This window comes from Aulonocara stuartgranti, assembly GCF_965226115.1.
Source record: "Aulonocara stuartgranti genome assembly, chromosome: 23".
In the NCBI taxonomy this organism is placed as follows: Eukaryota; Metazoa; Chordata; class Actinopteri; order Cichliformes; family Cichlidae; genus Aulonocara; species Aulonocara stuartgranti.
The window spans coordinates 20563793-20634972 of NC_138958.1; the positions used below are offsets into that span (position 1 = coordinate 20563793).

Consider the following 71180-nt stretch of genomic DNA (forward strand, 5'->3'; position numbering starts at 1 on the left):
CCCTAGTAAAAATCACCAATGATCTTCTGCTTGCAGCTGATTCTGGACTTATATCCATCTTCATTCTCCTTGACCTTACAGCAGCTTTCGATACTATCTCCCACCGCATCCTCCTTCACAGATTAGCATCTATTGGCATCGATGGTACAGTACTCGCCTGGTTTACTTCTTATATCTCTGGCCACTCACAGTCTGTGAGCGGCCAGTGAGACAGTAATCATCTATCTCCTACCCCTAGGTAATATTTTTAGGAAGCATAACATCCAGTTTCACTGCTACCAAGATGACACCCAGCTCTACCTATCCTCCAAACCCACAGCTACTCTCCCACCCACATCCATTTCTGACTGTGAAATCAAGGTCTGGTTTACTCACAACTTTCTTAAACTTAATGGCAATAAAACAGAATTCATTTTAATAGGCACCAGATCAAAACTGACTACAGTTCCAACCAGTCTTTTGTTATCCATTGATAACTCTGTTGTCACACCCTCCCCTCAGGTTAAAAGTCTTGGTGTCATCCTCGATAGCACTCTGTCCTTCACAGCACATATAAATAATACCACTTGGTCTTCCTACTTTCATCTTCGTAATATTAACCGTCTTCGTCCCTCACTCACACCACACAGTACCGCCATACTTGTCAATGCTCTTGTCACATCTTGTCTGGATTACTGTAATTCTCTTCTCTATGGTCTACCTCATAAATCCCTCCATAAATGGCAGTTAGTTCAAAATACAGCTGCTCGTATTATTTCCAGAACTAGATCCACTGAACATATAACACCTGTTCTTAAACAGCTCCATTGGCTCCCAATTCACCTCCGTGTCAATTTCAAGATCCTGCTTCTCACTTTCAAAGCGCTTCATAACCTTGTTCCTCCATATCTATCCGATCTTCTTCATACATACTCGCCCCTTCCTACACTCCGCTCTTCTTCAGCTTCCCTTCTGTCTGTTCCACCTGCTCGCCTGACTACCATTAGACTCAGAGCCTTTAGTTGTTCTGCCCCGAGACTTTGGAATGGACTTCCACTTGCTCTCCGGACCGTCTCACCACTTTTAAATCACGTCTCAAAACTCATCTATTTAGAATTGCATACACCTGATCTGTCTTAGGCCATTTTTACCTTGCTCAGTTTTTATATTTGTTTTTATATTTGTTTTTATACTTTTATGACTCTTTATGTCTTTTATCTTACCATGTTTGCTATATATACATTTTTCTTATGTTTTTATGGTATTGTTTACGTGTTACTGTAAGGTGACCTTGAGAGTGTGAAAGGCGCCTATAAATAAAATGTATTATTATTAATAGTAGTAGTAATACAAGGAAAACAGAGAAAACCCCAACAATAAAATGCTAATTTATTAGCCTTAATACAATTTAAACAGGGGTTATAAATAAACTCACCTCGTGTACAGCTGTTCTGAAGGAGGAAATTAGCTTTAGACATCAAAGATGCAGATAATAAACTCTCTGTTTAAAAGTCCTTGTAAACCATTTTCCTACACAACCCAGAATGCACCCTGACAGGTTGGTGGAAAACATCCACTCAGATTTTTTTTATTGCTGCTTTTATTGCATTAATCTTAATCAGACACCAGAGGGAGCCACTCCTACAGCCCAGCAGCATGCTGGGAAGAGGATTTCTCTCCTGGCTGAAAGAAGGATGAAGAAGAGGAGGGTGAGAGGCGCTTGTTTTTTCTTCCCTGCACAGCAATCGAAGAACGGCGTTTGTTTCACTTTTTAAAGTTTAAAATGATTGAAGTCATTAAAGTTCCTCAAACAGCTGGAGGTTTCAGGAAACTCCTCCTCCTTATCTTTCTCCTCCTCCTCCTCTTCCTGATGTGCTGTGATGTCAGAGGCGCTCCAGCATGCAGAGCCGGGTATCGATCGCTCTCATTGATTATTGACCGAGCCTGACGGGGAGCAGGGGCTCAACAGATGTTACATAAACAGTTGTTGAGCGTGTTGGAGGGAAACAGCTGCAAGAGAGCGACGCTGCAGACGAGCAGGTAGGACATCGCTTTTTATTTTACACTGCTGTCTTCATCATCATCTTCAGTAAAACTCACATGTGAAAACACTTCTTTTACACTCATCTACAGTAATGTGAAGCTAAAGTACAGTTAATAAATCAGCATTTATCATGAAATCCTCAATCAAAGCAGGACTTTTATTAATAATAAGTTTAAACACAGGACTTTTTGACCCATGTGTTATAATATAATACATATATAGGTAATGCTGTAAATACTAGTTAGTACATCTTTAATTTCTTTTCTTTGTGTTTTTTACTTGATTACCAAACCAAACGTTTGTGGGGAATAAATGGAAAATAATTGGGGTCAAGATTTTCAGGGACGCAAACTTTGATTGGTTCCCTCATGTTGGGCTCTGCTGAGGAAGTTGGTGTATCAGAGCTGCAGATCTGAAGGGGTTAAATTCAGAAGAATTTTAAGAGGCAGGCTTTTCATTTCAATCCGTGTTCTTATTTCCCTTCTCCACCTCTCCCCATCCACAGGTCTCCTCTCCTCTTCCTCAGGACCTCTTCTTTTTTCTCCAGAGATGCCAGGGACTCTTCCCAGGTTCCCCAGCTTGCCACGGGGGGTCACCATGCCAGCACTGCTGAACTCTTTGCCCCGAGGCATCAACCCTCCCAGTTTACCCAGAGGAATCACCATGCCCAGTATGCCCACTCTGCCCAGTTTACCCAGTATGCCCCGTGGCGTGACCATACCCAGCTTGCCCAGGGGGATGTCACTGCCGAGGGCTGCCATGCCGGCCGTAACTGAGGCTCCAAGGCGGCTGCTGCAGGACTGCTGCTCTGTGCTGGACCACCAGACACCCGGAGGTAACGGATACAGCGAATACACTGGCTGCTTCACATTACGACTCCAACAATGTTTGTGAGGAAGACGTCTTTGAATCAAACAGATAAAGGATGGGTGTACTTTTAAATTCTTAAAACAGAAGCCAAAGCAGAAGTACCTTTAATTTTCTTATTAATATTCCCCATGACCTTGGTAAACACTTTCCTGATGTGTTTATACACTCAGTCCTTAGTTTTGGGTCTAACTAAATAAAAAAAATGAAGTCCACTGTGTAAACTTTGATCTCAATAGAATCAGGAAAGAGGAATAACTGGCTAACAACTTAAGACTTATGCAGGAGACTTAACTGGGATAAATAGATGCAGCCAAGCCTAACAAGAATAACATATAATATTAGGTTTAGTGCAAGTTATTGTTGATAAACAGAGCTTTTAAATTACATCCCACTGTGGACCAACAGTCTGTTGATAGCATTACTTTCATGGTCCAAAGTTCTGGAAATTAGATCATATAATATACAAGATCAGCCCAACTCCTGCTCCGACTCGACTTCGACATTTTGAATGAGCATCTAACACTTAATTATCTTTTCATATTTTTACTGAATATATGTGGATTTTTTTTTATCACACTAGATCTCAACACAACCCAATAAAACTACCATCAGACCGATTGTCTTTTTCAAAAGAGAAAAACATCAAATACTTTCTGTTCTAATACTGTCTTTTTCCCCCACATGGGCTCACTTATTAAGTCTAAAACATGTAAGCAACATTATATTAAACAGCCAGAAAGTGAGCGATAATTTAAGAGAAGAAGACAAATGAATGTCAGTTTCAGTTTTGTTCCCTTTCTGCAGTGAAAACAGAGCAGATGAATGTTTTCAGTTCTGCAGGTTTCTGATATTTATTTTTTTCATTTTCGGTTGGAATGATGAATAAATCCAGAGCAGATTACAGAGCGCTGAGCTGCTGCACATGGCCCGGATCTCTCTCTCTCACTCACTCACTCACACACACACACACACACACACACACACACACACACACACACACACACACACACACACAGAGAAAAGTCTTTCAGGGTTAAGAGCCTGTGGGAGTATAAATACTACACTGTTAAATCTGTCTTATTTCATTTTAACAAACTCGTTAACAAACAGCATCTTTTTGTTTTATTTTAAATCTTTAATCTGGAGTTAAACAGCTAACATGCAAAAGCGTTTTCAACATTGTCCTCTGACACTTAATCTGACCATCGAGATACGAGCTTTATAACTGACGGTGAATGAAAGGAGGCGGGGCCACATCAGTGTGTATGTGTGTGGAGGATTAACCACAAGTGTGTGTGTGTGTGTGTGTGTGTGTGTGGTGTATGTGACAGTGTAGATGTGAGCTGAACGAGTCATCCTTATGTACGGTAAGAACAATTCTTTTTATTTATTAAGCCTTATCTCAAAATAAATAGAAATAGATTTAAAGATCAAACAGAGGCATAAATGAAGCTTCACTTAGTCCTGAAAAGATGTGCGACAGTTCACCTCTGCATCAGCTTCTCTCCTCAAATCTACCTGTTAGTCATGATGTCAATGTATTTTAAAGGGACAACTTACTGGATGTGTTTTTTTCTAGTTTAACAGTTTCAAACAAATGTTATGAAGGCAATAATAATAACATTAATAATAATAAAATTAATTACAGCTGCAAGCAGTGATAATTGGGCGTATCAAGGCACGCTGGGATTAAAGTGTTTCCTGTAGGCATGCGGATTTCTGATTGGCTGTTGCAGAAACGTAATGTTTATTACAAAAACTGTGTGACATTAAAGGAAAGCCTGCTAGTTGTTCATTGTGTTGCTGTGAATAATGTTAACATAGTGTCACAGCAGTACCTGATAGAGTCACAGCCTTTAATGTATTGATTGATGTTTTTGGACACGCCCCTCACAAACTGAGACCCCGATTTGAGCAAATTTTTGAAAAATTACTTTTTAAAATAGTATTCGATGTCATTAAAACAATTCTGTTTAGAAAAAGTGTTAACATACACTAGCTACCACTTCTTTTAAAGGTTTCTTGATTGCCATGGTGATGGCTCTCAGAAGAGTGTCTTTAACAGGTTGGAAGTATGACCAAATTTCATACATGTACCTGAAACACGGCAGCAGGGCCCCTGTGTTGTATAATAAAATAGAGACATTTTCACAAATCACAAAGTGCAAAATTCTGAGCATGTTAAGCCAGTAGACTCCTTTTCTTCAATGCAGATAGAGTTTTTTCTTATTTTAAGTTGAATGAATGAACTACTGATTTGAGTCATTAAAAGTTGGTTCATTTTAATTGTGTGTGTGTTTCTTTTATTTAATTATCCCTAATACGTCAACTGTTTGTCAATTTATCAGTCAGGTTTTGCTGGCTGTAGTGTTTAATTTACTGAAGCCTAAAATATATTTGTGTTTATAATATCAAATAGTTCAAGAAAAGAGTCTTTGTTACTTTACTTAATTATGTGAGGATCCGTAATCATCTCTCAATGATCTGACAATGACCATTATTCTTATTATTCTTATTAACAAAACAAATAAAAACCAAACATACCACTCTCATGGGATTTATCATATCATATATTGTAACTAATAATTCATCTGAACAACAAAATAAACAGTAAAAAAAATACAATTTAAAACCAACTCATGAAAAAGCTCTCAGAAAAGTATGATCTGCTGGTTCTGCAGGGTCTGAAGGTCCAAGCATGCCACCTGTCCTGGTTTTTGAGACAGAACAGCATGCTCGCAGTGACAGTGCGGATTCTTTAAGCTCTGCTAACTAAAAAACACAAACAATATAAACACATTACATAACAAACCACTGCGGGATTAAGATGTGTTCTCACTGCTGCATTGTGTGTGTGTGTGTGTGGTGTGTGCGTGCACTCGTAGGCCTGTTGTTGTGAGAACCACATCTTTTTGCAGAGTCTTCACTTTAGGACAGTTTGGTTTACAGATTCAGGTTTGAATCAGGTTTATGTTCAGTGTGTCATTCAGGGGCCTCGTAAAGTCAGGAAGACGAGCGTTTGTGTGTTGTGCTGGCAGCTGACCAGTGGCAGATCTCTTGTCTCCTTTAATCCCCCAAAAGCCGTGACGCCGAACATGGAGAGAGATGAAAATCAAAGAAAATCTATAAACGTCCAGTACAATCCATAAACTCGACTGCCCACTTTAGGCTGTTACAAACATTTTTTAAAAACTCACTACTAAAAACAGGTTTTTATTATAATTCAACCTGCTTTATAACATTTTAAAGAGTTTTTGTGTCTTTCTGTATTTAGTATATTATATATTTACAAACTAATGAAATTACAAAAATTACTCCACAGTTTTCTAGCTCCAACAGAGGCTGAATGTTATTATTATTAACTATCAAAAACAATGGAAAAGAAAAAATTCTCAATTTCAGAATTCCTAAAAAAAGTCCATTCCTTAATAACTCCTAAAAATTGTGACTATTTTAAATCAGAGATCAACATTTTAATTTATTAAAATTATTAGAGGACATTTTAAATATGGAAATGTTTCTCTGAAGCCTGCTGTGTTTCAGACTTTGTTTCAAATACATTGTAACTGAAGGGGGAAATTGAAACGTGTCTCTGTGTTCAGGGCTGTGTGGTTGCTGCTGGGCCCTTCGGCCACGCTACAAGCGGCTGGTCGACAACATTTTCCCAGAAGACCCTGAGGTAAACACCTGTACATCTACACCGCACAGTCTTTACATTTATTTTAGTGCTTCAGTATCAAATGTAATCAAAATCCAAAAATGTCATCTTTATTTCACATATTCATGAAGTTTCAATAAGCTACACAGTAACAACATCTCTGTGTGTATTTGTGTGTGTGCGATCAGGAAGGGCTGGTGAAAGCCAACATGGAGAAGTTGACCTTCTTCGCTCTGTCTGCTCCGGAGAAGCTCGACCGCATTGCTGCGTACCTGTCAGAGCGTCTGACCAGAGAGCTGAACCGCCACCGCTACGGGTCAGTACACACAAACACACTAAAGCCCACACAGATGGCCTTAAAATCATTATGCTAACTGGCAGCTTAAATGAATAAAATTCTACTTAAAAATCATTGAAAGAAGACATTCAGAAGTCAGGATCTAGAGTATCCCTGTAAAGCAATCAGCAGTTCAGGTCTTTTAAGTATTTAAGATCTTTTAAGTATTACAAGCTTCACACTTCTCTGAAATCAGCCCACCATCTCTAGAGGAGTGACTGATCTCAGGGGTTTAAAATATGACACACATGTTTAACAGCAATGGGATTTTTTTTCCCGCCCCTCTCAGGTATGTGTGCATAGCGATGGAGGCGATGGAGCAGCTGTTGCTTGCATGTCACTGTCAGAGCATCAACCTGCTGGTGGAGAGTTTTCTCAGCACACTGCGTCTACTGCTGGAGGCTGACAAACCACACCTCCACATACTCGCCACCAACTCTGTATGTAACACCCTGCAACAGTGGACAGCATTTAAAAGCTTTGAGATCTTGGTAAAGTGTTCATGGGTTTGCAGTAAAGGAAACATTTACTAATCACAAGCTGCAGTAGTGATGTTAATTTGTTAATGGTTATTTGTTCATTTGACCATTCACCAGTCTTTTAACATTCATTAAGTTTCATGTATTATGAGGAACTGCAAGCATTTCATCTAATGAAGGAATGTAAAATCTCTTAATGAATTTTACAAAGTAGAAGTTGTATCACAGTAGGAATGTTTCTCGGAACTGTCAATTAAAAGGTTAATTAATTATCCATAAGTTTAATTAATTTATTTGTTTTTTAAGTAGATCTAAGTTCAAATTAAAGGGCAAACTATAAGTAAAATTTACATTTGAAATTTCTTTTAATACTCAAAATTGAGCAGTTTTACTTCTGCTTCTAAATTTGTCATGTGTAGTTGCTTTTCAGTGTGTTTTGATGGATTAAGAGGCTCATTTTGTGTGTTGCGTAGTTTGTAAAGTTTGCAAACATCGAGGAGGACACACCGTCATATCACCGGAGCTACGATTTCTTCGTGTCTCGCTTCAGTGAGATGTGTCACTCTGATCACGAAGACCTTGACACCAGAAACAAGTCAGTTCTGAGGTTTAACTTTGACTTGATACGAACTCACAGACACTATTTAAGAAGGGTATACAATTGTGAGTGCCAGAACACAAATAATCAACAATTTTAGTAATCAACCATTTGATTAGATATGTAAGCATCCTCAGGTTATGCCTTTTCATATGTTAAATTTTTTTTTATATCAGCAAATTATTGAATAGTATTGATGATTCATGCACGTTTCTCTCTGTATAAGAGGAATATTGTGGAATAATCCAAAATTATGAACATAAAACAAACATCAAAACAAAACTCAGCTCCAGAGTCTGGAGATGAACGTGTACTTAGTGTGTTTGTGGGTAAACTTATGAAGTTTGTGTGTGTTTAGGATCCGTGTGTCGGGGATCCGCGGGCTGCAGGGCGTGGTGAGGAAGACGGTAGACGATGAGTTGCAGGTGAACATCTGGGAGCCGCGTCACATGGAGCAGATTGTCCCTGCCCTGCTGGTCAATCTGCAGCAACACTCACAAAACGACAGGTATAGACATGTATTAATGTTAACACTCTCGTACACCTACACGTTTTACTGCTAGATAAATAAAGTGACATCTGTGTTTAGGATTATATTTAAAAGCACTGCCGTTGGTTCCCACATTCAGCTGGTGACATTCTGTTCTAAACATCAGCTAATTTTTTGTAAAATTGATAAGAAATTTAATACGTTTGCTATGCTGTTTATGGTGCTGTTAAATCATGTGGTCAAATAAAACAAAGCCAAAAGTCACTGAAAGTACATTTAAACAGTTAAATTACTCAGAATATTGTATGAGATTTGGTTAGTGGCTTGTTTTCAGCATTTCCCTCTTTGTTCAGCGGATCTCCAGCAGAGCAGACAGAGGTTTGTTTCAGGGAGCTGCTGTGCCGAGCTGCTTATGGACACATTAACAACGCTATCAAACCAGTACTCATGTAAGATATACACTATATTTATAGCACAATAGTAGTATTACTCCTTACGAAAGCAGAGTGCTTTATATTAAGTACACAGAAACAGATTAACAAAGATTTAATAATTTCTTTGAAGTATGGAGTCAAAACATCAAACACTCAATCAAAATAGATAGAAAGAAAGTATCTAACTTCCTTCGACTCTATCTGCTGATATTTACACATATTCATATATAATACTGTTGGACTCTTTGAAGTTCAAAATGATGCTTATTTATCTTGCACATACCTTCATGCTCAACCTCTGTTTATTGTTTATTCTGAGTAGCTGTACTAATAGAGGTCAAAATCAGTAGTAGCAGCAGTATTTATTTAGTTTCTAGTATATATGATATGCTATAATAATAAATCATTACATACAGATGGCTGGACTGTCTTTCAGGCACCTGGACAGTCACAGTCTTTGGCAGGGACGAGGGTTTGCTGTTCAGTGTTTTCAGATCATCATGTACTCTATTCAGGTTTGTTATTACACTGATAATCCTGTATATACTGCACTATAGTAATAGTTGTCATTTCATACAGCAAGTTAAATTAATACATTTAAATTACCTCAGCTTGAAAGTAACATATATTTAAATGCCCTTCAAAGGAACTTAAAGGAAATACTCTTTGACTGTAAATTTAAATATGTATCTGTAGAAAGAATGAACTTACTTATTTTAACTGTGTGTACTTAATTTGAGTACTTTAGGACGTGCTTTAGCTTAAACATAATTACTTTATTCAGTTTAGTTTTGTAAATGTATGATAACATAATTTTAAATAAAATTTAACTGCTGTTATATTTATGTAACAATAATGTCAACTTAATTATGTTAATTTCTTTCTTAATTATTAGAAAGTATTGTAGTATTTAATATTATAGTTTAAGTATTGAAAAATAAGAATAACAAGTTTAACCTAAGATTAACTTAACAAAATGCATTTGTTTAAGCATTTAAGCACAATTACTTAATCTTAATCTTACTGTAGAGTAACTGAAAGTTAATTTAAATGTATTTTCAACATAGTTAAATCTACAAAGTTGAACTAATAATTATTATTTTAAGTACAAAATGTGGGAAATAAATAATAATAAACACTGCTAATGGTACATTCCTTTTACTCATCCTACATTTACCTCTAAAGCACTTAACTGTCCCCAGCTGTACTGGCTATATTACGTGTCACTCCACCTGTTATTCTGTAACTGAATTGAACTCTTGGTCAGTCCCAGCACTCCCATCTGGTCATCCAGCAGCTGTTGGGTCACCTGGATGCCAACAGCAGGAGTCCAGCTTCAGTCAGAGCTGGGATTGTGGAGGTCCTGTCTGAAGCAGCCGTTATAGAAGCGACTGGATCTGTCGGTGAGCCTCCAGCTCACACACACATCTGTTTATATATACACAGAAATGCTTAATGTTACTTATACTGTACTCTGCAGGTCCCACAGTGTTGGAGGTGTTCAACACGTTACTGCGACAGCTCAGGCAGAGCGTGGACTACCAGCTGACTGGTTACTATGACAATGGTGGTAAACATAAAACCAGCTCGATTGAAGAGAAAAAACTGCAGGACGCCGTCATTAAAACTATTGGTGTGTTCATGGTGGTATTTTAGCACTTTTTTGCATTAAAGGTGACAAACTTTTCTTTGTACTTTTCATTTTATTTACTTCATTTGAGCTGATGTTACCTCATGACATTTCAGGATCCTTTGCCAACACACTGCCTATTTACCAGAGGTCAGAGGTCATGCTGTTCATCATGGGGAAGATTCCTGTTCCTGGTATCTACCCAGCCTTGGGTTCACCCAACTCCGGGTACCATTCACATTAACTTTCTGTGCTCTCTATTGCTTGTAGTTAACACTGTACTCACCTAGTATTTGACAAAATACTTGTAAAACACCTTAATTTTGTGAAATAATATTCTTGACTCAGGTTTGAAGGCAGCAGGATGATACAGGTGATGCTGCTGAAGTCTCTCCTACAGGTGAGGTCTCTTTAAAACCCTCCAGCTCTGCTCTTACCTTTTGAAAGCACACAGTTAAAATGATAAAGGAAAACCTGGAGAGTCGGTGAAGTGCAAATTTACAGTGGATTTTGAGATAATCAAAATGAAATGGTGTTTTGTTTATTGGTTTATCAGATAAACAGCAGTTGATTCTACACTCGCTGATTAAAGTCGTATGACTGAATAAAGCTGAATAACGTATGTCTCCAACAGTTGATTCTGTTCATCTGGACGTAGTGTTTTGTGGGAGAAACGTTTCGTCACTCATCCAAGTGACTTCTTCAGTCTCAGCTGACTGCAGGTTTCTCTAATCTTATAAACAGTACATTTGCATAATGACTGAAACCAGCCCACTGAAGGAACAATGGGCTGGAAGGTCAGTTCCTTAATCTTAACTATGCAAATTCTCATGACCATTGATCAATTGACCACTGACCAAAACCCACTGATCAATGGCCATGAGTACCATTCACAGAGAGTTGGGGAATGGCTACAATCACAGCATTGTAAGATGGTGAAAGATGTACCCTTAGGCCCCCTCCTCGATTCAGAGATGGTCTTTCCCTTTTCACATAAATGGCCTCCTTGACTCCGCACTCAAACCAGCGTTCTTCCCTGTCCAGGATGTGTACATCCTCATCATTGAAAGAGTGTCCACTGGCCTGTAGGTGTGAACAGACTGCAGAGTCCTGGCCTGACAAGGTAGCTCTTCTGTGTTGTGCCATCCGCTTCGCCAGAGGTTGTTTGGTTTCCCTGATGTATAAATCCTGGCAATCCTCCTGGCACTTAACAGCGTGCACTATGTTACTCTGTTTGTGTCAGGGACTCGATCCTTGGGATGGACCAATTTTTAGCACAGCGTGTTTTGGGGTTTAAAAGCCACAGACACCCGGTGTTTAGAAAAAATGCGTCTCAGCTGTTCTGATACTCCTGACACTTATGGGATCACTACATGTTTTCGCTTAGGCAGCGGTTGTCCTTCTCTCCTAGATCGGCTGGAGCTTTCTTTTGGCGCCTTCCCAGCTTTGACAAAAGTCCAGATGGGATAACCACATTTACTCAGGGCCTTCTTGATGTGCTGTTCTTCTGCCTCCCTGGACACTGTGTCTGTGGGGATGGTGAGATTTGATTTTCACCCAGGTGTCATCCACATATCTGAACCAATGGCTTGGTGGTGTTCCAGGGTAGGATCGCAAAGCCCTCTTTTCCACTTCTTCCATGTACAAATTGGCCATGATAGGTGAAACTGGGGAGCCCATGGCACACCCATGTTTCTGCCTGTGGAACTGACCCTTGTATGTGAAGTAGGTGGAATGAAGACACAGTTCCAAAAGCAAACACACTTGGTCGATGCTGAGAGTGGTCCTCCCACAAAACGCTACGTCCAGATGAACAGAATCAACTTTTGGAGATTTACTTACCTGGATGATTGAGCATGCATCAAGATGAATAACGTATGGTTCAAATAAATCAGAATTTACAGCACTTGAGGCTCATCTTTGTAATCTTTGAAGCTGTATTCATGCAAGCTTAAATAACATTTTCCTGTCAGTCTGACATGCTCGCTGTCCCTCCTCTGTGCCTCAGGTGTCAGAGCATTACGAAAGTAGCAACCTGCTGACGGCGCTGCCCTCGTCTTTCCTGGAGCCTCTGCTGTCCTTCACGCTGATGGAGGATCCGGAGATCCGCCTGCTTGTTCTGTCCATCCTCACCTCGCTCATTGACAGACGCCACAACGCCTCCCGGCTCACCACAGCCAGGTCACACTTCCACAGAGACAACACCACTACTACCAGAGACTAATGACCCATGTGGAGAATAATGAGTTGTAAAGAGCTCCACCCTGTGGCAGGGGGATGTCACTGCAGACCTGCTGATTGTCTTTAGCTTGTGATGAACATAATGTAAATACTTCCACTTTTCTCTCATTAAAAGATGATCTGCAATAATCATTTTAAAGGAGGATCACATAGCATTGTTGGTCATTCTAAAAAGGTTGGAGGCGTTTCAGATTATTTAAACAAAGATACTGCTTTACACACATTTTTACAACAGGCTTGAAAGAATCTGTGAATCTGCCTTATAAGACTGTTGTTCAGTCTCTACCTTAAATTCAAAATTAAAGTCATGGCCAGATGCATTTTATTTAAAGTGCTCCTATGGTTCCCTCATCCATAGAGCCCGCATGGCTGTTCATTTTGATCCTACCATTGTGGATTTATTATAGCAGAAAACTGAAAAATAGCATTTGTCTAAAGGCGTTAACTGACCTGTTGAGGATCGATAAGTTATTGGTTATGTGTCTACAGTGTGGCATTTGATGTCTCATCCTTGGAAATGAAAGAGGACAGATGCTCTCGACAGGACAACCTGTTCATGAGGAAGGTAAGCTCACATCATCAGAGACACCACGAATGATGTCACTAGTTCGGAGGTTCGAGGTTGGAAGAATTTATTTCAGAGATTTACACCAAGATTTGATCATATGGCTTTTAAAGGCAGGGATAAAACGGGTGGTCTTAAGTGTACATCATGATATTTGCACATTTCAGCATGATGTGTTTGTGTTCATGCAGCATGCTCAGCGTCTCTACAGACACGTCTACCTGGCCTCTAGGGAGGAGAACAGTGGACGCAGCCACTACCAAGCCCTCTTCACCCTATTGGCTGTTCTAAGTGTGGAACTGGCCAATGAGGAGGTTGTGGTGGATCTAATTCGACTGATCCTGGCTCTGCAGGTAGGCAGAACCTCTGTGATATGATTTAAAGGCCCGTGTAGGGGCAAAGCTTAGTTTATTAATGTTGCAGTGTGTGGTGTTTACAATAAACAATAAATAAAATAGCACATTGCTTCTTCCTCTCCCTTTAACTTTCCTGTGATTGGCTGCACAGGAGATGACTCTTTCCAATCAGGAGTGTTTGTCAGTGCTTAATCGCTGTGGGATCCACGCCCTCTGCGCCGCCTTCCTCAACCTGCTGTCACAACTTGGCCCGCCTCCAACACTCCACCAGCACATCACTCAGGTGAAGTCGGTGTAAGAGTGTGTGTGTGTGTGTGTGTGTGTGTGTGTGTGTGTGTGTGTGTGTGAGAGAGAACATGAGAAACAAAGGTGTTTGTTAGCACAACATCACAGACTGTGTGTTTGTTTTGGATCTTCAGGTGATAGAAAGTCGACAGAAGGATGCTCCTCACCTGCTGCCCGAAGTCATGTTTTGTGACAAACCCAGGTAGAGCGAGAGGCGCACTAATTGATTGTATTAAAACATTATAAAATTTAAAACTTTAGTTAGAAATAAGAGTAGAAATTCAACCAGACACCCACATATTTACATAATCGAAAAGCAGAATAAATATTGCCAGGTTAGCCCCATTTTAAAGTTAAAAAACAAATAAAATATAGTATTTTATGTTATTGAGTTATGTAATTACACTTTACTAAAGTGTTGAAACTCTAGTAGAAAAAGCATAAAAACATCAACTATTAAACAGTACCATGCTGACCTTATATTGTTCTCAATATTCTTAATAATATGCTTGTTATGGTTGATTCTGGTAACTCGCAGTATAGACAAAATCAATCCAATCAATCATGCAACTAGTCAGCTCACGACTGTGGCAACTGATCCGCTGCAAGCCGTGGGGTTGCCAAGTGCTGAGGCAAACAGTATGTAAACATCACTCTGCTCACTCAGTAACTGCAGGGCTCCTAGCATTAGCATCACCACAAAAGTGTACACCAAGGGCTTCATAGCACAGGTTTCTGTTGTCAAGCGGCTCCTGTAGGTGTAGTGTGCAGGTGGCCCAGTTCTTCTGTCCAATGTACATTTATACAGATTCAATTGCTTAGCTTGGTTGTACCTCAGCTTTGTTTGTCTAGCACCAGGATTTTTAAAGTCTTGGTGTTATAACTTTGTGTGTGTGTATCAGACTCCCAGAAGGTGAGCTGAAGGTGGATGAAGCTTTGCTGTTCATCCAATCAAAGATCTGCGAGGCCCTGGCAGGAAGCAGCTACAGCGCACACTGTGAACGCTTCAACACACCGTACACACCTCAGTTAACAGGTACTCAAACTAGGGTGACCAACCATCCTCTTTTCCCCAGACATGTGAACTTTTCACGTTCTGTTCGGGGCATCCGGGGGGATTTTCAAGATGGATGAAAATGTCTGGGTTTTCCTATAGGCCTATAGAGGACCCATATGTGCAACGTCATCCCCGAACTGCTGAATGTTGTAAGTGGTTGTTCCGTGCTCACAGACGGGACAGAGCGCAGAGCGGCGTGTTGAAAAGATGCCAAAAGATGCCAAAGCGCAAGTGCATCTTTTCAGACAAACTGCAAAAGAAATTTCCCTCGTATCATAAATGGGAGGCGTAGTGCACTGTGTGCAGAGCTGGCACTTACGTTTGTGTGTCTAACAAAGGTGCCGGAGATCTTGTTGCTTACATGGACACAGAAAAACATAAAAAGGCTGTGCGAGGCGAAAATTCATCTAGTAAGTTGACTGAGTTCTTTGTTACACCTGGGAAAAATGAGGATGCTGTTGTATCTGCAGCAGAAGGTGCACTGGCATTTCATACTATGAAGCATCACAGTAGTTACAGATCCATGGATTGCACTAGTGTGTTGCTTAAAAAAAAAAAAAAAAAAAGCATTTCCAGACTTTAACACAGCTAAAAAGTTCAGCAGTGCCTGCCAGCTATTGTCAATGGTGTGATAGTGCTGGATTCAGTGGAAGTCACTCTTGAAGCTCTTTCTCAGACTTAAGTAACCAAGGAACAGAGAAAATATTCCCAATCATACTTCGACTGGAAGAATGGTGGCGTGCAAACAAAATTAATTGAAGTTAGAAACGTCAAATGAGACAGCAGAAACCACTGCACAACACCTTACTGGTACCTCACTGGTAATTTTTCTTATACAGATGAGGCATTATTTCTGTAACATTATTTAATTCCAGAGGTTTTTAAGTTATTTTCTTTTGCGCTTGTTGACTTGTAAAAGCCTATAAAACATTTTTGATTTCAACATTTATTAACAGAGAAGGCATCTTTTAAATATGTTAAAAAATACTTTAAACAAACAGTATTATTAAAATTCTTCATGACTGGGCCAAGTGTCCTCTTTTTTGGAAATCAAAATATGGTCACCCTAACTCAAACACACCCTTAATATTAAATCAATTTATCAAAGACCCAAAGCTTCACACTGGGTTTTTATTTATGTCATTTTATGTAATTTAGACTTTGTGTTTGGTAGTAAGTAGTATATACCATACTCAGTGTAATAATATATAAAAGTAAGTAGAAAGTAAAAGCAAGTAAGTAAAGTTTAAGTAGAACTGTCTTGAACAATAGTAGTTACACAGTACTTAACAATGATTGTTCAAGATCCCAGTATGGACTGTAAATAAGAACAAACGATCTAAAGCATTGTTGAGAAGCTGATGGTAATGTTTCTCAAAAACTGCAGGTAAATATTTAATAGCAGTGGGTTTGAGGGTCCACTTTAGCAGCAGTATGAGTGCACTGATAGAGGCCCCAGTCTCGTAGAATTCAGACTGAATTACTGTTTTATTGTAGAAGAGGATCGTCTGTCTAAGAGGAAGAGCATTGGAGACGCCGTCTCTCTGCAGGTGGACATGGACCTTCCGTTCTGTCCTGATACACCACAGGTACCCATCTGCTGAATGTACCTGTCCTTTTGTCCATCGTGCTGTTTTTGTGTCTGATCATATCTCTGTGTGCAGAAACCTCAGACTGAGCAGATCACCTTTGAGACGCTGAAGAACGCCATCGGTAGGCCATCGATTTCAAATCAATAGTTTCACATGATTTACTTGTGAACATCTAGGAAATATTCTTCAAATTGTCCCCTTCAGCGTATAGTGACAATGACTTATTTTGTATAATTTTATTTTCATTAAAATTAGAATTTTAACAATAAAAAAACGCCCATTTAATTTAAGCCACGTAAGTGAAACTATTAACAGCGAAATTCAAAGTGAAGCACTGGGTTAGCGTCAACAAAGAAGATCTGTCTTTGATCTGGTTTTTCTTTCTGTCAGAGGACAGAGGCGTGGTCGAGGAAGAGGAGAGGAGGAAGCGGATGGAGGTGGTGGAGAGGTTTCAGACAGCTCCCTTTGAGGAAATTGCTGCCCAGTGTGGAGCCAGGGTGAGCAGCTTATTGTACTCTAACAAAGCAGCTGAAAGCACCACACCCACGCCATCGATGTGATTCTCAGCCAATAAGAGCTCACTTTAGTTTAGTAAAGTTGTTAAAAAAATTTTCATCTAGATGAAATGATCTGTCTTGAAGTGATTAAAACGGTTTTTTAAAATAATGCCTTTATTTGTCTCTCCAGACATCGTTGCTTCAGTCCAAACTCAATCAGGTCTTTGAACTCATCATACGTCCTCCTCCTTCTCCCTCTGGACATTCGGCACCTCGATCGACTCCGGTCTATGAGATGAAGTTTCCTGACCTCTGTGTCTATTAAAGACATTCAGCAACAACCTCGTGATGATGTTGAAGCACTTTGTTTGGTAAAGAAACGAATCAGTGGCTGTGAGGGAAAGAGTTTTACATTTTAGTGATTTAGTGTGGCTGTTTCCTGTATAGCTGTCAGATTTGATCTTTTTGTATTAGAAATGGACTGACTCAGTGTTTGACTTCATATTTCCCAGTCTGCCCTACTGTTTGATCCTCCAGTCATGAGGTGCATCTGTACACAAGTATTGTTAATGGTTAAATGATGCTGCACTAAATAAATAGTACATGTTAATTTTATCGTCTCATCTTATTCACACACAGCAGACCTCTCGCTGTGACAAGCAACAGTTTGTTTTCATTTTCATTTTCATTTGTGCAGCCCTGCCTTATTTTGAAGGTTCACACACAATTGATTTGTTTTTTTCTGTGAACCAAGGCTTCTACTGTAGCAGTATTGAGTCATAGACTTGTTTATGTAGTTATAAATGTTATACTTTACCTAAAAATGTACGTACAGGTTGTTCTGAGGACAATAGCTGTTGTTTTTTTTTAGATTAGTTCAGTGATTCGTATTTCTTCCATGACGCTACATGCTCTTTTTTTTAGCACTTACCTTTTCTTTACTTTTTTCTGGCCCAATACTTTATATTGGTCATTACGTATTAGTTTAGGAGTTTTGTTTAATGTGGATTTTTTCTTAGCAACCTTTTATTTTTTTATGATTTCACTTTCTTTCTTACCTAGTCTTCTTCTTCTTCTTCTCCTTCTTCTTCTTCTTCTTCTTATTAGCCCTTTAGAGCTTAAACCATGTAGTAATTGACAGAAAATGCAGTTACCATAGGGCGGGCTGGGGTATACCCTGTACAGGTTGCCAGTGTCTCACAGGTCTAAAGCTGCTACATATTTGCTCTGGCATTTTTATTTTTTACAATATATTGCTTAAAAATGTTTAATTGATTTTGTTATTTTGGGGGGAAAAAAATCCCACTGATCATAAAGGGTTAGTGCCACCATTGTAAGTTCCTGCTTATTTTATGAGCTCACTTTATTCTGCTTGATGGACACTCCTCCTTTTCAAGACTGACATGTAAAGACTTTTCACGTAGAGCATTTTCACCTATTTCAGGAGCTGACTTCTATTAAGATTTATCGCTGTTGTTACTCCTTCTTTGAGGAACTCAAAGTGAAGTTTGTTATTGTGGCTGTGGATCACAGGTAGCAGGTGTCTGGTGTAGATGTGCATGTGTTCTGGATTCGTGCATTTGTGTAGAGAAAAGATGTATCTTGTTTTGCTTGCAAATAACTTTTTATAACTCATTTAATAATTAAAGTTATTTACATATATCAATACATATCAAAACATCTTTCTCAGACTCTTCCCCTCTCCATCACTCAATCAGGATCATGTAACAGATGGCAGTTTCAGAGCTTTTTTATTGGTCACTCTGTTAATGGGAACTCTTTGGTGTCTAATTGCCTTGGAAAACGTTTCCTCCTCCTGTCACTCCTCTCTCCACTGCCTCATCCTCTTCTCGTCTGGTCTCACTTCTGCTGCTGTCCTTCTTTGTTGATGACGTTCTTGAAGAGCGTCAGCAGTGGCCTCTGGCTGCGCTCGTCCCAGCTCTTCATGAAGCCACCGTAGCGTTTGCTGGTTGGCGGGCCGCTCCAGCGGAAGTGCTTCATCTTATACGAGCCGTCTTTCTTCTCCTGCACCCCGTTCAGGAGCTGCTGCTCCTCCTCCGCCTCCTCGACCATCTCCTGAGCCTTCTCTCCTTCCTCTGCCAGCAGCTGATTGGTGAGCTCTCGTCTCCTCATCTCTTCGGGGAAAACTTCAGCAGACTCCTCCGCCACGCCGTTGGAGGTGTACACTTTGACGGGGCGGCGTTTTCGGCCAACGGGCTTCCCCCAGCGGAAGTGCTCCATTGAGTAGGAGCGCTTGGCCTGAGAAGAAAGTGAGGAGGCGTCTGATGGGACAGCGGGCTGGAGGTGGGCGTTGCCGGGGATGACAGGGGTCTCGGCGGTGAGGTCAGAGTGACAGAGCTGGATGCACTCCTGCAGGAGAGAAAGAGAAGAAAACGTGAGCTTCTGGGTAAAAAAAAAAGAAGAACCTCCCATTAAATCAGGTCTGAGTGAACAGTGTGTTTGTGCGTTTACCATCATGTTGCTCTCAGAGCTGAGCTCCTGGCAGCTCGGATGCTCCCAGCACTGGCTGACTACTTCTCTGGCCCCGCCCACTACCACTAATGCCACCAAAAGCCACATAGGACACATCCTCCTGTTGACCAATCAGAGAAAAGCACAGACAGAATGTTAAAAAAACCCTCATGTATACATTTTTTTGTTCCATTTTTGATTTGACATATTTTTATTTAATTTATGTTACATTAACACTACATATATAACCATAATGTGACTTACAGAGTAGGTATACAAAACAGATATCACTGTGAAATTGATCAAATAAATAAATACATCCCATGTACATAAAAAAAAATCATAATAAAGGGCATGAAAGTACCTGTAATCTCTTTAGCAAAATACATTATATTGGGTTAAACAACACATTACCATTGACTTTATATAAACTTATGCAAAGTTACATTAAGTTTATATTTTGTTGATGCCAAATCCTTGTTGTCAGTTCTGAGATGAAGCAAATGTCTTTTTCTCACAATTTATCTTAAAATATATTACTCAGTATTTGTTTTAATTTTTTTTTTTAGATCCAAGTCTAATAGAATTGAGTCAATCATTAGAAATTCATCATCTGTGAAGAACTAAAAAGTAAAAGTTAAAAAATGTAACAATAAGTGATTTTCAAGCATTTTAAGCACTTATTAATTTTAATATCATTATAAAAAGTTATTAAAGAAAATGATGATTCTCACCACACTTTTCTGCACCTCTTCGTCCTCTTATTGCTGGTGTTTTCCCGTCACTCGGCCGCTGGATGGAGGTTTTTAGCTGTTGCTCTCTCCTCTTCTGTCGCTTTGACCAGCCGTCTGATTTTTATATCCTGCCAGCCAAGGACACGTGCATGCAGATAACGTCATCACCAGCATTTGCTCCTGCTCGCAAACGTGGACTGTTTCTAGAAAACGGACAATTCCATGTTTTCCCGCCTCCTCCTTCCTCCACATCAACCTCTCCTGCCCCTCAAATATTCACATTTTATATGGAGAAACTGTTTTAACTTCATAACCTCAGCTCTTCATTCTTTTTCAGGTTTAAATCTTCCTTTTGTGAGCATTTATAAAAAGATTTCCAGCAAAGTTCAGTTTTATATTCACAAACTTCAACAGCCTGTATTTTTTAATGGCAGGGTTTTATGATTTCTGGTTGTTTATTATTTTTTATATATCTTAAGATTCAAGATTCTTGAATTTTTCTTGAGAAAATTGGATAAAATATAGACAAATTCACCCTTAAATTGAGCTTAAACTTTGCAAAAACAAAACAAAACACACATTAAATCTAATAAAGACTTTGGGGGAAGAGGAAGACCAACCGCGTAAATATTGGCTTAGCACCTCACTGCCACTGTCGTGTGCTAAATGTCAGATGGCAGGTTTGGCAGATTAACATTGAGGTGCCATGTCATCATTGGAGGGAAGACGGGAGTCAAACCTGCAGGTCAGGGTGTACAGTTTCAAACTCGGGCAGCTGCTGCAGCATCACCCCTTTATCTGAGCCCTCAGCGGCACTAATGATGATTCTACAGAAGGTTTTCACCGACAGCTGGGGAACAGACGTGAGCATTAAAGCCTCTACCTAAGGCCTCAGGAAGTTTCATTTCAATGTCTAGAACTTGGAGTGGTTTTTAAGCTCAGCATAGACTATACATAAAGACTACATATAAAGAACAAAAACAAACTTCTGAAGATCTTCTTTTAAAGAAGAAGCCTGGACAGGCCTCCCTTTTAGACTCTATTTCAAATTCAAATTCAAATTCAAATTTTATTTGTCACACACACACAACCATACACAGTATGACATGGGGGTGAAATGCTTGTAGCTGTACAATGCCCGACCATTAAATGACAGGAGAAAAGTTTTACAATATTTACAATTTACAGTTTACTACAAAAATTTACAAATTAACTTAGGAATTTACAGTAAAGAATGTGCAAATAGCAGAAGAGATTATAAAGATAAGGATTATAAATTATAGGAATTATAGGATTATAGGAAATGTGTGGTGGTGCGTGTGGTGACGAGTGTGAGAGTCCAGTCTTATAGTGACGTGTTTGGGAGAGTCCAGTCCTACACCTGGTTCAGGCCCCGAATAGCCTGGGGGAAGAAGCTCCTCCTCATTCTCTCTGTTTTGGCCTTAAGGGAGCGGAAGCGCTTCCCAGACCTCAACAGTGAGAAGAGTCCATTGTTGGGATGGGAGAGGTCCATCATAATCTTCCTGGCTTTGGACTTGCACCACTTGGTGTAGATGGACAGCAGGTCAGGGAGCTCTGATTGAATGATGCGTTCTGCCGAGCGCACCACCCTTTGCAGATCTCGTCTGTCCTGCTTGGTGCTGTTCCCAAACCAGGTGCAGATGTTTGACGTCAGGACGCTCTCGATGGTGCAGGAGTAGAAGTTCTTGAGCACCTTCAGTGGCAGATGGAAGTCTCTAAGTCTTCTGAGGAAGAAGAGACGCTGACGGGCTTTCTTAACCAGGGTGTTGATGTGACAGGACCATGACAGGTCCTGAGTGATGTGGACACCCAGGTATCGGAAACTGTCCACTCTCTCCACTGGCGTGCCACTGATGATGAGGGGTTTGTAATTCCTCGCCTGCTTTGTAGTGAAGTCCACGATCAGCTCCTTAGTCTTGCTGATGTTTAGGAGGAGGTTATTCTCCTGGCACCAGGTCTCCAGGTTCCTAATCTCCTCCAGGTAGGCCGTCTCGATGTTGTCAGAGATCAGGCCCACAACAGCAGTGTCGTCAGCAAACTTGACAATGGAGGTGGTGTCGGATGTGGTTACACAGTCATAAGTGTACAGTGAGTACAGCAGGGGGCTTAAAACACTGCCCTGAGGCACTCCAGTGCTGAGTGAGATGGAGGGGGAGACTTGTTTTCCCACCCTCACTGATTGGGGTCTGTCTGTGAGGAAGTTGATTTCACCTTTTTATTTCATTTTTTTGTTTTCTCCGCATCTGTTTAGAAGTTTTCTGAAAAGATGTACATGTAGTAGCCTTGAAGAAAGTAGAAATGTCATGTAGAAGTCGCCTTTCTTCGTGTCATTAAGAGATCTGCACTGATGGTCTAGTTTTCCTCAAGAACCAGCAAAAGCCTCTTTTTGGGGTTAAGGCTCTGCCCATCTAAAGGCTAATTTTAACTTCATCCAATGTCTTATAAGGGCTGTTCTTCTACTTGCACCTGCTCTTTGATGCTATCTTTCCCCTGAACAGTTTTATTCAAGGCCTTTTAGGGTTATGTGTAGACTGGGGATGTTTTACTTTTTGGAGGCCTTTTGGAGCCTCTATAAGAGGTTTCTGTTAGATAGAAGCCCTGATGTAAAGTTATATATATCCACTTAATACTTTTCTACAAAGCTGTAACTTCAAAGGAAGCATCTTCTAAACAAACCTAAGCTTTGAATTTTGAAACTTGGTTTATAACCAATGCTCAGTTGGTACTAAAGAAAATAAAAACAAAATAATTCGAAGGAAGAAAATACCCCCATGCATCACACCACCAGCAGCCTGAACTGTTGATAGATGGCGGGATTGATCTATGCTTTCATGTTCACACCAAATTCTGACTCTACCATCTGAATGTCACAGCACAACTCGACACTCATCAGACCAGACAACATTTTTCCAATTTTTGTTGTCCAGCTGTTATGATCTTGTGCCTACTGGGACCTCAGCTGACACCTGGTGTAGTCTACCTGCTTCAAAGTTTGACATGCATTCAGAGATGCTCTTCTGCACAATTACAAGTAACGAGTGGTTATTTGAGTTACTGTTGTCTTGCTATAAATTGGGAGCAGTCTGGCCATTCTCCTCTGACCTCTGACATCAACAAGCCATTTTCACCCACAGAACTGGATATTTTCTCTTTATTGTTCTCTGTAAACCTGAGAGATGGTTGTGTGGGAAAATCCAAGTTTCTAAAATATTCAGATCAACAACCATGCCACATTCAAAATCGCTTAAACCACCTTTATTCTACATTCTGATTTGAGCATCAGCACGTTTTCTTGACCATGTCTACGTGCCTAAACAAATTCAGTTGCTGAAATGTGATTGGCTGATTAGATATTTGCATTAATGAGAAGTTGAACAGATACACCTAATTAAGTGAGCCTCACTTTAGAGCTACATAGTCATATTTTGTCAGTCATTTGGAAACTCACACATCATTGTAATGCTTATATTTATTATTAAAATAGTTTTGGTACAATTTTTACTTTTTACTTCTTTCACATTTATAAAGCATAGAAAATAGAAAATAGGCCAAATTCTGCTGGTGATAATTTTGTATTTCTGATATTTTTTTTGTAAATTTCACATGTGAAAATGAGGACTTTACATTTGTAGCTCATATATTTTATTTTATCCTATTTTTTGTTAGAACTTCTTCCGGAGCTATAGGGAATTCTACTTCAGGTGATTCAGATGGTCACTTGTGCAAGGAGCTATTCATTTTGTTTTTCTAATGGACTGATTGAGCTACGTTTGGAGGCAGGCAGGTAAATATAAACCCATTAGACGGCTGCCACAGCCTTGAACATCCATTCAAGCCATTACACACAAACACAAACACACAGGTATATTCAGGAAGAAAGAGGTAATGGCAAAAGTCAGATGAGCTGAACTGAAAGAAAATACCCTTTTAATGACACATCATTGGAAGAGGAAGCTCTCTGCTCACCTGCTACAGTCATGACATTTCTGTCCATGCGTCTAATAAATATTTTCTCAAAGCATTTATCATTTTCTATGTCCTGACTTTTCATTAATATAATAATAATAATATCAAAGCCTTTATTTAAAATGTGAAAGGTAAAGAGCTATAAATAAAAAGAAATTAAGAAAATTGGAAGCAGAGTTCACAAAAAGAGCAAATGTTTATAGTACCCCAGTGAGGATTGGCATGTGAATTAGCCACAGTCCAATGAATTATATTAATAAGTATGGAAATCATTTCAAAATAAAACCTTTGGGAGAGTAAAGGAAAATAATGTCAGCGGCAGGTAGAAAAGCTACAGTGATACAACTGAGTGTACATCTGAAGACTATTTAGACTCTGTGGTTGTACCCAAACATTACACAACATTACACTACTTATACTACCACTAATAATAAACTGACCTTTACTGAATAAAATCTGTGCAATTTCCCTTTTAATATAACCTGCACGTTGAACCCAAGCATCATATTTTTGGGACTAAGAGAATTAAAACAAACACTGTGGTCAGCAAACTGATGCCAAACGCTTCTTCTTTTGGCCACCAGGGGGAGACAATTCCCCAGAGTCAACCTTACAGTCAAATGACTATATTTTATTTCAATATGAAATATAAAGACAATAATGAATAAAGGTTTGAATTTAACACTTAAACTTACTATAGTAGCACTGTTCTCTAATAGCTGTTTGTTCTCAGCTCTAAGCTCCAACTCCTACCATCTGAGAAAGCTACACTTAACCTACAATCATTTTGGAGAGGCACAAGTGAAGCACCTGTCTGCAAAACTGGTAGATGCACATTGCCAACTGGACAATCTCAGGCATCGAGACACAAATTGCAGCCATTCTCCTGTTCAGCAGGTAGATGTGAGAATGTAGCTCAGTGATCTTTGACAAAAACTGTCAAACTGCACGGCAGGAAAAAAAGAAATATTAATTAAATCATATTAATGGGACAGTTTCAAAGTCAGCACATGGAATTCAAAAACAGTTCCTGAAATTAAATTATGATTCCCTTTCATCCCCACGTGCAAATACAGAGTTATATTTGGAAGGTAAGATTTTGATATTACTTTGTTTTATTTTTTTATATAGTGTCTTTCAGTCTTCATTTTTTTAAATCTATGCCCATTGGTATTCAGTTACTTTAAAAAGAAATGCATTCATGACTATCACAACTTCACAGTTTTTCTTTTAGTTTTTACAGCACATTTTGCTGTTGCCAGTCTAGAGGCTTTTATTTTAATACTTAATTTGTATTTTATCTTCCCACAGCCCAAAGACTCGCAGTTAGTGGGTGTAGGTTAATTGGGGATTCTAAATTGCCTATGGGTGTGAATGTAAATGTGAATGGTTGTCTATCTCCCTGTGTTAGCCATGCAACAGACTGGAGACCTGTCCAAGGAGTACCCCGCGTCCCCGCGACAAAGACTCCAGTCAGGCCCACTAGAACGCCCTGAAAATGCATAGATTTTGAATTTTTCACTGTATTTTCACATATTTTAAGCCTTTCCTATTAATAAAGAACCCCCATTATTCATTTTACAACAGAAATTAAGTAAAAATTAAGTAACAGATAAAAAGTTTAAATGACAGACATTTCCTGTTTTTTCACTATCTACTGTATTAAATTGTGTTTGAAACAAACTCTCATTCTTCGAACTAATTTGTAATTTTAAATGTTAAACTATTGTTTGATTAAACATCCAGTAATAATACAGAAAATATATATATTAACAAAGCACTCATCATATCAGGTCAGGACTCAAAGCAAAAAATAAAATCTTTATTCAGGTCAAGTGGTAAAAGGCCAAATCCGAGTCAGTGGGTGAAAACTACATCTTAGAGGTAATTTAGAAAACCCAGAGGACACTATGTCAGCAAAGCAAATGCTAAGACAAAGAAGGAGCAGTATATGCACAGACTGAGGGCTGACTGGGAATTGGAAACAGGAGAAGAAAATAGAAATCTGAAAATACATTAAACCTAAAAAGCCCAAAGTGACCTGAAATAACGTGGACGGAAACTTAAGAATAAAATACTGTGAAAAATCATGAGAGTGAACACGAACACATAAGTGCCTTTCATCTGTTTATCATTTGAAGCCATCTTTTCAAAAACTCCTCGGTCACTAAAATCCAGTTTGTTCAGTTTTTTTCCCATTACTCCCAGTCAGCTCATTTCCTCGTCCGCCGGAGCAACATTTCCCTGAACTTTCGTAACTTCCTGTGATGCTTTGTAAATTGTAGATATAAACAAACTTTCATTTAACGTTGAATTCAAAATACTAGAAACAACAATATCGAGATCAGTGATTGGCCTGAGGGTTTCAACTTTGCCCTCAATGTTTCCTGTAGAGGTGAAGGAGGAACGTTTCCAGCTGCTGTACCGTTCTTTGTTTGCAGTAGACTGAGGTACAGATTGCTCAACATTTGATGTGTAAATGTTAATAGTTGTCAGGAAAGCGGAGGTTTATTTGTTCTCAGCTTTGTTTAGGGTGTTCCAGTCAGAGCGTTGTTGCAAGTTAATTATTGAAACCATATTACAATGTATCAGCTGATTTCCAACCTATGAGCTACAGCTTAAGACTTGTTTGAAGAGTTTAATGAGCCTGAGTGATAACAGAGATGATTTGGGGGATTTTCTTTTTTTCTTGACACAGACGTCGTGAAGACACCAGAGAGCTGAATAGCGAAGAAGCTAGTGGGAGAAACGCAGAGTGAGTAGAACTTTGATTTATTTGAGCCTCCCAGGTTTTTCTCTCCATCACAAAGCAGCTGCTTTTATCTTTGTTTGTTAGCTTATGTGGTGAACATTTGAAGACTCTAATCTCTGAGGTCTTGAATTGGCTAAAGACTCCAAACCCCCAACAACGAAGTCTCCAACATTCGGCTCAGAGCCTTTCAAACAGAATGAGCAGGTAGAGATTTGTTCATCAGATCATTTTAAACACAGAAAGCCTGACTGTGTTATATTTACTAAGACTCAGGTGTTCTTGAAGTGCACCCTGAACGGTTTCATAATCAAACTATAAAACTGAAGTGCTGTTGCTAAGCTCTAGTTTGACTCTGAGGCTGTTTTATTGTTGTTTTATGAAGGAACAAAGTGCATTACTGGAATGGGTGAGTTCTTCCTGCTGGGTTCCTGTAAGTGCCATTGTTGGGATGGATTTATGGAGGATCTGTGGAATTCACAGCAATTCAATTGTAGTTAATCCCTCACACCTGTGTAACCACAGTTAATGTTTAAATTTTGAGTTCAGTGTTATCGCTTCAGAAATTCAAATACATTTCTTCCTTTATCAATTATATTTAACCTTCTATTTCCAGATGTAATAAAATAGAAGCAGTAAACACTGAAATCGCAGCATGACTTTTCCTTCAAAACACAGAGTCACACTGCTTAAGTTCAATATTTGTATCTAAATCTGCACCAAGACAGAGTCGACACAATAGATTTTTTCAGTTAATGCTAATAATATTTCAAATGTCATGTGTGACAAGTGGAGAAGCACAGAGAGATTGTGAGTACCAAAATAACCTAAAATAGAGTTAAGCACTTATCCTCTAACTAACCACCATCAGTGTGTTTTAATAGTAGTAAGGATGCCAACACAAACTTGTCACTGATGTGTTCTGTTCAGCAATAAGCCAGTGGCAGGTGTAAGCTTATTAGTTCTTCTAAAAGTAAGTCTAGCAGTTTGGCAGCCATCCTGAAATACATCAGCTGATGGCAGCTTCTTCTGCGTCACACTGCCGTCTGACTGCCACATGAATGTTTTGTGTTTCCTCTGCAGGTGAAGGTAGAAAGTGTGTGTGAGCTGATGTGGATGTGAATTCAGCAGCATGGATCAGTGTGAGAACAGACAGGAGGGAGTCCCTCCCTCTAAAACCACTCTGTGTGGGGAACATGAGAGCCAGACCAAAGCTCAGAGGTGAGATGACCATCTCTAACTGTCCACGACTCTTCTCCATGTCACAGCTCAGCTCTCACATCACTGCTCCATCATTATTCACAGGAACCAACCTGGAGCTGAACCCAGCTGTGTGTCCTTAAAGAGTGACTGGTCAAAAAATCGCCTCATTTATTTTAAAGGACAAAAATCATCTGCAGAGAGGTGAGCTGTGTTAGTAATATGAACTTTTTGATAGTTATCATTTTGGTGCCTGTTGAAAGTAGGAACATGGGTAGTCCTGTAAAGGCCAAAGTAAAGTGTTTACGTCTGGGTGAGACCGTTCCCCTTCCCGATACGTAACATACCGATGATTTGTCATGTCCTGAGGTGTCACATAGGAACCAGAAATGTAACCTTCCGCGCCCCTATGATGCGTGCCGGGTTGTGGATAGGATCCAATAGAATGACTCTCCCGGTGGTAACACACGTTCCAGACGTGTATTCCAGCCCTAACCCTAAACTTAATCCTAATCCTAATCCTAACCATAACCTTATCCCTACTCTTAACCACAACCTTAATCATATTAGATAGTGTTTTCCAAAGCGATTCATAATGAGAAAGTAAAATAAATGTACATGTGTAGATTCAGTCCAAACAGTTCTCGTGCTTCATCCCTTTCTGAACAGGTAACATAGAGATGTGTTGGGTGGCCAAAAGCATAACATACCGATGATTTGTCACATTAAACATATTATGCTTTGGGATGAGAACGTTTGTCTGAGTGGTGCTCTGTTCTTACAGTGACTGTTTGGAGTTTCTTTATGCTGATTTACAGTCTGGAAAAACAAGGTTGTATTTGGGATGATGGTGAGGTCTTCATCTGTTTTTGTTGCTGGAAATGAAAAAAAATTCTTCTCTGTCTAACAGGACCTATGGGAGACCTGAACCAAGCAGTGTATCTTTAAAGAGTGACGGGTCAAAAAATCGCCTCATTTATTTCAAAGGACAAAAATCATCTCCTGCAGAGAGGTGAGCTGTTAGTAACAATGATGTGTTTTAAATGAACTGCTTTTTGTTGTTTCATGGCCCTAAACAGCATTAAAAAAAAATAAGGAACTGAGCAAGGAATACCTTTATTCCACAGGGTGGGCCATTTATATGGATACACCGTAATAACATGGGAATGGTTGGTGATATTAAAGTCCTGTTTGTGGCACATTAGTATATGTGAGGGGGCAAACTCCTCAAGATGGGTGGTGACCATGGTGGCCATTTAGAAGTCGGCCATCTTGGATACAACTTTTGTTTTTTCAATAGGAAGAGGGCCATGTGACACATCAAACTTATTGGTAATGTCACAAGAAAAACAATGGTGTGCTTGGTTTCAACGTAAATGTATTCTTTCATGAGTTATTTACAAGTTTCTGACCACTTATAAAATATGTTCAATGTGCTGTCCATTGTGTTGGATTGTCAATGCAACCCTCTTCTCCCACTCTTCACACACTGATAGCAACACCGCAGGAGAAATGCCAGCACAGGCATCCAGTATCCATAGTTTCAGGTGCTGCACATCTCGTATCTTCACACCATAGACAATTGCCTTCAGATGACCCCAAAGATAAAAGTCTAAGGGGGTGAGATCGGGAGACCTTGGGGGCCATTCAAGTGGCCCACGACGACGAATCCATTTTCCAGGAAACTGTTCATCTAGGAATGCTCGGATCTGGCACCCATAATGTGGTGGTGACCATCTTGCTGGAAAAACTCAGGGAACGTGCCAGCTTCAGTGCATAAAGAGGGAAACACATCATTATGTAGCAATTTCAAATATCCAGTGGCCTTGAGGTTTCCATTGATGAAGAATGGACCCACTACCGTTGTACCTCATATACCACACCAAACCATCACTTTTGTTGTTCCAACAGTCTTGGAGGGATCCATCCAATGTGGGTTAGTGTCAGACCAATAGCGGTGGTTTTGTTTGTTAACTTCACCATTCACATAAAAGTTTGCCTCATCACTGAACAAAATCTTCTGCGTGAACTGAGGGTCCTGTTCCAATTTTTGTTTTGCCCATTCTGCAAATTCTGTGCGGCGATCTGGGTCATCCTCGTTGAGATGCTGCAGTAGCTGGAGTTTGTAAGGGTGCCATTTGTGAGTAGCTAATATCCGCCGAAGGCATGTTCGACTAATGCCACTCTCCAGTGACATGCGGCGAGTGCTATGCTGTGGGCTCTTGCTGAATGAAGCTAGGACAGCCACTGATGTTTCTTCATTAGTGACAGTTTTGTTACGTCCACATTTTGGCAAATCCAACACTGAACCAGTTTCACGAAACTTAGCAAGCAGTTTGCTAACTGTAGCATGGGAGATGGGTGGTCTCGTAGGGTGTCTTGCATTGAAATCTGCTGCAATGACCCGGTTACTGCGTTCACCAGTTATCAACACAATTTCGATCCGCTCCTCACGTGTTAACCTCTTCGACATGTCAATGGCTGTGAACGAAGAGAAACTTGTAAATAACTCATGAAAGAATAAAGTTACGTTGAAACCAAGCACACCATTGTTTTCCTTGTGACATTACCAATAAGTTTGATGTGTCACATGGCCCTCTTCCTATTGAGAAAACAAAAGTTGTATCCAAGATGACCGACTTCTAAATGGCCACCATCGTCACCCACCATCTTGAGGAGTTTGCTCCATCACATATACTAATGTGTCACAAACCGGACTTTAATATCACCAACCATTCCCATTTTATTACGGTGTATCCATATAAATGGCCCACCCTGTACATTTAACCTTCTGCAGCTTATTGTGGGACCATCAATAGTCCTGCATAGTGTAAATGACTGTTTTACTTTGGGTGGTAAATCACAAACACTAGTTTCCTTCTGCTCAGGCATGGCCTGCAAACCAGGTTCTCTTATGGATGACAAAAGTATTCTAAGTCTTCATCAAATTCTTTTGCTGGAAATGAAAAAACAATTTTCTTCTGTCTAACAGGATCTATGGGAAACCTGGAGAACTTAGATCTGACACAAGCAGGGTATCTTTAAAAAGTGATGAGTCTAAAGATTGCTTTATTTACAGGGAGTGCAGAATTATTAGGCAAATGAGTATTTTGTCCACATCATCCTCTTCATGCATGTTGTCTTACTCCAAGCTGTATATGCTGTATGTGCATCTCTGTAATGAGAAGGGGTGTGGTCTAATGACATCAACACCCTATATCAGGTGTGCATAATTATTAGGCAACGTCCTTTCCTTTGTCAAAATGGGTCAAAAGAAGGACTTGACAGGCTCAGAAAAGTCAAAAATAGTGAGATATCTTGCAGAGGGATGCAGCAGTCTCAAAATTGCAAAGCTTCTGAAGCGTGATCATCGAACAATCAAGCGTTTCATTCAAAATAGTCAACAGGGTCGCAAGAAGCGTGTGGAAAAACCAAGGCGCAAAATAACTGCCCATGAACTGAGAAAAGTCAAGCGTGTAAGTAAGTAAGTAAGTAAGTAAAATTTTATTTATATAGCACATTTCTAGATAGAAATCACAAAGTGCTTTACAAGATATAACAGATTATAAAAAAAACAAACAAGATACAAACAAAGTTAGCAAAAAGCAATTTTAAAAAGATGTGTTTTTAGCTGTTTTTTAAAAGTAATCAATGAAACAGCGGATCGTAAGTCCTGAGGAAGGGAATTCCACAGTCTGGCGGCCACAATAGCAAAAGCTCTATCACCCCTAGTTTTCAGTCTCGTATACTGAGTGACAAGTAGGCCCTGACTACTCGACCTCAGAGACCTACTAGGGGCATAGGGCTGTAAAAGTTCAATAATATATGGTGGTGCTTGTTGTTGAAGAGCCTTAAAAGTTAAAACCAAAATCTTAAAATGGACTCTAAATTCGACAGGAAGCCAATGTAACTGCATAAGCAACGGTGTTATATGTGAAAATCTAGAAGCGTGCAGCTGCCAAGATTCCACTTGCCACCAGTTTGGCCATATTTCAGAGCTGCAACATCACTGGAGTGCCCAAAAGCACAAGGTGTGCAATACTCAGAGACATGGCCAAGGTAAGAAAGGCTGAAAGACGACCACAACTGAACAAGACACACAAGATGAAACGTCAAGACTGGGCCAAGAAATATCTCAAGACTGGTTTTTCTAAGGTTTTATGGACTGATGAAATGAGAGTGAGTCTTGATGGGCCAGATGGATGGGCCCGTGGCTGGATTGGTAAAGGGCAGAGAGCTCCAGTCCGACTCAGATGCCAGCAAGGTGGAGGTGGAGTACTGGTTTGGGCTGGTATCATCAAAGATGAGCTTGTGGGGCCTTTTCGGGTTGAGGATGGAGTCAAGCTCAACTCCCAGTCCTACTGCCAGTTTCTGGAAGACACCTTCTTCAAGCAGTGGTACAGGAAGAAGTCTGCATCCTTCAAGAAAAACATGATTTTCATGCAGGACGATGCTCCATCACACGCGTCCAATTACTCCACAGCGTGGCTGGCAAGAAAGGGTATAAAAGAAGAAAAACTAATGACATGGCCAGCTTGTTCACCTGATCTGAACCCCATTGAGAACCTGTGGTCCATCATCAAATGTGAGATTTACAAGGAGGGGAAACAGTACACCTCTCTGAACAGTGTCTGGGAGGCTGTGGTTGCTGCTGCACGCAATGTTGATGGTGAACAGATCAAAACACTGACAGAATCCATGGATGGCAGGCTTTTGAGTGTCCTTGCAAAGAAAGGTGGCTATATTGGTCACTGATTTGTTTTTGTTTTGTTTTTGAATGTCAGAAATGTATATTTGTGAATGTGGAGATGTTATATTGGTTTCACTGGTAAAAATAAATAATTGAAATGGGTATATATTTATTTTTTGTTAAGTTGCCTAATAATTATGCACAGTAATAGTGACCTGCACACACAGATATCCCCCTAAAATAGCTAAAACGAAAAACTACTTCCAAAAACATTCAGCTTTGATATTAATGAGTTTTTTGGGTTCATTGAGAACATGGTTGTTGTTCAATAATAAAATTATTCCTCAAAAATACAACTTGCCTAATAATTCTGCACTCCCTGTATTTTAAAGGACAAAAATCATCTCCTACAGAAAGGTGAGCTGTTACTAACACTGACGCTATTTTAGCCATCAGTTTGGTGTTTGACTTAAATTAACTGGAATACTAAGGTATTAAGGAATTCCTTTATTATATAATATATACACAGATGTATATTTAAACGTCTGCAGCTTATTGTAGGACCATCCATAGTCCTGCATAGTGTAAATGGCTGAGGGTCACATCATGAGGACCACGAAATACCTAATTACCATTTAAACCCAAATCATATTTACCTCACTGATTGCACCTTAAACTAAAGTTGATTCACATTCTTTGAAATCTAGATTTACAGAAAACAACGGCAGATAATTGTGCAACAGCTCTTTATGTTGAAGAATGTACGTATCCATTCAGACACAATGAACTCAAGCACTCATTTTACCTGGAAATACCAAGAGTACATCATCACCAGTGTTCACAATCTGACAGTGAAAACAGGACAATAGTAGAAGAGAAGGATCTTAACACTATCAAAGGAGATTTTGAAAGAATCTCAAACAGTTACTGAATCCTCTGAATGTGTGAATTTTTTTGAAATTATTAGAATATAAGAAATAAGAAATATCAAATGAAAGGAGGATCTGCTGTGAAAATATAATATTGTTGGCATGGATAGCAGGGATAGCTCAGCAGGTAGAGTGGTGGCCCCATGATCGGAAGGTCGGGGGTTCGACTCCACTGAACAGCTACCCTGAGGTACCCCTGAGCAAGGTACCGTCCCTACACACTGCTCCCCGGGCGCTGCATTGGTGGCTGCCCACTGCTTCACTGGGTGAATGGGTTAAATGCAGAGGAACTATTTCCCTATGGGGACTAACTTGCACACTTTACTTTTACTTTACTTTACTTATTGTCCCTGATAGACAATAAATCGATGCAGTCTATTAAGTGTATGGAAAATCCATTGATACAGATGCTGGTTGGGTTTAGAAAGAAAACATTCTGAATAAAAAAAAAAACCCACAACAAAAAAGTGCCTGCATTAAATTTGCACACATATGCTAAAGTTATTTGACAAACATAATAGAAGGTGTCAGGTTGAATTTACACAATGATCTTTCATGGAATTAACACATAACTGTTTATCAGATGTACAATGTTGAAAAAATGCTAAGCTGAGTAGCTGAGTATCAATGAGATCGTCAAGAGTGGCAAACTTTTACAACTACATGGAGTCATATATAATCTAAACACCTTAGTTTTTTTTTCTTCAGATGTCACTTACATTGTCTTTCCCCTGTGCATGAACTAATATTCATGAGTCCTCCACAGACTGAACCAGGAAAATTCAGAGGTTTCTAGTGGTCATTTTGTCCAGCAGGATCAAAAACAGCTGGACTCCATATTCATGGTGCGTACATACAGTATATAACAACCACTCTTACATCTATTATGTTCATTCATCTTCATGTTGCTCTTTGTAGACCAGTGAAAGGACATGATGTCAGCACTATTTTGTCATTGACATAATGTTCTTATAATATTTTGTTCCAGCTGTTAGAGGACAACATCATCACGTTTGTAAAGAATGAACTGAAGAAGATGCACGAGATTTTGAGTCCAGATTATTTAGAGATGGAAGAAGATAATATGTCGAAGGATGACAATAAAAAGCAGAGGAGTAAAAGCAGAGAGGCATTTGTGACAATTGTGTTACACTTTTTGAAGAGAATAAAGCAGGAAGAGCTGGCTGACCGTCTGCAGAGCAGTAAGGGGATTTCTCAAAACATTTAAGCTGCAGCATGAATTTAAAATTGAAAAATGTCTCAATACTTACTGAATTGAAATTTTGGGATATTTTCTGAAAACCAAATTAATGTAATGTATTTTTGTGTTTTCAGAAATGTTTGCTCCACTTTGTCAATGTAAACTTAAATCTACTTTGAACAAAAAGTTCCAGTGTGTGTTTGAGGGGATCACTAAAGCAGGAAACTCAACCCTTCTGAATCAGATCTACACAGAGCTCTACATCACAGAGGGAGGGACTGCAGAGGTCAATGATGAACATGAAGTCAGACAGATTGAAACAACATCCAGGAAAGCAGACAAACCAAACACAACAATCAGACTAGAAGACATCTTTAAAACTTTACCTGGAATAGATGAACCAATCAGAACAGTGCTGACAAAGGGAGTAGCTGGCATTGGGAAAACAGTCTTAACACAGAAGTTCACTCTTGACTGGGCTGAAGAAAAATCCAACCAGGACATCCAGTTCATATTTCCATTTACTTTCAAGGAGTTGAATGTGCTGAAAGAGGAAAAGTTCAGCTTGGTGGAACTTGTTCATCACTTCTTTACTGAAACCAAAGAAGCAGGAATCTGCAGCTTTGAAGACTTCCAGGTTTTGTTCATCTTTGATGGTCTGGATGAATGTCGACTTCCTCTGGACTTCCACAAAACTAAAATACTAACTGACTCCAGAAAATCCACCTCAGTGGATGTGCTGCTGACAAACCTCATCAGGGGGAACCTGCTTTCCTCTGCTCACATCTGGATAACCACGCGACCTGCAGCTGCCAATCAGATCCCTCCTGAGTGTGTTGACATGGTGACAGAGGTCAGAGGGTTCACTGACCCACAGAAGGAGGAGTACTTCAGGAAGAGATTCAGAGACAAGAAGCAGGCTTCTAGGATCATCTCTCACATCAAAACATCACAAAGCCTCCACATCATGTGCCACATCCCAGTCTTCTGCTGGATCAATGCTACGGTTCTGGAGGATGTGCTGAAAACAAAAGAACAGAGAGACATGCCCAAAACCTTGACTGAGTTGTACATCCACTTCCTGGTGGTTCAGGCCAAAGTGAAGAAGGTCAAGTATGATGGAGGATCTGAGACAGATCCACACTGGAGTCCAGAGAGCAGGAAGATGGTTGAGTGTCTAGGAAAACTAGCTTTTGAACAGCTGCAGAAAGGAAACCTGATCTTCTATGAAACAGACCTGACAGAGTGTGGCATCGATGTCAGAGCAGCATCAGTGTACTCAGGAGTGTTCACACAGATCTTTAAAGAGGAGAGAGGACTGTACCAGGACAAGGTGTTCTGCTTTGTCCATCTGAGCATTCAGGAGTTTCTGGCTGCTCTTCATGTCCATCTGACGTTCTTCAACTTCTGTGTCAATCTGCTAGAAGGAGAAACCTCTGCATGGTCTAAAGCATTTAATAAACTCAAACTCCAAAACTGTGGTGGACAATTTCTTCACAAGAGTGCTGTGGACAAGGCCTTAGAGAGTCCAAATGGACACCTGGATTTGTTCCTTCGTTTCCTCCTGGGTCTTTCACTGCAGTCCAATCAAGCCCTTCTACGAGGTCTACTGACACAGACAGGAATGAGCTCAGAGACCAATCAACAGACAGTCCAGTACATCAAGAAAAAGATCAGTGAGAATCTGTCTGTAGAGCAAAGCATCAACCTGTTCCACTGTCTGAATGAACTACATGATCGTGCTCTAGTTGGGGAGCTCCAACAGTCCCTGAGTATGGGAAGTCTTTCCACAGAGAAACTGTCTCCTGCTCAGTGGTCAGCTCTGGTCTTCATCTTATTGACATCAGAAAAAGATTTGGATGTTCTTGATCTGAAGAAATATTCTGCTTCAGAGGATGCTCTTCTGAGGCTGCTGCCTGTGCTCAAAGCATCTAAGAAAGCTCTGTATGTTACCATAAAGTTTTTAAGATCTATTCACAAGGAAAATAAAGACTGAATTTGCTGCTTTCTGTGTATTTTCTCTTAGGCTGAATAACTGTAACTTGACAGAGAGAAGCTGTGAAGCTCTTTCTCTGTCTCTCAAAGTAGAAGGCTGTGAGCTGAGAACGCTGGACCTGAGCAATAACAATCTGCAGGATTCAGGCGTAAATCTCTTGATAGCTGGAATGGAGAGTATGCACTGTAAATTAGAGAAACTCAGGTCAGATACATTGTTTGTGGTTTAATGTGAGAGCTGTTTGCTAATTCGAACCTTCATTGAATGTAAACAATAACATGCACTCCTGAATTTCTTTAAGCATTTAAAGTTTTCCAGTTTCATATTGAGATTTACACATTTATTTAGTACTTTGGGGAAAACTTTGGAATTGTCTAAATTAGCATTTTTTTTTGTTTTTATTTAACAATTTGTTTATCTTCAATAAGTATCAAGAATCTTTTTTAGGCTTTAGCAGGTGTAGGGATTATATGTTATATATATCACGTGTGATTAAAAGTTTAAATTAGACATTTTAAAAATGTTTTTTTTCTTCTAAATTACTGTCTCTTCAGACTGAGCACTTGTAACCTTTCAGAGAAAAGCTGTGGAACTATGTCGTCAGTTCTCAGTCTCCAGTTCTCTAGTCTGAGAGAGATGGACCTGAGCAACAACAACCTGAGGGATACTGGAGTAAAAGCTTTGTCGGATGGACTAAGAAGTCCACACTGTAAATTGGAAACACTCAGGTCAGAAATAATCAATTGTTTAGTTGATGAACATTTTGAAATCTGGATTGCATAAGTAACCCAAGCCGGGGTTAGTTACTTATGCAAGTTTGAGGGGTTTTCTTTAACATTTCCATTTTTTTCTTCTTTAATTCTTGCCCACTGATAAAATTAAGATTTCTCCTTCGTTTGATTTTTGAACTTTGAGTTTTAAATCTGGACTAAATGTTTATGATCAAAAAGTGAATAACATACAAACGTACAGTTTATGGAATGTAATGGTCACTTTCCACTGAAATATTTCAACACAGATATCGTGATTCAGGCTCAGTCATCAAGCTAACTAAATCCCAAAAGGTTGATTCTGTTGATCTGGATGTAACGATGAACAGAATCAACCTTGGATTTCAACACAGACTAGAAATTAAATTGGTTCGTATTATAACCAGAATGAATTATTATTGTAGTTTGTCCTGTACTTTTTTGTGCTAATTATCTGCTGTTCTCTAATAGTATCTGTAATGATTATTATGTGCAGGCTGTCGGGCTGTCTGATAACAGAAGAAGGTTGTACTCTTCTGGCCTCAGATCTGAGGTCTAATCCCTCCTGTCTCAGAGAGCTGGACCTGAGCTACAATCATCCAGGAGAGACAGGCATGAATCTGTTGAAGCAGCTGAGACTTGACAATCTCAGGTACAGAGAACGTCTCATAGCATCACACACATTTGAACACAGACGACTTATCAGAAGAAAGAGTATGTGATGCAGGAGCTTTTATGTATTGTAATCAAAAAGTAAAGTTATGTGTTTAGTTTGTGGAGAGCAGATTGCTGTGTTAAGACAAGATTTTTGATTTTCAACATAATCACAAAAACACAGTAAGCCATTCTCTGATGGGGAATTTAACACAGTGTTCAGTAGGTTCTGCCATGATAATATGCCCTGAGCTGGTATGTGTTCTGAGCCCCGCATGATCAAAGTCAAAGTCAACTTTATTTGTCAATTCTGCCACATGTACAGGACATACAGAGAATAGAAATTTCGTTACTCTCAAACCCTAGATGAAATAGCAAATGAACATTTAAATATAAGAGAGTGATTAAAAAATGCAAATAAAATAATTAAAAAGTAAAAATTTAAATAAATAAATACAATACAAATTAACAAGAAAGCTATGCAATATACAATATACAATATTCAGGTAAGGGTAAATGACATTGAGTGTAAACCAGGCAGAGTAGTGCAAATAGGCAAATAGTGCAAATGGAGATTTAGTAATGTACGGTAAGAGATAGTATAACAACAAAGTCTTATGAGGTAATGGCAGTCCAATGCTCCACAAAGTGACTGGTAACTGGTGCAGGCCAGTGAGTGAGTCAGAGAGTGTGTGTGTGTGTGTGTGTGTGTATGTGACAGAGTTCAGTGAGACCATGGAGGAGAAGAGGGGAGAGGGGGCAGAATCGGGAGGGAGTTAAGCTTCCTGACAGCCTGATGGATGAAGCTGTCCTTCAGTCTGCTGGTCCTGGCCTGGAGACTCCGCAGTCTCCTCCCTGACGGCAGCAGCTTGAAGATCAGCCGCTATGCAAAGGGCTTTTTTAGTGAGACGGGTGCTGTAAATGTCCTGGAGGGAGGGGAGAGAGACACCAATGATCCTTTCTGCAGCTCTCACTATGCGTTGGAGGGTTCTATGACAGGACGCATTGCAGGCTCCAAACCACACAGTGATGCAGCTCGACAGGATGCTCTCGATGGTGCCTCTGTAGAAAGTGTACATGATGGGGGCTGGTGCTCCTGCTCTTCTTAGTTTGCGGAGAAAGAAGAGACGCTGCTGTGATTTCTTGGCCAGTGCTGTGGTGTTGTACGTCCAGGAGAGATCCTCTGTGATGTGCACACCCAAGAACTTGGTGCTGCTCACTCTCTCCACAGACGCTCCGTCAATGGTCAGAGGAGCATGTTGGGTGTGCATTCTCCTGAAGTCCACAACAATCTCCTTCGTCTTCTCCACATTCAGAGAGAGATGATGAGAGCAATTCCAAAACGGTTTAGAATGAAATGCACATGATTTCATTTCCCTTAACTTGCATTATAGGGAAAGGCTCCAATGATGTTCAGATTGAACTAATTGATATGCAGTCTGATTCAATACTGTCAGTCTGATTCAACTAGTATCACTGCTGGGTAGACCTGCTCAGAAGATGTTGGTTCTCTATGGATCTACATTTATATGTCAACAAACAAACACAGGAATGATATTTAACAAATCCAAGTACAGATTCTCTGTCAGTGATGATCACCTGTCTGCTGTCCTTCACATTTCCACCTCAGATATTGGACCTGACTTTAATGGACAAACAAACTAGACTTCTCTCACTGAAAAAGAAAAAAGAACCAAAAAACTGAACAAAATAACTAAAGTAATTAGTTTAATTGCTTAGTAATTAGTAAAATTAAACTCCATTGAAATTGTGTAAAAACATGCATGCTTCATTCTCACTCATTTGGGAGTATTGATGAAATAGCTTTTAGTATGCTGTGACTTAAAGTGACTGTAGCTCAAGAGGTAGCACAGGCCAACTACTGATAAGAAGAGTAGGTGATTTGATCCCCGGCTGCTCCTGTCTGCATGCTTTCAATCTTTTTGTTGGACTACACTGTTTTTTTGGGGGTTTTTTTTATATGTAGCTGTAAGGTTTGGTTCTCTGCGCACCTGTGGAGGCATACAAGTGCACCGGTGAACCCCTTTTAACCTTAGCTTCATTGTCTTTTTAATTAGGAAGTCTCCTGTGAAAAGAATTTTTTTTAAACTACATAACTGAGTGATGTTTAAGTTAATGAATGATCATTTTGACAAATAGAGATTACAATGGTGATCCACATAATTTAAATTATGAATTCTGCTATAATAAAACAGACTAACTAGATCATGACAACCACTGGACAAGACTTCAGAAGCATTTTCTTCAAGTGTATTTGTGAAAATGTTTGACTGTTCCTTTATCATTGTCTAACAGCATGTGTGTGAGAGCGATGTAATGTCCATGTGTGCATGCTGAAAGAGACTGTGCTGGTCTGACCCCTCTCCTCCTTTCAGAGTGGAGCCTGCTGGAGTCCGATGGCTGAAACTAGGAAGTCTGAGGAAGTGTAAGTGTGTTTTTAATGTGATTCATGAAAACAAAGCAGCACACATTCAACCATCTTCAAACTGTCACATCACTCATTCACATCTCTGATGTCAGGAGTCATCATCAAAGTGTCAATCAATGAACAGATGATGGATCAATAATTGCAGCTGTATTGTGTTTGTTCTCTCCATCAGATTCCTGTCAACTCACAATCGACACAAACACAGTACACAGAAAACTCAAACTTTCTGACAACATGAAGGTGAGAAAAGCAAAGGAAGTTCAATCATATCCTGATCATCCAGACAGATTTGAACGGCCTCAGCTGCTGTGTAAAGATGGTTTGACTGGCTGTTGTTATTGGGAGGTCGAGTGGAATGGAAAAGTTGAGATATCAGTGAGTTACAGAGGAATCACAAGGAGACGAGACAATGACTGTTTGTTTGGATGGAGTGATCAGTCCTGGAGTCTGAGCTGCTGTGATGATGGCCGCTACTCTGCCTGGCACAATAAGAAATCAACATCCATCTCCTCCTCCTCCTCCTCTGTCTCTAACAGAGTAGCAGTGTATGTGGACTGTCCTGCTGGCACTCTGTCCTTCTACAGAGTCTCCTCTGACACTTTGATCCACCTCCACACCTTCAACACCACATTCACTGAACCTCTTTATCCTGGGTTTGGAATCTGGTCCTCTGGTTCCTCAGTGACTCTATGTGTAGTTTAGCATAATAGTGTCCTAACAGATAGTTTAGTCCGTACATGTCGGTCTCTTTCATTTTGAAACATGTTTTCAGATTTATGGATTCAGCTGATGTTTTAAACTGTTCTAAATGATTTTTGTAAACTTCTTTCCTGGCTTTGTAAGTTTGTTGAGCAGTCAGGGTTCATCTTGATATTTATTTTTACTTTTGTTAGTGTGATGAAATCATAACTAGATTTTAACGTGTCTGTGGTCAAATTTGGAGAATTAAATGGTCCTTTAGAACCTAGATATACAGATAGTCAGTTACCAATACTGAACATTGTTTTACTCTGTTGTGGTATAGACTCAAATAAAACAGTGACAAAAAGACTGTAACTGTGACTGTAAATCATTCATTTACCTGTCCAGATGACCTCTTGTGTTATAATATAAGAAGATGTGCTCTATTTATCCATACCATGTATCTGGTCACATGGTCCAGCTTTACAGAATATTATATCTAAGTTGTGCTCTTCTTTTGGCTCCCTGGCCCTCAAATTTCTCTGTCATCATAACTGGGAGAGGCTCAAATGAGAGGATGAGGTTCAAGTGAAGCATGCAAGGAGACACATTACCAAAAGAAAAAGCAACCAAAGTGTTGATGTTTAACAGAAGTGAATGTAAGTAAAGGTGCAATAATAATGCATTAAGTGAGCAGCGCCCTCCACTGGCAAGAGAGTAGAACTGATCATCAGCACTGGTGAGCTCATGCCATTGTAAAGGATCCTCTGTCAGTCCATCTTGCCACTATTCACAAGACTCTCTACTCCTGCTAAAGTATTGGTCAAATTTTATTGAAACTTGCCCACCCTGAGGACCTGATGTGTGTACATTACATACATACACATGTGTATGTGTGTACATTACATACATACACATGTGTATGTGTGTACATTACATACATACACATGTGTATGTGTGTACATTACATACATACACATGTGTATATGTCATTTTGTTTAATTATTGATATTGAAACAGGTCTGATCAGGTCGGTACAATTACTGGGTTAGGATAGTTGCACTGCATGTGGCAATTATAAGCAACACACAATAGCAGTGGCTCATGGTCAAAGTAGTCAATCATTTTACCTGAACCCTTGAATCTCTCCCTTGCTTATTATGTCCCCCCATCAATTTTCTTACTGCGATAATTTCACCTTCCTCCATCTCTTCCTCACTCTGTTGTTGGGACTGCTGTCCCTCCTACAGCGTCCTGTGACTGTAAAGCAGGGGTCCCCAATCCCAGTCCACGAGGGCCGGTGTCCCTGCAGGTTTTAGATGTGTCCTTGATCCATCACAGCTGATTTAAATGGATAAATTACCTTCTCAACCACTATATCCCAATTCAGGCTCTGCAGCCTTAAAGTACACAGCCTTAACGGTCCACAAGGGCCGCTAAGGTCGGAAGTGAGAGGCTTGTGAAATGGGACGGTCTAACCTCCGTCATGCTGCCCAGGTTGCCTAGCAACCGTGACACCGACAGCTGGAAACACTTCGTACAGCTTTGTTTGACAGAAATGAAGGAGAAAATGTTTTGTTCAATTTATTTGTTTCTTTCTACATGAGCTTTGATTTGATAAGTATCTGAGGCTGAGACCACAGGACTGTGAAATCATGATTATTGGGCTTCACTTCTGTACTGAACAGTCATTTAAGATTAGCTAGTAAATAACAATTAGCTGATGTTGTTCATGAGACTAAAGTCATATCACTTTGGTAATGTAAATATAATATGGGCAATATTAAAGTTATAATTTCAATCATTATTAGTTATTACAGCATTGAATGAAGTCTGTTTCAAATACTGAGCTTCAGTAAAGATTCAAGCTGCATTTATTTATATTATTTATATTTCCTGTCACCTTAAATCTTCACTCAAAGACAGGTTTCTTTGACACTGTATATATAACTGTGTTATATATATGAGAGACAAATATTTTTCTTTTAATAATAACAATAATAGTAATGGATTGAATTTATATAGCGCTTTTCAAGGCACCCAAAGCGCTTTACAATGCCACTATTCATTCACTCTCGCATTCACACACTGGTGGAGGCAGCTACAGTTGTAGCCACAGCTGCCCTGGGGCAGACTGACAGAAGTGAGGCTGCCATATCGTGCCATCAGCCCCTCTGGCCAACACCATCATGGGGAGGCTCGCGGCTCTCCAACGGGAGATCGAGAGACCAGTGTCAGAGTGCTAAATTCGCTGCTCGCATAAAGGAGAAATCAACAATATTCAACATATGGACATCACGGCGCCAGCTGCTCAGGCCCAAGGCTGGAGCCCACCAAAACAACTCCCTGATAACGACTGTGTGATGACTATTCTTCCCATGCAAGGCCACCTGGGTTGGCTGGATACTGTTTACTTAGCCTGATAGGGCGAAGGACACTGTCTCAGCTGAACTCTGGACATGCACACACATACACTTACACTGATAAGCACGCACTCATCCCCCTCCCTTTCCAAACGCCTTCGATGCTTGTTTCCTGCGGGGGAAGACGGCGGGTCTGCGTGCCGCGCTGAAATGGTAGCGCTGTATAGGACGACTGCTGTCTTCCTTCGGATTACCCCCCACCCCCCTATCCACTCCTGTGGCTAGTCACGTGCTCTAATGTTGTGATGTGGACATTAATGTGCTCTCTGTGCAGAGGAGGTTTTTTTTGTTTCCTGTTCTCATGCTGTCCTCCCATAGGTGCCCAGCCTGAGAAGAGGTCTCTTTTTTTCCTCTTGTACTTTTTCCCCATTGTTGTGTAACTTTTCAGTGTTTTCTCTGCACCGATCTCCGACTGTATTCCCATGTGATGTCTTTGTTGTGTGTGTGTAAGTCCGGGGTGGGGGGGGGGGTCCTATTCCTCTGCGGGGCAACCTGCATATGACCAATAAAGCATTCAATCAATCAATCAACCAGTAGGCGGTAGGGTGAAGTGTCTTGCCCAAGGACACAACGACCAGGACAGAGAACCCGGGGATCGAACCAGCGACCTTCCGGTTACAGATACACTTCCCAACCCCCTGAGCCACGGTTGCCAAAATGACATATTAATATGTTGGCATTACTAAATTTGTCTCAGTGCTGACTTTAAATATCCATAAAATCATCACATTCTCTGTAAGATTAACGTCAACTATTGAACGGCGTATATATTAAAGTAAAGGCTTTAAAACCAAGTTAGTACAAACATCGCTAATGTCACATAACTTTCCCGACATGTGGCCAACAGTAATGTTTTAATGTTCTTCGTTATTAAGCATTCGCACATAAGTAACATAATATTCAGTTCTTACTTTTAAAAGTTTGCTCTTCGGCCACCCCTCTTCTGCCGTTTTTTTTCCCCGGCAAAATTATCCACACCCACAGCCGCGCTATGCATTCTGGGATATGTTGGGCCACCAAGTCTACACCGCCACATCCTTAAAATTCAGTGAAATGAAGGACGCATTTGAGGGCCGCATTTCGAGCAGCCTTTGAATTGGGACAGCCTTCGTCGCGTCGCTGTGACGTAATTAAAATGCGGCCTTTAAGGCTGCAGACCCTGAATTGGGATACAGCCAATGGCATTGTCCCAATTCAGGGACACAGCCATTTTAACTCCGTGAGACACGTTACATACAGCATTGTTTGACAGAAATGAAAGAGAAAAATGTTTTGTTGGTCATTCATTTTTGTCATGACATCACTTTGATTAGTTGAGTATCTGAGGCTGAGACCACGGGACTGTAAAACATGATTGCTGGGCTTCATTTCTGTGCTGAACAGTCATTCCAAGATTAGTTAGTAAATAACAATTAGTTAATGTTGTTCATGAGACTAAAGTCCTCTCACTGTGGTAATGAAAATATAATATGGCCAATATTATAGTATTGTCAGATTATTATGATTGATATATATAGATCTACCTTCATAAACATTGAATTCAACCTAGGTCAAAATAAATACAGTATCACAAAGTAAAACTGCTGAGAAAGTGCTCTTTTAAGTGAAAAACAGGTATGAATGATTATTTCTCTGTGTGTTACCCTGTGGTAATGTGTTTGGGTGTACACCCAGGATCATATTATGACTTTGACATATGACTTTAATTGATATCGCTGTTTGTGTCATGGTGTGAGTATGGTTATCAGCAGTCATCTGTACAATTATCAAAGGTTGATTTAAAAACACTTCATGTCATCTACGTTCATTAAACTGACTCCATGCAGTTCATCTTCTCACCGGCAGAGGGACATAACTCAACATCTCGCCAGAGATAAAAGAGACATTGGTGACGTTAGTGCTGTACATACTGATCTGATTAATATGGAACTTCATGTTTCTTTTATTATATCAATTTTAAAAACAAGCTATTTTTAAAAAAAAAAAATTAAAGGAACATGTGAGGCTGAATGTCATTAATATTTATTATACATTGGGTGTACAGTAAAACAGTCATATAGCACCGCCCACAATGTAGTTTTCATTATTTGGGAACAAATCAAAGCAAATACCTAAATGTAACCTAACTGTGAAATTTTACTCCTGAGACCTTCCCTTCTAGACTGGAAGACTGTTCAGTGCTTAATCAAACTGCATGACACTGACAGTCACTTGAGCACAGGGAAGTGTGACACAAACAGACTGACACTCTGGGCTATTTCAGTAAGTCTACAAACATACATCAGTGTGACTGTGAAACCACAAAGCATTACTGTCACGGGACCGAGTGGTCTGTACTGAACAGGACTCAGATGCAGAACCCCAGAGCAGAGACAGCAGATGATGTAACAATAATTTATTAGGCTTAAGTGCAAGAAACGTAGTAAGGACAAAAAAAACCCCAGTAAGACGTGGAGTTTGACATGGCGTGGCCTGGGAAACGTGGCTAGGGCGAGGGAAAGGGGCCTGAGATGCAAAGTGGAGCTGAGCAGGGAACAGTCACACTGAAGAGAGAAGACAGTGGAGTTAGGGAGGTAGTGGAGGCAGCTCTGAAGTGGTAAGTTGTAAGAGTAGCAATTCTTACTTGCAGTTGGGGACATAGAGTGTTGAGAGGGGGGTGATGACAATCCAGGGGAGCTGAGTGGCGTGACAAGGCTGACCTGAGATCCGGGGTCTTCAGATGCAGTGTGATGGCAGGAGGGCAGGCAGGTGAGGCACAGAGTGATTTTCAAAATGGTTGCTTGGTATCCTGAGTCCAGAGGTAGAGTGTGAGCCAAAGTGAATTCAGCAACTGCAGCACAAGAAAGTCTCGTTAGTAAGCTAAATCACAGCAAGAACTTGAAGCATAAGGCCTGTTACCAACATGACAAACTGGCAGTGAATGAACATCAAGGTGTGGCTTAAATCCCTCTGGCTTGATTGCCTGCAATAGGCTCCAGGTGTGCAGGAGCTGGAGGAGTTGGCCCTGCCCAGGGGCAGATCCCAGGTAAGTTCAGGGGCCTTATGGAAATTCCACCCACCCACCGCAGACCATGGCAATTACATCTGAGGTTTAGGGAAAAAGCTTCCAGTGTTCTATTAAACAAAGAGAAAGCATGGATCTGTTATTGATACCATATCTGACCTGCTGAAGGTTTTCTTTGCCTCACTCTCATTTTGTTCTCTGACTCCTCTGTCATGTGAGCCTGAAGCAGCTGTCTGTTACTCATTTCCTCATTCATATAGCTGTTGTCAAACCTCATATCAGAACACATTAACCCTTTAAAGCCGGTCGGAGCGGACATGCTCCATTTTGCGTAACTATTTTTAAATCCCGGTAGCACTGCAACCACGTAAGCTAGCGCAATAATTTTTTTTGCATATGAAACCGGAGGAGTTGTACTTGCATCTTTTTTTTTTTTTTTGACTGGGGGAAAGAAGGGGAGAAAGAAAGAGGGAAAGAGAAACAGCTGAGAAGAGGGACGGGGGAGAAGGGCAAAAGACAAAAACCAACAGAACGGGCAGAAAAAAAAAATGCATATATCAATCACCTGGATCACCTGCTGAGAAAGAAAAAAGAAAGCAAGCAGAAGAGAACAAGAGCAATAGAATAAACAACATCACAATGATATATGGGAATATGACAGTAAATACTAAATATTAAACATTATTGTGCAGCACATAAGATCAACAGAACACAGTGTGCTTTGAGGTAGGAGCCAAAAAGGGTGTAGTTTGTGGGTGTGATCACCCGTGTGTACACCTGTGAGCATGGACGCGCTTGTTTTTTGTTTTTTTAAAAGGTTCCTTCATGTAATAATCTGCTAGAGGGTGTGGGGGGGGCCACAGCCCCGTACTCCAGGGCGTGAAGCAGGTGTGGAGGAGATCAAAACTCCAGACATCCAGAGGCCCCCAGAACACAAGAGACCAAGGAAGACCAACAGAGGGGCAGCCGCGCCACTGTCCCAGAAAGAGCTGAGGAGAGTCCCAGATGAGGGCTCACTCAGCAGCCGCGGAGCAGAAGCCAGGGGGAGTTGCAGTGACGCGCCCGTGAGCTCCGCCGGCAGCCAGCTGCACCTGAGTGACCGAGCCCCAGGCCGAGAGGCCGGGGGCACCCCACCTCCGAAGTGGCCCGAGCGAGCCCCAGGCTCCAGGCCCCGATAAGCGGCCGCCAAGGAGTGAGCCGGTGTGTACCTGGACGCCCATCCCCGGACACAAAGAACCACCAACGCACCGATGTCTGAGGGGGTCCGCCACTGGCAGGGGAAGTGGTGGTAGGGGGAGATAGGCCTCCAAACCTTGGAGGGCCTGAGATGTCCCCAGAGAGGTGGCGCCTGACACCCAACCTGACATATAGACACAGACATACAGGCACACACAGATACAAACATCCATTCCCACCCTCATGCTCTCATATGCACTTACTCCACACTCAACCAACGTGGAGACAGACATAAAGAGACGTTGTACACACGATCACACTCCCCAAGCGTACTCTACAAACCGGGTCTAGGTGCCCCCGCCCCTGGAGGGGGGAACTGCACCCAGACCCAGGTGGTGTTTCCCTTTTCCCTGCGGTGGGGGGAGGCAGACCGCCCCGACTCCGCAGCAGCAGGAAGGCTCCACACTCCAGACCGCAGTTGGACGGCCAACTCCTCTTCCTAGTCCTAGCCCCCCTGCTCCAGCAGGTCGCAGAGAACGGGGATGAGAGAAGACTCCGAACCTCCCTCCACCCGCTCATTGTAATGTTGATGCATGTGTGTTCTAAGGTGCATTTAAAACCCAGGAGGGCTTGGAGCTACCTGCCAGAGAGCAGCAGGTAAGCGCATGGTCCCTCCTGCTAGCCCTCAATGTCTACGTGTATTTAAAATTGAGAGGTGGGCAACGATGCCAGGGGTGGGGTGTCACCCTGATGGTACTTTGGACTCCGTGTATCGTGCCCACCCCCAAGATCCTATATGTATGTGTAATGAGAGTGTGAGTAATGTGAATGTCTAAGTTGTGGGATAAAATTGAGGCAGAGGCAGCCAGAAGGGGACAGGGGGGGGGGGGGGGGGTAGCCTCCTCTGCACCCTGGTGACATACCCTTACTCCAAGGTCCTGCATGTGTGGGTGGTTGTGGTGGAGCGGGAAGAGGGAGGCAGCTGGAGATGGGGAGGGAAGGAAGGGAGGGGCAAGTGACCCCTCCCTGGGGCCAGCTCCCCCGCTGACCCCAGTAGGCACCCCCATACTCCGCGACCCGCCAGGGAAAGGGGGCCCAGGCCCATCCAGACCGGGCCCAGTGCAGCAGCGCCGCCCGGCCCCACAGAGCCCGGGACAGTCCACCCAACCCCACCACAGAGAAAACTGCACCCACCCCACCATCCACTCATCTTCCAGACTACATAAGACAATAAACACCCAGGCTGAGATCTTCCTCCACCTCTCCTGTATCTCCCCCTCCTGCAGAGGGAGCTCCTGAGGAGAGGAAAGCTCCTGCAAGATGTGACAATCTCCCCCACCAGTTGAAGAGCCCCCCAGGTGGCTCGACGCACCGGCGGCACCCTGCTCCAGGGCTGGGCCCCCATGCACCCACCCGCCCACAACCCCGGCAACACACCAACCAGGACCCAAGCCCCCGAGGCCCGGTCCGAGTCCCAGCCCAGAGACGGAGCGCCCCCAGAACCTCACGCCCATCCCGGACCCACCCAGGGGCAGCCAGGCTACCAGGTCAGTAACCCACGTCCGTCAGCACAGACCCTCCCCTAGCCCCGCTGCACGCAGCCGTGAGGAAACAGTCACCGGAGAGCCAACAGAGCCCCTAACCGGACATGACCGCTACCCCAGGTTGAGCCCCCCAAGGAAGATGCCTCCGGGGAACCCCCCGACGCCCTAAGCCTGTCCCTACCCCCACACCAATCACAACAGTGAAGGCGGGACCAAACTATGACCCCCCACCCCCACTAGGTGATGGAGCTGATCAAAGGAGCCCAGAGCAATTGATCTGATGTGGTGGCAGAGGCTGTATCAAGACTAATGTAATCTAATAGATAATTTCTATATTGGTTAGAATTAAGATTATTTTTATTTTTCCAGTTCATGAGGACTGTTTTCTTGGCTATGCATAGGGCAGTGAAAACCATATGGGCGATATTCTTTTCTGAAGTGACATTATCTAAGCTGCCCAACAAACACACTAAGGGGGAAGTTGGAATGTTACATTTCAGACACTTCGATAAGTCTTCACATATCTCGCGCCAAAACTTCTGAACTGGTGGACAAAACCAAAGAGCGTGGATATAATTGTCCGGTGAATTGGTTTGGCAGTGTGAGCAGTTGTTGGTAGATGTAAAGCCCATCTTGAACATCCGATGACCTGTATAGTGCACTCTATGTAATGTTTTGTATTGAATTAATTGAAGACTGGGATTTCTAATTAGATGAAAGGTTTTTAAGCAAATCTGAGACCAGAAGTTTAGGTCTAAGTTAACTGATAAATCCGCTTCCCATTTTGCAATAGGAAGTGATATTGATTCATCTGTTTTAGAAAGCATTCTGTATATTTTGGATAGTAATTTGGGGGTTTTAAGAGTAAGAAATTGAACCACACTTGGTGGTGTTTGTAGTTCAACTTGACCCGGTTTAAATTTCTTTTTTACTATGGATTTAATTTGTTGATATTCTAAAAATCTTTTCTTGTTGATCCCATATTGTGTAACTAGTCCGTCAAATGAAATAAATTCTGTTCCTTCTAGTATATGTTCTAAATATTTGATTCCTTTATCACTCCAATCTGAAAAGTTTATCATATTATTGTTTTGTAATATGTCAGGGTTGTTCCAGATAGGTGTACGTTTGCATGGGATTAATGAAGACGCCGTCAATTTTAGAAACTCCCACCATGCTGTCAGAGAAGAGCTGATGTTGATGCTTTTAAAGCATTCATGTCTTGGGTGTTTGAGCTGATAAATGGTAGGTCTGAGATCTCTAGATTAGTGCAGAGTGCTTGTTCTACATCTAGCCAAGGTTCATCTAAGAGGGTGTGTTTTAGCCATCCTGAGATAAACTGAAGCCTGTTGGCTAAGAAGTAGTGCTGAAAGTTAGGCAGTTCTAGTCCTCCTTTATCCTTGGTCTTTTGTAGTGTTTTTAAGCTTATACGTGGGGGTTTATTTTTCCAAAGGAATTTGGACATACATGAATCTAGAGATCTGAACCAATCTTGTGGCGGTTTAGTTGGGATCATTGAGAATAAATAATTTATTTTTGGTAAGACCATCATTTTTATAGCGGCAACCCTTCCCATGAGTGATATGGGTAGACATTTCCATCTAGCCAGATCATCTTCTACCTTCTTTAAAAGTGGGATATGGTTTAATTTAGTTAGATCTGCAAGCTTGGGAGAAACATTAATACCTAAATATTTTATATTTCCCGATTGCAGTGGTGTAGAAGAGGAATTATGGAAGGAGCAATTAATCGTTAGGACTGTAGATTTTGACCAGTTAATTGAGTAATCTGATATTCTTGCAAAAGAGTTTATCAATTCAATCACCCCAGAGATATTGGTTTGTGAATTTTGGAGAAAGAGTAACACAAAATCCGCATAAAGGCTGATTTTATGTTCCACGTTCTTGCATTTTATGCCCTTAATTACTGAATTCTGTCTAATTGCTGCTGCTAGTGGTTCAATAAAAATTGCAAATAGTGAAGGGGAGAGTGGGCATCCCTGCCTGGTGCCCCTCAAGAGACAGAAGCTGGAGGATGTCTGGTCATTTGTTCTAACACAAGCTGTTGGGGAATTATATAATATTTTTAACCAGTTTATGAAAGAGGATCCAAAACCAAATTTGTGTAAAGTTGCAAATAGAAATTTCCAGTTAACTCTGTCAAATGCTTTTTCTGCGTCTAAAGAGAATATTGTAGTTTCTAGGTTTTTACTGTATGAGTAGTCTATCAAATTAAGTAATCTACGTGTATTTGTTGATGAGTGCCTACCTTTTATGAAACCAGTTTGGTCAGGATGAATTAAGAGGGGGGTTATTTTCTCCAGTCTCTTTGAGAGAGCTTTGCAGATTATTTTAAGGTCTACATTTATAAGGGATATTGGACGATAGCTTGAGGGATATACAGGGTCTTTGCCTGGTTTTAGCAGGAGATTAATGTTTGCAGAATTCATATTTGATGGAAGTCTGCCCTTTTCTTTAATTTCCAACAACGTTCTGTAGAAAACTGGTGCTAGAATCGACCAGAATTCTTTGTAGAATTCTGCAGGAAAGCCATCTGGACCTGGAGCCTTATTATTGTGCATACTTATCAGGGCTTCCTGGAGTTCACCTGGTGTCAGTGGTGAATCCAGTGCCATTGCTTGAGTGTCCAATAATTTTTGAAGAGTTATGTTGTCCAAAAACTGATCAATTTCTTTTTTAGATGGGTTTATTTGTGGTGAATACAACGTTTTATAGAAATCCCTGAAAATGTTGTTTATTTGTATCGGATCATATATTGTGTTCCCAGATGAATCTTGAACAGCACATATAGTTGTTTTTTCTTTATTTATTTTTAGCTGGTTTGCTAGAAATTGACCGGATTTATTACCATGTTCATAACTTTGTAGGCGTAGTCTTTGTACTAAGAATTTTGTTTTTTTATCAATTATCTCATTTAATTCTAGTTTTGTTTTGCGTATTTTGTTCAATATTTCCTGATCTTGGTGGGACGCGTAGGCTTCTTCTAGTGATTTGATGTTTTTTTCTAATTCCTGAATATTTTTGTTTTCTTTTTTCTTTTTATGTGATGAGAAAGAAATTATTTTACCTCTCATCACAGCTTTCCCTGCTTCCCATAGAACAGAAGCTGATGTTTCGGGAGTGTCATTATAGTTCAAATATGAAGTCCACTCTTTTTTAAAATATTTAATAAAGTCTTCATCTTTAAGTAGTGATATATTAAATCTCCAGTTTTTTCTTGGCGTAGTATTATTCTTGTGCATTAGTGTTAAAGATACAGGACCATGATCGCTGACAGCTATAGGGTGAATCTCAGTGTCTGAAATGTCGTTCAGCAGTGAGCTGCTGACCAAAAAATAATCCAGACGAGAGTAGGAGTGATGGACATGTGAGAAAAAAGTATATTCCTTACTGGTGGGGTGAAGGGAGCGCCATGCATCGCAAAGACCAAAGTCGCTCATATACTGTTTGATTATATTTGTGGACTGCCAATTACGCTGAGTTCCCGCTGTATTGAGCCTATCCATGTCTTCATTTAGTCCAAGGTTGAGGTCACCTCCAAGAACAAGTGTGCCATCTAAGTGTTCAGAGAGTGCACTGAAAAAACCGTGAAAGAATGAGGGATCATCAACATTTGGACCATATACACTTGCAATACATAGCTTTTTATCATGTATAGATAGTTTAATGATTAAGAATCTGCCCTCTGGATCTATAACTGTATCGAGTACTGTGAAATTAATATTTTTATGTATTAAAATTGCTACTCCCCTTTGTCTAGAATTATAACAAGCTGAGAACACATTAGGAAACTCAGGTGTTTTAAGTTGTACTTGCATCTTATGCCATCAGCTTGTCCTAGGTCACAGTTTCCTTCCACATATAGCTTTGCAAAAACTGCATAAAAAGCACTTGCAGCAACAAAAACATAATATTCCAGAAACACGCTTTGCCGATCCGATCAGCTGTTTGTAACACTTCCTACGTCCATCAGCGCGAACTATCGCATGTCCGGCATGACCTGCCCGGAACTGGAAGTGACGTCATTTTGCGGAAATGTAGTTTTTTACCATCATGGCCTTATGAGCCTATACTTGTGTTTTTAAAAGTTATGTTTGACTTTATGACTTTCTGTGTCATTTCTGGGATGCTGAGGACTCATATTGCACTGCTGGAAATAGTTTATTTTGATGCATATGCTGTTATTTTGCAAATTTGCACTATAATATATTTTTTCATTTTTCCTGCAGTATATGAAAATTGGTGTATCTCAAAAATAAAACTATGAAGACACTTAAAATAAATTTCCTTTGGTGGGAAACTAGTTTGTGCAACTTTTTTGTATTTACAGTTTTGAGGGATAAGCCTCTTAAATTTCTCTAACTAGAAATTTATGTTAAAAAATCAAAAACGATTTTCTATTTTTTTGTAGTTTATTGCACTTTTTTGCAATTTATGTAATTACTATGCACTTAATGCAGACATATTATTAAAATTTGGGCTATAATGTTTGTATTGATGTATAGCAACTTGAAATGCTCCAAAAAATGGCTCCACAGCACGTAAAAATATACTATAAGCTCTGGCGGACTTGGTTCTATGGTAGGTCTTAAAGGGTTAATCTACAGTTGATTAAAAACATTGAAATCCCACTTAGAGATTAGCTTGCTCCCTGCAGACTCTTTAAAATGAGTGCTATCATCTTCCATCTATCATCAGTGTAAAGACATTGATCTGTGGACACAGTGGATTCAAAACTTTATTTAAAACTGTAACTCTTGTTCAGTGATACTTTAACGTGCAGACTAGAGGAGGATCCAGGGACTGAACACCAACCACAGCAGCCTCATGTTCCACAATCGTCTTTGACTCATGCGTCTGCTGACATGTTTGAAAATGTTGTCCAGATGTGTTGAATTGGCTGAAAACAATGAATTGAATCTTACACTCAAAATGACACATTGTCAGCGAATGTATCTGCACACATTTCCTTCTTAAAATTTGATTAAGGAAACAGCTCAAATTAAACTACAGTGTTTTCTTTAATATGCAGTGACACCAGTGTAAATTCAAAGTGTCAGATTACAATATAAACAGATCATTTTGGAGGTTAAGTTGATTAACAGGAAAGTTGTGTTTTTTTAGTTTTATCTATTTATTTTAAACAATAAAACTCTGATCAGACATTTCCAGATAATCAAAAACAGATCAGTTCAGTTTTTGGACAAGTCCTGTGTCAGCTCCTTTCTGGGTCTTTCTTTCCTTTTTACAGTTTCACTTCATTTTCTTGAACTTGGGATCACATTACTGCCTCAGTCTGAAGCTCTGTAACACAGTAAGGAATCTTTCATTTTTTACCTGCAGAAACAGCAAAAAATTTGCTTCATAGTTCAAACTAACAGAGAAAAATCTGGAATTGGGAAGGTGTGAACAAAGGAAGCTGACCAACAATCCATCTGACATCTTGTGTGTGAGTGTGAACAGAAAGTCAGAATATGAACTCATACTATGGTCAAGATATTAGAGGTATTAAGTAATTTATTTTGAAACAGTTACTAAAATGTTATATTCTGTAACTTTCTCCTGTATGTTTCTAGTGCTGTCTTGAAGTATGTTTTTCAGTACTTCCTCATTTCACAGTTACTTCACCTACTTACAAACTCAGTTAATGTGTTCAATATTTATGTTTGAATGCTTAAATGTTCTTAAATGCCAAGTTCTTCCCCACTTTTAACTCTGCTGATCCTCTATGAATTATGGATCAGCTGAAATGTTTGAAAATGTTCAGATGTATTGACCTGACTGAATATTAATGAGCTGAAGCTTCCAGTCAGAGTGAATCAGTGTGTCAGTGAATGCATCGTGTGTGCTTCATGGCTCCATCTAGTGGACTGATAGTAGAAGTAGAGCCGCTGATGGCAGCTTCCTCTGCCTCACACTGCTGTCTGACTGCATTCAGCTGACACTGAGAGGAAGCAGAAAAGAAGCAGCTGATATTTGGACAGCACACATGATGGAAAGGAGGATTTCAGTTGATGTGCACATGCATGATTTGTGTTTCCTCGGAAGGTGAAGGTAGAAAGTGTGTGTGAGCTGATGTGGATGTGAATTCAGCAGCATGGATCAGTGTGAGGACAGAGAGGAGGGAGTCCCTCCCTCTAAAACCACTCTGTGTGGGGAACATGAGAGCCAGACCACAGCTCAGAGGTGAGATGACCATCTCTAACTGTCCATGACTCTTCTCCATGTCACAGCTCAGCACTCACATCACTGCTTCATCATTATTCACAGGAACCAACCTGGAGCTGAACCCAGCTGTGTGTCCTTAAAGAGTGACTGGTCAAAAGCGAATATTTTAGATTTTCAAAAAGCAGCATCAAATAATGCAGAGTAAGTGCTTCTCATTGTTTAGATTGGACTGAAAAACATCCCAGGGGACAAATTGTAATTCAGTTAAATTAAACTATAATTAATCAATTGAAGAAACTGTTAACTTTTTTTTTCTCTTTTTCTGTCGGGCTCCATTGCAGACCAGATTTTTCTGGAGCTGAACCCAGCTGTGTGTCCTTAAAAAGTGACTCGTCAATGTATATCCCTGTAGGTTTTAAGGAAGGACACCATTCGGCTGCAGAAAGGTAATATGTATCTAAATGTTGGAACTGACTTTATTTATTTAAACAGTTTGACTGAATAGTCTCTGACATGTTTAATGTCAGGTCAGATCTGTTTCACACACATTTCTATATTCATGTTTAAAGTGGTGTGCGATGGAGTTTGTTTTAAAAACACAGCAGTTAAAGTGTAAGGAACCAATGCTGTAGCAGAAGATGGTGGTCAAACTACAATATTCAGTTTAATATTTCAAAGTTCAACAATACTATGTACAATATAAACAAGTCATAATGAGGAGTTATAAAGTCTGATGGACACATACAGGAATGATTTCCTGTAGCATTCACTGGTGGAATGAGCTTTTTCCTGAATGTGCTTTCCAACATGAAATGGAAAGGATGTGAAAGATTGTCAATCACTCCCATTTGTGTCATCCTTTGTGAAATGCCTGCCAGAGAGTCAAGCTCCACACCCACGTTAGTGACCTTATGGATTAGTTTATTGTCTTTTGCTATCCACTAACCCCCGTCTACAGCCCCAGCACACAGCAGAATAGAGACTGGCACTGACCACAACAGACTCATAAGAAATCCTGAGCATCACCTAGCAAATGTCAAAGGACCTCAGTAATCTCAGAAAATAGAATGAAGAGTGTTTCTGTGTTTTGTTTTTTTTTTTTTAATGAAGTCCAGTTTATTGTCAGTCTGAACATGGCACTTGCCATCTTCCAATGACTGCACACAGACCCAATAGAAATAGTTCTCATTGGTTCTTCTGTTCCTCCTCATGTCCACACCCCAGTATTTAGTCTTTGCATTGAGTTGCAGATGGTTCTGCTCAGATCACACAAGTAAGTTACCCAGCTTCAAAAACAGTTTTAATGCTGACGTCTTTCAAACAAAATACAAAAGCAACACAGTGCTGGCAACAGGAATGCAAAAATCTGAGTCACAGGGAAACCAGAAACCAAAGGAACACACAGCATGATGGGGGGGGGGGGGGGGGGGGGGGGGGGGGCACAACAAACGAGGGTTTAAAGGTTTAAATACATAAGAGAAGATGAGGCCATATTGGAGACACTTGGGAAGAAACATACAACTAAATCTGAAAGAAGACAGATTGCCAAAATAAAACAGGAAGTAACAGTATACAGAACACAGAAATGCAGACTTTACACAGGGAATGAAAAGTAAACTAAAACAAACAATACAAATAAGCTAGGATAATAAATTGAACCCAGATAACTTTAACCACTTTAAAGATCGCCTGAGGAAATAAAACCAATAACAACAACAACAACAACAACAAGGAAACATTTCAAAAATGTACAAAACTTAAAAATACCACAAACTCACCAAGATAAATTCAGATTTATCTTGGGTGATTGGAAAATGTTTGACAGTAATAGCTAAAACAAATGTAAAAGGGAATTAGATCACGAGGAGACAAAGTTGTATGTTGAAAACATACATTAGACAGAAATATGCCTCTTCAAGACATTTATAACATGTTTAGAACATATTTAGAAGAAATGGTACAATAATTGACTACAAACATAGACATTTTCTGAGAACTGGAAGGTGAGCTGTGAAACCAGTTATACATACAGATAGAGAAGGGCTTTTATTTTAGCTGAAACTAATGGAAAGCTGTCAGGACAAAACTAAGCTTAGCTAACATTTTCAAACAGCTGCAGGCTGAGCTGCTGATTATCAATGGCATTATCAGGACTAGTAAAAATTTACGACTAAAGGGAATCATCTGATTCACTGCTCACATTCAGACCTCACTTCATGAGCGTTTAGCTTGTGGTTGACTCTGTATGAACAGACCTGATGTAAACTAATTCTTCATGATTCCTCCACAGAGTGGACCAGGAAAGCTCAGAGGTTGCCAGAGATCAGTCTGACTGGCAGAATCATGCACATCTGGACTCCATATTTAGGGTCTGTACAGGGTGTGAGGGTTACTCAGACCATGGCTCAGATTGGTGGGTGAATGGGATGTGGGGATGTGCCTGTGAAGGTTCTCAGTCATCCAGGTCATAGTAGTCTGAGGAGCTTGGAAAGAAAAGTGTCTGGATTTCTTTAAGTTGCTTGAAGATGTTTCACTTCTCATCCGAGAAGCTTTTTCAGTTCTAGGGTCAAATGGTGGAGAGTCCCAGATTGAAGCCCTCGAAAGAGTGAACTCTTTCCAGTGTTCACATTTTGGACAGAGTAGACAGATGATTTGAAAGCGGAGTGGAAGAAGTCATCTTTGTCCACTGTGAAAAAACATCTTTGAACAGTGGCGGTTGCATACGACACCAACTGTCTGCCATCTATAATTCAGTTTTGAGATCTCTTCCCATACACCTTAACGCCCACTCACATCCTGGGCCATCTGACCTCAGGAATCATTTGGTAGGGTGGGGCTGGTTTCACAATGAGCTCACCCAAAACTTTGGCTGATTGTGACTACACCCATTTTCACACCTTGACTCATGTGATTAGGTAGAGGATAATTAGGGAGTCCATTGTCCCTCTTGAGGGGATTCTCCCACAGGGCTTAAATCTGGGACTCTTCACCATTTGACCCTAGAACTGAAGGAGCTTCTTGGATGAGAGGTGAAATGTCTTCAAGCAACTTAAAGAAGTACAGACACTTTTTGTCTTTGGTGGCCAGATTGGAGGGCACTATGATAAAATCCAGTGAAGACTTTTGGCACTGGTTTTAAAAACACAGCACACTTTATATGCCTTGTTCTTATACACGCAAGGTGTCTCTGTTCACTTTAGCAAAATCCAGCACCAGTGTTGGGAAGGTTACTTTTAAAATGTATTCCACTACAGATTACAGAATACATGTCTCAAAATGTATTTTGTAACGTATTCCATTACATTACTCAATGAGAGTAACGTATTCTGAATACTTTGGATTACTTCATATAGTATCATGCTTTTCACAACTACATGAATGTACTATTGCTGTGTGATTTATTACTTTTACTGAAGGTTATTTGCCATATCAATTCCAACTAGACTATATAATAGCTTACTTATTACTTACAACTGGGCTCGTTAGGCCATCTTTTTGACTGCAGTCGTTATTATTGTATTTATATGCTTCCATCTCCTGTTTCTGGTTGGTGACAACTCGTACTTTTTGACTCTCCTTTTTCTCCCTCCCTCGCGCTCACAGACACGTAAGCGGTATGGCAGTCCATTCTCCCTATAGCACGGACTACACTGCCCATGAGGCTCCATTCTTTAGGGCTATGCCTGTAACACTCACAAAATAAAGAATGTATAGCCTAACATATGAAACAGGAAAAGACCGTTGTGTAATCCATTTATTTCGACAAAGTAACTGTATTCTGAATACCACCTTTTTAAATGGTAACTGTAACGGAATACAGTTACTCATATTTTGCATTTTAAATACAGTGGCTTGCAAAAGTATTCGGCCCCCTTGAACTTTTCCATATTTTGTCACATTACAGCCACAAATATGAATCAATTTTATTGGAATTCCACGTGAAAGACCAATACAAAGTGGTGCACACGTGAGAAGTGGAACGAAAATCATACATGATTCCAAACATTTTTTACAAATAAATAACTGCAAAGTGGGGTGTGTGTAATTATTCAGCCCCCTTTTGTCTGAGTGCAGTCAGTTGCCCATAGACATTGCCTGATGAGTGCTAATGACTAAATAGAGTTCACCCGTGTGTAATCTAATGTCAGTACAAATACAGCTGCTCTGTGACGGCCTCAGAGATTGTCTAAGAGAATATTGGGAGCAACAACACCATGAAGTCCAAAGAACACACCAGACAGGTCAGGGATAAAGATATTGAGAAATTTAAAGCAGGCTTAGGCTACAAAAAGGTTTCCCAATCCTTGAACATTCCACGGAGCACTGTTCAAGTGATCATTCAAAAATGGAAGGAGTATGGCACAACTGTAAACCTACCAAGACAAGGCTGTCAAAGGAGAGCGCTGATCAGAAATGCAGCCAAGAGGCCCATGGTGACTCTGGACGAGCTGCAGAGATCTACAGCTCAGGTGGGGGAATCTGTCCATAGGACAACTATTAGTCGTGCACTGCACAAAGTTGCCTTTATGGAAGAGTGGCAAGAAGAAAGCCATTGTTAACAGAAAACCATAAGAAGTCCTGTTTGCAGTTTGCCACAAGCCATGTGGGGGGGACACAGCAAACATGTGGAAGAAGGTCAGATGAGACCAAAATGGAACTTTTTGGCCAAAATGCAAAACGCTATGTGTGGTGGAAAACTAACACTGCACATCACTCTGAACACACCATCCCCACTGTCAAATATGGTGGTGGCAGCATCATGCTCTGGGGGTGCTTCTCTTCAGCAGGGACAGGGAAGCTGGTCAGAGTTGATGGGAAGGTGGATGGAGCCAAATACAGGACAATCTTGGAATAAAACCTCTTGGAGTCTGCAAAAGACTTGAGACTGGGGCGGAGGTTCACCTTCCAGCAGGACAACGACCCTAAACATAAAGCCAGGGCAACAATGGAAAGGTTTAAAACAAAACACATCCATGTGTTAGAATGGCCCAATCAAAGTCCAGATCTAAATCCAATCGAGAATCTGTGGCAAGATCTGAAAACTGCTGTTCACAAACACTGTCCATCTAATCTGACTGAGCTGGAGCTGTTTTGCAAAGAAGAATGGGCAAGGATTTCAGTCTCTAGATGTGCAAAGCTGGTAGAGACATACCCTAAAAGACTGGCAGCTGTAATTGCAGCAAAAGGTGGTTCTACAAAGTATTGACTCAGGGGGCTGAATAATTACGCACACCCCACTTTGCAGTTATTTATTGTATTGATTTTCGTTCCACTTCTCACGTGTACACCACTTTGTGTTGGTCTTTCACGTGGAATTCCAATAAAATTGATTCATGTTTGTGGCTGTAATGTGACAAAATGTGGAAAAGTTCAAGGGGGCCGAATACTTTTGCAAGCCACTGTATGTGACACTGGTACATGTATTCTGTTACTCCCCGACACTGTACAGCACTGGCATTAGTGCAGGAAAGTTATTCCACCTCAGTTCACAAAAGAAATTTAATGAATTTATTTAGAGCCCAACATGTCTGAGCTAGAGAAATGTGAAATTCAGCAGTTACTCAGAATATTCTGAGATGTAGTTGTGTTGCTTTAATTGCTTGACTTCACGTCTGGTTATGGATTTGTCCACAACCATACTTAAGATTGTAGGACACTGTGGCAGTGAAGGACCTGACGACAGCAGCATCGCAGCTTTAAACATCTTTCATTGTCTAGTTTTCCAGAGTGCAGCTTTCCAGCTGCTCTGCTTCTGTAGCACACACAACCCCCTTCTCAGGTCCCGACAACATCTTAAACAGGGGAGACATGATTATATGATGGGGTTAGGTGTGTGAGACAGCCTCCAATGACACTATACCCTGAACCCACCCACCCTGCAGCTAGCCACAAACCAGAAACCGCCACAGGCACCAATAAAGCTTATGGAAAAGTTATTACTGTCACGGCTGACACAACACAACCAGTGTCCTGTACACGCACCACAGAGTCCAATTTGCTCACTGTGATGTTTTTCACTGCCCGTCTGTGGTCAGCAGTCCCAACTGAAGCCACAGGAGTGAGTTGAGGAGTTGTGTGATGATGACGGTGGGGGCACCATCTTTTCCGGGATGAAGTGTCGGGTGGTGTAGCAGTGACCAGCGACGGGGAAACTGCCCGTTGGTGCTGGGAATACCAAGTGGCAAGAGTCTTTAGGAAGGCCACAGAATCCTCTTTGCCATGCCAAACAGTTCAAACTTGAAGGTCGCTCTTAAATCCTTAATAATACAAACCAGCTCCCTGACATCCAGGAAGTTCTGAGGAAAAACAGTGGAAGACAGGAAGGCATCCAAGAAGACGACTTGAATGGGTTTCTTTGGAGTGTCCGAGGCGTGGATGACTGCCCGGCAGTAATCCCATAGCTGTGTGAGCAATTTTCTCCTCTGTGAAAGAGCCTGAGTCTGCTGGGTCCAGACTCAGGTTGGTTTGTATTGTCATGGCTGCCGGGTGGTGTTTGTGGAAAAGGATCCAAAATGCAGTCTAAGGCTGTGATGCAAGTGACTGTTTATTTACAGAGTGACATAAACAGAAAATGATGAGCAAAAACCTAGACTGGGGGAAACTAATGACAAACCCAAAATACATGACACACACTGAGCACAGACCGACGCCCACTATATATACACACACAAGGTAATTAGGAAATGACACACAGGAGGGAAGCATAGCTGATCCTAATTCACATGATGACAGGGAAACGCAAGCTGAACACAGTGATGTCACATATGGATCTACAAAATAAAACAGGAAGTTCCCAGGCAGTTTAACAGAATACAAAATCAGAATGAAACTAGAACATGAGAAAATAATAATAATCATAATAATAATCACAAAACGCTGGGTCCCTGACCCAGGACCATGACAATTAGTATTTCACTGGTGTGACTTCTGAAAGTCACAGCATTTTTCAACAGCAAAGGAAAGGAAATGGAAACATCTGAGGGTATTTTAATTTGTTGATTTTTAAAAATATTACTTAAGAGATTTCCTACTACTAGGATGTAAAATCAAATTACGAGAAAGAGTAGTGATCATGAAGGGAAATTCTGATTGCATTTTATATGTTGTATAGTTCAAATTATATTATAGTTTTAGTTAGCAACCTGTTGTCTTAGAATGGAGTAGTATATGATGAAACCAACACCCCATTATTTAGGCATTAATTTAAGTTTGAGAGACACCAAAATATGATATTTGTATTGGAAACATTCTGGCTGAAGTCCAGTGTATCCAACATTGATCTGATGTTTCACTTCATGATTTCACACTGATTGAATCATTCATATTCTATTCTATTCCAGCTGCTGGAGGAAAACATTGTTAATTTTGTAAAGAATGAGCTGAAGAAGATTCTGAACATTCTGGGTCCAGATTACCCAGAATGCTTAGAAAGTCATGGGGAGGATGAAGAGTTGTTGAAGGCTGAGAATGAAAAGCAGATGAACAGCAGCAGAGAAGCATTTGTGAAGCTCACTCTGCACTTCTTGAGGATGATGAAGCAAGCGCAGCTGGCTGATCATCTGGAGAGCAGTAAGAGGGTTACTCTAAATATTTAAAATGGTAGTAGAATAACATTACTTTTGCGATCTCATATTATATATCTACTTCTGAAAGCAGAACTTGTTGATGTTTTTATTTTAAGGCTATATCCTGTCTGTGTTCTTTAAGAAATTCCCAGCATATGCCGGAATAAACTTAAATGTGCTTTAAAGAAGAAGGTCCAGTGTGTGTTTGAGGGGATCGCTAAAGCAGGAAACCCAACCCTTCTGAATCAGATCTACACAGAGCTCTACATCACAGAGGGAGAGACTGCAGAAGTCAATGAACATGAGGTCAGACAGATTGAAACAGCATTCAGGAAACCAGACAGACCAGAAACATCAATAACACAAGAAGACATCTTTAATGCCTCACCTGGAAGAGATGAACCAATAAGAACAGTGCTGACAAAGGGAGTGGCTGGCATTGGGAAAACAGTCTTAACACAGAAGTTCACTCTGGACTGGGCTGAAGGCAAAGCCAACCAGGACATCCAGTTCATATTTCCATTCACTTTCAGAGAGCTGAATGTGCTGAAAGAGAAAAAGTTCAGCTTGGTGGAACTTGTTCATCACTTCTTTATTGAAACCAAACGAGCAGGAATCTCCAGCTTTGAAGACTTCCAGGTTGTGTTCATCTTTGATGGTCTGGATGAGTGTCGACTTCCTCTGGACTTCCGCAAAACTAGAATCCTAACTGATCCTAAAAAGTCCACCTCAGTGGATGTGCTGTTGATTAACCTCATCAAGGGGAAACTGCTTCCTTCTTCTCGCCTCTGGATAACCACACGACCTGCAGCAGCCAGTCAGATCCCTGCTGAGTGTATTGACATGGTGACAGAGGTCAGAGGGTTCACTGACCCACAGAAGGAGGAGTACTTCAGGAAGAGATTCAGTGATAAGAAACTAGCTAGCAAAATAATCTCCCACATCGAGACATCACGAAGCCTCCACATCATGTGCCACATCCCAGTCTTCTGCTGGATTACTGCAACAGTTCTGGAGGATGTTCTAAAAACCATAGAGGGAGGAGAGCTGCCCAAGACCCTGACTGAGATGTACATCCACTTCCTGGTGGTTCAGGCCAAAGTGAAGAAGGTCAAGTATGACGAAGGAGTTGAGACAGATCCACACTGGAGTCCAGGGAGCAGGAAGATGATTGAGTCTCTGGGAAAACTAGCTATTGATCAGCTGCAGAAAGACAACCTGATCTTCTATGAATCAGACCTGACAGAGTGTGGCATCGATATCAGAGCAGCCTCAGTGTACTCAGGAGTGTTCACACAGATCTTTAAAGAGGAGAGAGGACTGTACCAGGACAAGGTGTTCTGCTTTGTCCATCTGAGTGTTCAGGAGTTTCTGGCTGCTCTTCATGTCCATCTGACCTTCATCAACTCTGGAGTCAATCTGCTGGAAGAACAACAAAAAAACACCCAGACAGAGAATCACTTCTATCAGTGCGCTGTGAACAAGGCCTTGCAAAGCACTTCAGGACACCTGGATTTATTTCTGCGTTTCCTCCTGGGTCTTTCAGTGCAGACAAATCAGAATCTCCTACAAGGTCTCCTGAAACAGACAAGAATTAGTCCCCAGACAAATCAGGAAACAATTAATTACATCAAGAAGAAGCTCAGTGAGAGTCTGTCTGCAGAGCAAAAGATTAACCTGTTCCACTGTTTACATGAACTGAATGATCGTTCTCTAGTGGAGGAGATCCAAAGGTCCCTGAATTCAGGAAGTCTCTCTACGAATGAATTGTCTCCTGCTCAAGGGTCAGCTCTGGTTTTTATCCTACTGTCATCTGATGACCTGGATGTATTTGACCTGAAGAAATACTCTGCTTCAGAGCAGGCTCTTCTGAGGCTGCTGCCCGTTGTCAAAGCTTCTGAAAAAGCTCTGTAAGTTTTAAACTCTTTTGCTTTAAATACACTGCTATATATTCACTAGCAAAGAAAAAACAATATCTCAAGATTCTTTTGATGTCTCACCAGACTTAGTGGCTGCAACCTCTCAGAGAGAAGCTGTGAAGCTCTTTGCTCAATACTCAGCTCCCAGTCCTCTAGTCTGAGAGATCTGGACCTGAGTAACAATGACTTGAAGGATTCAGGAGTGGAAGTGCTGTGCCGAGGCCTGGAATCTCCACATTGTGAACTGGAAACACTCCGGTCAGGGTTCTAAAATGTTTTAATTATGGTGATTTAAAATCTGGTTTGCATTGAGTCAGGCTATGAGGAAATGTGTCTACTGGAATTTATCAAAGTATTTATTATTATTACTTCTGTAAAGTAGAACCTTCAGTGTTTTTATTATTATTATTATTATTATTATTATTATTAATAATAATAATAATAATAATAATAATAATAATAATAACAATTTATTTTCATTTGTTTTATTATTTTATTTTCACTACTTTGCTTTGGCTTAAAATATTTCAAGGATTAGATGTTTTGTGGGTAAATTTGCTCCAATTTTTTTTATAAATAATCTTGTAAATTAACTTAGTGTCTTTATCTGGTCAACATTCTAGTCTTTGCATAAATTTATTTATGACCAAATGCCTGCAAACTAATAACAGTCCCACTAGCCTTAGTTCTACTTTATGTAGGTTTTGCTAACTGTAGACTTTAGTTTTTAAGTGCTAAATCCTACTTCATTACAAAATAATGTTAGTCAACTGCATCACACTTCTCTATGAGTATGTCATGTTTCTGCAGCCTGTCAGGATGTATGATCACAGAAGAAGGTTGCTCTTTGCTGACAAAAGCTCTGAGCTCCCCTTCCTCACGTCTTAAAGAGCTGAACCTGAGCTACAATCATCCTGGAGATGCAGGAGTGACTCTGCTTGAGAAATTGAGTCAGGAAACTCTCAGGTATGGAGAGACTTGTTTGTAGCCAAAGATTATGTCTAATAGAGGAGATTTTTTTTCTTTGCTAAATCTCTCTCTCTCTCTCTCTCTCTCTCTCTCTCTATATATATATATATATATATATATATATCTCCTTTAATTATACTTTAAGTGTTTAAGTAATTGGTTAGTCTGTATTGTTCTTCACAATCCGTATTGCTCTCTTTCCTTTGTTTTGCTTAACTCCTGTTTCTCTGATTGGTGTTTCCTTTCTTTCTCCACAGTCAGTCTTGTTCTCATGACTGCTTCTCCCAGTGCCATACCTTTGAGTCTTAGTGTTTGTGTTCATAGTTATCATACTTCCTGTTTTATTTTGACTGTTTATTTTTGTTTCACCTGCTCTGTTGTTCCAGCTGTGTTCTCCCCTGTTTTCCATCCGCTATCCTCTGTGTACTTATGTCCTCTGTCTTCCTCTGCTTGGTGTCACGTTGGCCCCATTGCTCTGTATTTCCATGTCCTTCTTGTTTCCCTCTTTTGATTTTATCTCCTAAACTCAGAAAAAGAGCACTATTGAACACTAACTTTATTTTGGCAGATATCAGAAAGCAAAAGTTCATTACACGCAGTGAGAAAAAAGTAAATGTGGAAAATATTATAGGCGGGAGTTTTCTTCTAACATGTGATACTAATAAATGGGACATGTGGATTATTTCTACTGACTGAAGCACCTCCCTAAAAGTAATGAGTCGGGGAACTAAAGGGTCATACAAATTTATCTTTACATGAAATGCTCTTCAATACACAAATGGATTAAAGTGTATATCTGAAAATCTTGGCTCTTCCTTTATCAGTGTCTAACAGTATGAGAGCGATGTAATGTCCATGTGTGCATGCTGAAAGAGACTGTGCTGGTCTGACCCCCCTCCTCCTTTCAGGGTCATTCTGGAGCCTGCTGGAGTCCGATGGTTGACACCAGGTCTGAGGAAGTGTAAGTGTGTTTTTAATGTGATTCATGAAAGCAAAGCAGCACACATTCAACCATCTTCAAACTGTCACATCACTCATTCACATCTGTCACCATCAAATTGTCAATCAATGAACAGATGATGGATCAATAATTCCAGCTGGACTTTGTTTGTTCTCTCCATCAGATTCCTGTCAACTCACAATCGACACAAACACAGTAAACAGAAAACTCAAACTGTCTGATAACAACAGGAGGGTGACACGTGTGGAGGAGGATCAGTCATATCCTGATCATCCAGACAGATTTGATGGTGATTGTCAGCTTCTATGTAAAGATGGTCTCATCAGTTGCTGTTATTGGGAGGTTGAGTGGAAAGGAGAGGTTTATATATCGGTGAGTTACAGAAGAATTTCAAAAAACGGAGACAGCCATGCCTTTGTCTTTGGAAGGAATGATCAGTCCTGGTCTCTGTTCTGCTCTGATGTTAAGGGTTACTCTGTCTTACACAGTAACACAGAAATATATCTGCAATCCTCCTCCTCTGTCTCTAACAGAGTAGCAGTGCATGTGGATCATCCTGCTGGCACTCTGTCCTTCTACCGAGTTTCCTCTGACACTCTGATTCACCTCCACACCTTCAACACCACATTCACTGAACCTCTTTATCCTGGATTTACAGTCTGGTTTCCTGGTTCCTCAGTGTGTCTGTGCCGAGTTGAGTGTACAGAGTGTCCTCCTGTTAGAGAAACACTTTGACTGTTCAACAGATAGTTCAGTCTGTACATGTCTGTCTCTTTCAATCAGAAACACAGTTTCAGATAATCAGTCAGTTATAAATATTCTAAATGATTCCTTGTAAACATCTTCCTCTTCAGCCCTTTAAAGGTGGAAGCTACAATTATTTCAGGATCCACATGGTTTTTTTTCTGTTTTTTTACACTCAAAGCTTCACATTGAATATTGGTATATTGTTATTGGTAGGTTTACGACACCAACTGTCTGCCATCTATAATCCAGTTTTGAGCCCACTCAAATCCTGGGCCATCTGACCTCAGGAAATGTGTTTTGAGTTATGTTCAAAAAAGATCTGGAATTAAAACAGGACTACAATAGTTAATTCACAGTAAATTCAGGACTACTTTAGGCCACCATTTCCCACCAATTTACTCAGAACCAGAATCTTTTTTTTTCAAATTGTAAAACATCAAATCAGACTAAATGTTTATTTTTTTGATTGAAAAATATAAAAAAACATATTTGTTAAATTTAAGAGTAAAGAGAGAAATTGTATGTATTTCGTAATTGCAAATGGCACCAAATTGTATTCAAAATTGAGCCACACTCACGGAGGTCCACAATTCTTTTCCTGGTGTTTTGGTTCATGTGGCTCTGTGTTTTGGGGGTGCCTTATATGGATCCACAGGTGTGCCACCAATTTAATCACATGGCCTCTACTAACCTATCAGAAGCTTCTTAAACTCTTATTAACTCTTATTAATTAACAATAAACTTAGTGTATATGTACTCCTAAAGTTGATGAAAGTGATAAAAAATAGACAGCTCTCTCTTTTTATTCTGACATTTAACTAATTCAAAAGATGCTTCAATATTTATTTATCTAAAACAAAACAAGTTAACTCTAAATTGATGTTTAACAGTAAATAAAAAGTTCTTGTTTTTCCCTAAAGTGTATGTAAATATCTGGTTTCAACTGTGAACATACTGCTGTGTATTGAAATTCCTCTTGTTTTGCATAGAAATATAGAAATATTGAAAAACATACAAAGCATAATATATAAAATAACATCTACCTGAGTTTTTTCTTTGAAAGGAGCTCCTTATGGCCATTGTTGTGTTCATCAGTACATAACTGAAACCGATTTAGAGGGCTTTATTTAGCCATAGAGGGTAACAACTGAAAATATGAAATAAACACACATTTAAGCTAAGACCAGTGTTGGGTGTAATGTGTTACTAAGTAACGCGTTACTGTAATTAAATTACTTTTCCACTGAAAAAGCAGAGTAACTAATTACTGTTCATTTTTAGGTATTTTAATTACAGTTACTTACAATGTACTTGCGTTACATTGTAAAATAATTAAACTCGCTGAATATCATTATTTAATTTCAATAATTTGTCTTCTAAACGTAGAAGTAAACTCTGCCGCTTTAACATCGCTGTAGTGCAGCTGCACGTCATTTTGCACCAGTTTGCTGCATAGTCGTATTCTAAAGCGGAAGATGTCGGACTCGGCTGAAGCAAGTGGCTGTTTTATGAAATGGACATATTTCCGTCTCTTCACTTTTCTGAAACAAGCAGACAAGAATATTACAGTAATATGTAAGCTATGTGCTGGGGAGAAAAAACTATCGGCCGCTGTTAATAGCACGAGTAATCTACTGAAGCGCCTGACACGAGAGCATAGACGAACACTTCTGAGTGATCCTTGTTCATCATCCATGGATAACAACGCGGTTGATTTTACTTAAGCAGCACAAAAAGCATCTGAAGGTGAGCTTAAAAAAATGATTGCAGGCTAAATTGTGGAAGAGATGCTACCGCTGCGTACTGTAGAGTCTCTGTCTTTATAAAAAGTTATTTATTATTTAAAGAGTTTAATGTCTATTGTTTGCCCACTCATTGTATATAGCTATTTTAAGAAGTATTTAGTTAAATTACTTATTTAGTAATTAAGTTACTTTTCTGACACAGTAATTAGATAAGTATTTTAAATACAATATTGACTAAGTAATTAGTAATTAGTAATTAGTAATTAATTACTTTTTTAAAGTAACTTACCCAACACTGGCTAAGACTCTCTAAAAAAAACAGCATTGTTGTTCGGCTTTTCATTTCGCCATTTGTTGGTTCACTCGAAGAGCAAGTAGCGGGGGTCTAAGTGTTAATATGGGTCAAGTAACCAGTTTGATATCAATCTTTTGTGATACACCATCATATTTACATTGTAAAAGTACAAATGATTTGCTTTGGTACTTGGTCAAACTTAAGCTCTCCTCTGTCTGCCTGGCTGCACTTCTCCTACAGCAAACTCGCAGGCAGCAGCTTCTCCCCCCTCCCTCACATGCGTAAGTGCTGTGCTCAGTCACCTAGTGCCTGAGCTCGGATCATACCAAAATTAGGGGGAATTTACGACTGTGCGCTATGTGCTTCGAATATTGTGTGTATAGGTTTTGTTTTATACAGTTGTCAGTCAGGCATCTAACTATGAAACAAATTACACTCCAAAAGGCTTCTGAAAAAATGACCCGGGCTTAAGCCCAGCAAGCCACCCTCCCGCTCCACCGATGGCTTCATTAAATATACTTCTTTATTTTCTGTGATATATAATTGATTTGATGGGTAATTGTGATGTTAAATATTTAGATACGGTTAACTTTGGAGTTATGTTGGGAAAATATCACATACCTGTAATGAACTCCTTGTGTTTATGTAACATTTGGTCTTTATTTAGTTCAAGCCACTGAAAACTGTGGAAACAGTAAATAAAAGTCTGAATGACATTCATGTTTTAAATCTTTGCTTTTCATTTCTGCCATTGTTAAAGAAGCTATACTCTTCTGTCCCCATCTCATTTCAAAGCATTACTTGTGTTCATAAGATAAACTACATGATGTCAGTGTAGCCAGATGGGCTACTCTCCATCCCTGGCTCACTCACTCGCTCTCTTTCTCCCTCTTCCTCTCTCTTCCTCTCTCTCTCACTGCTAGTCAGGTTGTGTTGGGTGGAAACACACCTATAGTTTAATTGCATTCTTGGCGTTCTCGACAAAATACACACTTAAAGTAGAAATTTTAATTGAAATTAAATGTTAGTAGTACACTTATC

At 40.3% G+C, this 71180-nt stretch overlaps 4 protein-coding genes across 10 annotated transcripts; 3 read left to right on the forward strand and 1 right to left on the reverse strand.

Moving 5' to 3' along the window:
* The first annotated feature begins 1627 nt into the window (after nt 1–1627).
* LOC309700866 (protein EFR3 homolog B-like) lies at nt 1628–18740 on the forward strand. 2 transcript variants are annotated; one of them, XM_082524750.1, is made up of 24 exons: nt 1628–1688; nt 1867–2019; nt 2529–2858; nt 6496–6572; nt 6740–6867; nt 7178–7328; nt 7841–7962; nt 8324–8473; nt 8809–8904; nt 9326–9404; nt 10157–10292; nt 10370–10522; nt 10636–10747; nt 10868–10919; nt 12528–12700; nt 13250–13325; nt 13517–13678; nt 13833–13964; nt 14101–14168; nt 14869–15002; nt 16521–16612; nt 16688–16736; nt 17006–17112; nt 17303–18740. In XM_082524750.1, the coding sequence occupies exons 3-24, from the start codon at nt 2573–2575 to the stop codon at nt 17435–17437; spliced, it is 2670 nt and encodes an 889-aa protein (XP_082380876.1). In that variant the 5' UTR covers nt 1628–1688; nt 1867–2019; nt 2529–2572; the 3' UTR covers nt 17438–18740. The 2 variants fall into 2 exon arrangements, with proteins under 2 accessions (XP_082380876.1, XP_082380877.1); XM_082524751.1 differs by lacking the exons at nt 1628–1688; nt 1867–2019; nt 2529–2858 and adding an exon at nt 4176–4260.
* Nucleotides 18741–18972: 232 nt separating this feature from the next.
* Nucleotides 18973–20348, reverse strand: LOC309700883 (pro-opiomelanocortin-like; the record flags this gene model as incomplete). The annotated part of the gene is made up of 3 exons (XM_082524782.1): nt 20319–20348; nt 19585–19705; nt 18973–19482 (listed from the first exon to the last, which is right to left on the reverse strand). Exons 2-3 carry the CDS (start codon nt 19699–19701, stop codon nt 18973–18975), a joined length of 627 nt encoding a protein of 208 aa, XP_082380908.1. The 5' UTR covers nt 19702–19705; nt 20319–20348.
* A 6638-nt stretch (nt 20349–26986) lies between these two features.
* LOC309700852 (NLR family CARD domain-containing protein 3-like) lies at nt 26987–41947 on the forward strand. 2 transcript variants are annotated; one of them, XR_014274782.1, is made up of 12 exons: nt 26987–27060; nt 28138–28275; nt 28360–28458; nt 29165–29266; nt 34640–34718; nt 34862–35075; nt 35209–37018; nt 37101–37274; nt 37625–37798; nt 38316–38471; nt 40790–40919; nt 41095–41138. XR_014274782.1 is itself a non-coding variant. In XM_082524713.1 (12 exons), exons 2-12 carry the CDS (start codon nt 28187–28189, stop codon nt 41622–41624), a joined length of 3477 nt encoding a protein of 1158 aa, XP_082380839.1. In that variant the 5' UTR covers nt 26987–27060; nt 28138–28186; the 3' UTR covers nt 41625–41947. The 2 variants fall into 2 exon arrangements, 1 of the variants encoding a protein (XP_082380839.1); XM_082524713.1 differs by having other exon boundaries at nt 40870–40919; nt 41095–41947.
* Nucleotides 41948–55031: 13084 nt separating this feature from the next.
* On the forward strand, nt 55032–70855 carry LOC309700857 (protein NLRC3-like). Of its 5 annotated transcripts, XM_082524730.1 has the most exons (12): nt 55032–55084; nt 55819–55956; nt 56041–56139; nt 56280–56384; nt 58229–58307; nt 63279–63507; nt 63646–65413; nt 65507–65680; nt 66233–66388; nt 67300–67352; nt 67516–67724; nt 67886–68055. In XM_082524730.1, exons 2-12 carry the CDS (start codon nt 55868–55870, stop codon nt 67943–67945), a joined length of 3021 nt encoding a protein of 1006 aa, XP_082380856.1. In that variant the 5' UTR covers nt 55032–55084; nt 55819–55867; the 3' UTR covers nt 67946–68055. The 5 variants fall into 5 exon arrangements, with proteins under 5 accessions (XP_082380856.1, XP_082380853.1, XP_082380854.1 ...); XM_082524727.1 differs by having other exon boundaries at nt 67516–70855; XM_082524728.1 differs by lacking the exon at nt 55032–55084 and adding an exon at nt 55094–55219 and having other exon boundaries at nt 67516–70855.
* Nucleotides 70856–71180: the final 325 nt, after the last annotated feature.

Coding starts and splice junctions, on each gene's coding strand:
- LOC309700866 (XM_082524750.1), top strand. CDS start 2,573: ATGCCAGGGACTCTTCCCAGGTTCCCCAGCTTGCCACGGGGGGTCACC. Junction 10,523..10,635: donor CGCCGTCATTAAAACTATTG/GTGTGTTCATGG, acceptor ATGACATTTCAG/GATCCTTTGCCAACACACTG. Junction 13,326..13,516: donor ACAACCTGTTCATGAGGAAG/GTAAGCTCACAT, acceptor GTGTTCATGCAG/CATGCTCAGCGTCTCTACAG.
- LOC309700852 (XM_082524713.1), top strand. CDS start 28,187: ATGGATCAGTGTGAGAACAGACAGGAGGGAGTCCCTCCCTCTAAAACC. Junction 37,799..38,315: donor TGTAAATTGGAAACACTCAG/GTCAGAAATAAT, acceptor TATTATGTGCAG/GCTGTCGGGCTGTCTGATAA. Junction 38,472..40,869: donor CTGAGACTTGACAATCTCAG/GTACAGAGAACG, acceptor TCCTCCTTTCAG/AGTGGAGCCTGCTGGAGTCC.
- LOC309700857 (XM_082524727.1), top strand. CDS start 55,868: ATGGATCAGTGTGAGGACAGAGAGGAGGGAGTCCCTCCCTCTAAAACC. Junction 56,385..58,228: donor CACCATTCGGCTGCAGAAAG/GTAATATGTATC, acceptor ATTCCTCCACAG/AGTGGACCAGGAAAGCTCAG. Junction 65,681..66,232: donor TGTGAACTGGAAACACTCCG/GTCAGGGTTCTA, acceptor ATGTTTCTGCAG/CCTGTCAGGATGTATGATCA.